General features: G+C 38.2%; 6 protein-coding genes, 1 long non-coding RNA gene, 1 other non-coding gene and 1 pseudogene across 11 annotated transcripts; 6 read left to right on the top strand and 3 right to left on the bottom strand.

The window, feature by feature from the left end:
* The first annotated feature begins 1,190 nt into the window (after positions 1–1,190).
* Positions 1,191–2,949, top strand: LOC131318024 (tetrahydroberberine oxidase-like; annotated as a pseudogene).
* Positions 2,950–7,788: 4,839 nt separating this feature from the next.
* LOC131318016 (uncharacterized) lies at positions 7,789–14,180 on the top strand. The gene is made up of 7 exons (XM_058347795.1): positions 7,789–8,251; positions 11,100–11,273; positions 11,350–11,442; positions 11,541–11,609; positions 12,675–12,881; positions 13,571–13,696; positions 13,807–14,180. The coding sequence occupies exons 1-7, from the start codon at positions 7,970–7,972 to the stop codon at positions 13,960–13,962; spliced, it is 1,107 nt and encodes a 368-aa protein (XP_058203778.1). The 5' UTR covers positions 7,789–7,969; the 3' UTR covers positions 13,963–14,180.
* A 1,692-nt stretch (positions 14,181–15,872) lies between these two features.
* LOC131318005 (ras-related protein RGP1-like) lies at positions 15,873–27,089 on the bottom strand. The gene is made up of 3 exons (XM_058347773.1): positions 26,568–27,089; positions 17,030–17,524; positions 15,873–16,223 (listed from the first exon to the last, which is right to left on the bottom strand). The coding sequence occupies exons 1-2, from the start codon at positions 26,792–26,794 to the stop codon at positions 17,074–17,076; spliced, it is 678 nt and encodes a 225-aa protein (XP_058203756.1). The 5' UTR covers positions 26,795–27,089; the 3' UTR covers positions 15,873–16,223; positions 17,030–17,073.
* On the top strand, positions 24,726–24,833 carry LOC131309353 (small nucleolar RNA snoR100). Its single transcript, XR_009194973.1, has one exon. It is a non-coding gene; the product is annotated as a small nucleolar RNA snoR100 (small nucleolar RNA).
* LOC131318009 (uncharacterized) lies at positions 25,840–26,561 on the top strand. The gene is made up of 2 exons (XR_009197472.1): positions 25,840–26,044; positions 26,103–26,561. It is a non-coding gene; the product is annotated as an uncharacterized LOC131318009 (long non-coding RNA).
* Positions 27,090–32,677: 5,588 nt separating the features above from the next.
* LOC131317999 (transcription factor bHLH130-like) lies at positions 32,678–40,208 on the bottom strand. Its single transcript, XM_058347762.1, has 6 exons — positions 39,344–40,208; positions 33,803–34,080; positions 33,544–33,717; positions 33,345–33,410; positions 33,188–33,256; positions 32,678–33,094 (listed from the first exon to the last, which is right to left on the bottom strand). Exons 1-6 carry the CDS (start codon positions 39,903–39,905, stop codon positions 33,023–33,025), a joined length of 1,221 nt encoding a protein of 406 aa, XP_058203745.1. The 5' UTR covers positions 39,906–40,208; the 3' UTR covers positions 32,678–33,022.
* Positions 40,209–42,385: 2,177 nt separating this feature from the next.
* On the top strand, positions 42,386–43,631 carry LOC131329007 (uncharacterized). Its single transcript, XM_058362029.1, has 3 exons — positions 42,386–42,744; positions 42,978–43,140; positions 43,236–43,631. Exons 1-3 carry the CDS (start codon positions 42,386–42,388, stop codon positions 43,629–43,631), a joined length of 918 nt encoding a protein of 305 aa, XP_058218012.1.
* A 1,600-nt stretch (positions 43,632–45,231) lies between these two features.
* On the bottom strand, positions 45,232–57,457 carry LOC131317981 (SURP and G-patch domain-containing protein 1-like protein). 3 transcript variants are annotated; one of them, XM_058347735.1, is made up of 10 exons: positions 57,342–57,457; positions 57,075–57,118; positions 53,770–54,205; positions 51,991–52,117; positions 51,023–51,129; positions 49,966–50,067; positions 48,544–48,678; positions 48,243–48,425; positions 45,634–45,812; positions 45,232–45,488 (listed from the first exon to the last, which is right to left on the bottom strand). In XM_058347735.1, exons 3-10 carry the CDS (start codon positions 54,161–54,163, stop codon positions 45,462–45,464), a joined length of 1,254 nt encoding a protein of 417 aa, XP_058203718.1. In that variant the 5' UTR covers positions 54,164–54,205; positions 57,075–57,118; positions 57,342–57,457; the 3' UTR covers positions 45,232–45,461. The 3 variants fall into 3 exon arrangements, with proteins under 3 accessions (XP_058203718.1, XP_058203734.1, XP_058203726.1); XM_058347751.1 differs by having other exon boundaries at positions 48,243–48,422; XM_058347743.1 differs by having other exon boundaries at positions 53,770–54,225; positions 57,342–57,403.
* Positions 57,458–60,233: 2,776 nt separating this feature from the next.
* On the top strand, positions 60,234–67,408 carry LOC131317968 (uncharacterized). Of its 2 annotated transcripts, none has more exons than XM_058347715.1 (7): positions 60,234–60,520; positions 60,634–60,734; positions 64,070–64,138; positions 64,275–64,333; positions 64,597–64,657; positions 64,726–64,779; positions 67,021–67,408. In XM_058347715.1, exons 1-7 carry the CDS (start codon positions 60,352–60,354, stop codon positions 67,279–67,281), a joined length of 774 nt encoding a protein of 257 aa, XP_058203698.1. In that variant the 5' UTR covers positions 60,234–60,351; the 3' UTR covers positions 67,282–67,408. The 2 variants fall into 2 exon arrangements, with proteins under 2 accessions (XP_058203698.1, XP_058203707.1); XM_058347724.1 differs by lacking the exon at positions 67,021–67,408 and adding an exon at positions 65,623–66,347.
* The last annotated feature ends 2,277 nt before the right edge of the window (positions 67,409–69,685 follow it).

The following is a 69,685-nucleotide window of genomic DNA, read 5'->3' as shown; positions in this document are numbered from 1 at the left end:
GCTCTATATATCATCGCATACAAAAATGAAGATTCTACTATAGTTGAATTTTTGGCCGTTTAATGATTGGACCTAAAAAATGGCCACACGTGACAGACATTAATGCTGTTGCACGTGAGGAGGGTGTTAGAGTAGTTTGTTTCACATTATTTGGGTATGAAATGAGAGTTAATAACATTTTGAACCTCTCTACTGATTGCTAATTAATTTTAAAAATGATATAAAATTTTCACATTTTGTAGTTATTGAACAACTTCATGCTTGAAAATATGTTGTACATATCACAAAGGAAAATGATTTTGGCACTCCGAATATTACTACCACATTCTAATATCTTTTAGTGCTCATTTTATGCGTATTTTGAACACTAAAATACAAATATTAAAGTGTGATTATCCAAAATTGGTGTGCCAAAATCAATTATCATCGATCACAAATAAGGTTAATAATATCATCGATTTCTGTATTCGTGAAGGATATAAACTCACGGGAGCTCATAATTCAAGAATTAGAGCATCAATCGACATGGGACTTGATAGGCCTAAGGATGGAGCCAGGAGGGCAAGTATATATTGATATTGTAATTTATCTTTTTATTATTTTAGTATACATTTCATCACTACTAAATTAAAATCTCGGCTCTGTCCTTGGATAGGCCAAGCCCATGAACCACTCATCTTAGAACCGGAGATAATCCAAATAACAATTACTAGCAGCAGCAATTGCAGTCGTATATTAGGCCTATTTTTCACTTGTAACGTGTTAAAGGAAAGATGCTTCATTTTCTTCGTTTGAAATTTCTCTATATGAATTTCTTAATTGTTGATAGATATGAACGTAGAAGCTTGGAAAAGTCACATTTCATACCTCTCAAGGAACCTCACATTAGCACTATAAATAGGGAAAATGAGGGTCCATGACGTGTTTTGATACGGGAAAATGACGGCCCAAGACGTGTTTTGATAATTAATACCATCCAAGGATATGCTAAGAACAATTGTTAATGCTGAAAACGTCATTGACATGTATTAATTATCAAAATATGTCATTGGTCGTCATTTTCCCTTTTGATAATTAATATTCGTCAAGAACATGCTAAGAACATTTGTTAATATTGAAAATGTATTTGACGGGTATTAATTATCAAAACATGTCATTGACCATTATTTTCCCCAATAAATAACAGGCCTTTTATAACATTGTATCATCATCCAATCCAAAAATGAAGACTCCAAATGCTTCATTGCTTTCACTTATAATTTCTCTTCTTTCCTTGATTTCATGGGCAACTTCAGCTCATACTCACGAGGATTTTCTTCAATGCCTTTCCCTTCATTTTCCTAATTCCAACTCAATCTCCAAAGTTATTTACACTCCATACGATCTTCATACCAATTCATTTTGGAATCCGAAATTCGAATGTTTCGATTCTTACCACCCGCCCCAATCCCCAAACCTCTCGTCATCATTACACCATTGGTGGAATCCCATATCCAAGCAGCCATTTGCTGCTCTAAAAAGCAAGGCATGCAAACCCGGGTTCGGAGTGGTGGCCATGACTACGAGGGTCTCTCTTACATCTCTTACCAGGCCCTGTTCGTCATGGTTGACCTAGAAAATTTTCAATCAATTAATCAATATTGATGTCGAAAATAGCATTGCATGGGTTCAAGCTGGGGCACGATCGGTCAACTTTAATATTACACCGTAGCTAAGACAAGTCCAACTCTTGACTTTTCAGCCGGTGTTTGCCCTACAATAGGTGTTGCTGGACACTTTAGTGGGGAGGATATGGGATGATGTCCCGTACTTATGGAATTGTTGTTGATAACATCATTGATGCTCGATTAATTAATGTAAATGGAAGAATTCTGGATTGGAAGTCGATGGGGGAAGACCTATTTTGGGCCATTAGAGGAGGTGAGGGAGCTAGTTTTGGTGTTATTATCGCATGGCACATTAAACTTGTACAAGTTTGCAAAAACGTCATGGTTTTCACCGTTAACAGAACCTTGTAACAAAATGCCACTAAGATTGTACACAAGTGGCAATACGTTAACAGAACCTTGGAACAAAATGCCACGATCGGTCAATAGGGTTGGATCGATTCAATACTCTATTTTGCGGGTGTTGGTGCAGAACCGCTTGATATTTTGTTGAATAGGACTTCGTTGGTTACATATTTTGGTTCATATTTCAAGGGAAAATCGGACTACATGACCGAGCCCATTTCTGAAGCCAGTCTGGAATCCATATGGAGAGCGGTCCTGGAATATCCCGAGAACATCGAGATGCAATTTAGTCCTTATGGTGGAAGGTTAAGTGAGATTTCAGAATCCGCAACGCCTTTCCCCCATAGAACGGGGACCTTATACAGCATTCATTACACAGTCACGTAGACTGAAGCGGAGAAAAGTGCATTGTACAGGAATATGAGAGCAATCCGAAGGTTTTATAGTTTCATGAGTCCTTATGTTACCAAGAATCCAAGATCTGCATATCTCAACTACCGAGATCTTGATTTGGGGGTAAATAACAAAGGGAACACTACAAGCTCTGGACAAGCAAGCATTTGGGGTTTGAAATACTATGGGATCAACTTTAATTGATTGGTTCATGTGAAGACCAAGGTCGATCCTGGTAACTTTTTCAGGAATGAGCAAAGCATTCCAACTCTGTGATTCTACCCTCGTGTGATTGTGGTATAGAATATATAGTAGTGGTGGTGTTATGGATCATCATGGGACAGAAAAGTTTAGCCATGAATTAATGTATTTATCTGTTTCGACATATATAGCCATAGTAAATAAATGTTCGGATCGAAATGATGTAAAAGAAAGTATTTTGTTGAATAAAAGGATGTTTGTTTTTTACCCCTCTGCGTGCCAAGTAAAATTTGTCAACTTTTCTTGTTTGGAAATTAGTTTCAAGAGCTGAAACAATCATTTGATTCAAGTCTTTCCTTCGACAAATTCACAGTTGATAAAAACTTTATTACGTCTGTTTTTTGTGAATAGTATTTGGGAAATGATATTCGCACTCTAAAAATTGATGCAGGCACTCCAAAATCAGTGTAATTCCAAAGTCATTTTCTTTTGATTTTGGGGTGCTTGCATCAATTTTTGGAGTGCTAATATCATTTTCCTATTATTTACGGAGGTGCATTGCGGCCGTGTATTTCAGTTTTGGACTGTCCGGATTTAAATGAAACTTTTCTGGGGACGAGTTAGCTAGACTCTTTCCCGAAATTTTTTTATTTAAATCCGGACCGTCCAAAGCCAAAACAGGCGGCTAAGGTCGTTCAGCTCTGCAAATGGCTTATTAACGGCTCCTCCATGAATAAGCCAATCACTTTACAGTTTACCCCAACTTCCAAAAATAAAAGCAGGTTGTACTATTGATCGAAGTTCGATCTATCACTGAAATTTGTGTCTTTCTTTTGGCTAATTCAATAACCTTAATTCAATTTGTAGTGCCAACAATTAAGTGCATGAATATTCTGTTGGAAAACACAGTTTTCTATAATTATAAAACATCAGTATTATTCTTCTTCTTCTTACATTTTTTCCCCTTCCTGTCACAATTTTCCTATTTCGGGTTCATTCACTAGAATATTTGATGTATCAAGTAGAAGATCGCAAGAAGCTCTAGGGAAATGTCCCTGTGCTACGGAGGGCTCCAGAATCGGAACCGTGATCTTCTTATATGATAATCGATCCCTAATGTGACGTAAAATAAAATTCATCAGAGTAATAGTACCGCTAAGATTAGGTGACTTAAGTTTTCTTTTGTGGAAGTTATCAGCAAAACCATGAAAACCAAACGTATGTTTTGACTCTTGTAAAGTTTGTTTGTTGTATTTTAATCAGAACATTTAGCATCATCTTATTTTTATCATATTGGCAAAAAAATAATAAAATTTCCTTTATGAACGATATTAATGAAAGATGACGAATTTAAAAATTTCCAATACATGCAACATATAAAATAAAGGTACGTCCCGATCGACGTAGGTGTAAAATCAGTTCACAATGTCATACGAAGACGGAGTTAATTAATGTAAGGACGGATAATACCAAGTTTTCATGATAGAAGAAATTAAATAGGCATCCTACCTACTAGACTTATTTAGGTGTCCATCCTAGAGATTTTAAATACTTATGTTCTCATCCTTAAAATACATTGTTGTCCCATTATACCCCTATTCTTATATTATTATATATATTATGTATAGAATATTTTTATTTTAATCCTTAACTATAGGCCACTAAGTTTCAAATCCCCTAATATCTCTCCCGATTATCCCGATTATGGAGAAGACCCACTGGCGACGGCTCTCGGCATCTCCTAGGATTGCGCCCTTCTGATAAGTATAAGCCAGGTGTGGTATATCTCTCAACTGGTACCCGGACAAAGTCAAATTGTCCAACTAATCCATCCTTCTCCCATTCAGCATATCTCTCTCTCACTCTCCCCCAACCTCCTGTACTCCGCCGTCACCTCGGTCGCCGATGCTCCTGGTTCTTCGAGGAACCATGGATGGCGCACGACCCACGTCGCTCGAGCGATTAATTGCTCTAGAAGTGACGGATGGCATGATTTTGTTTTTCAAAATAAGCGATGGTTCCGTAGTCGCAGGCAAACATTTACCATCGACGTATTTCAACCCGTTGATTGTGAGAACTCGCCCTCTTGAGATCACATCCAATTCACCGCCCATGTACTGAATTAGTTGCTGCATCACGCCCACTATTTCAAAGACCGGTTGATAAGCCACTATTTTTTGTCATGATTTCGGTGTATGTATTTCGATTATTTCAAATTTTGTTATGATTTTTTATTTCGGTGTATGTTTTTCGATTTTTGTCATGTTTGTGAATTGATGATGTTTTGTTCATCTACCTCGATTGAAACCTATATTTCTCAAAACTTGTCATGTTTTTTTATTTTTGTCATTTTCTTTATTTGATCATGTTTTGTTCATCTACCTCGATCAAAACCTACACTTCTCGAAACTTGCCATATTTTTCGATTTTGTCATGTTTTTTAATTGATCTTATTTTGTTCATCCACCTCGATCAGGTTTTGCCATGTTTTGTGAATTGATCGTGTTTTGCCATGTTTTCCGACTAACAAATTGTTTTTGTAAGAGTTGTGTTTTCTTTTTAGATTTTAGGGGAATAAAAATATGAGAGAGAAGATTGAGAGAGAGAGGAAAAAAAATTCAAAACATTAGGTGAGAGAAATGTTTGAAAGAGGAGAAAGAATTGAGATAATTAGAAAAGATAAAAAAAATGAAAGATTTGAAAAATTAGGAGAAAGAAAGGGTAGTTTAGGATTTAATTGAATTTGAGGATGGAAAGATAAGTATTTAAACCCATTAGGATGAACACCTAAATAAGTAAGGTAAAAAGAATGGCTAATTAAATTCCCCTTCATGATATGACATTCCTTATAAACAACTAGCGAATGAGCCCGTGCTTGAAGGCACGGCGAGGCATAACGTAAAATAAATCTTGACAATCATCGCTCCTATAGACCCCTAGTCAATGAACTCACCTCTTCCCTTCGTCATTGATCTCACCTCCTCATGTTCACATTTTTTGAAAGCAGCCTCAAATTGGTCTCATATAATCAAGATTTAGAACTGAATTTTTTAAAAATAGAAAAGTTCACGACAGTGAAACTCAGTAAGTGCATTTGATAAACTTTTTATGAACCAAATATAATTGAAGCAACTAACGAAAAAAATATGAATGTGTAAGTCAACAGCTTTCTGGTAGATTTCATTCATTAGCGTAGGCCTGTGCCCGTGCCTAAAGGCACGAAGCAAACATGAATGAAAGGCCACATTGATCCAACTCCAAGACCTCACAAACTTGCGTTTCAAATAAGCTTCACAAAATTCGTCCAACTTAGTTATTGAACTTCGGAAAAAAGAGACTACTTATAAAATAGAGTTTGAGACTACAATCTTATAGCAACTTGCATGTTTGGGCGTGTATCCCCTTCCTTCCCTTGAGATCTTGTAGCAACTTGCAAAGGGAATCTAATATGTCGACTACACATCACGAAATAATACCTGAAACAATTAATATCTAGAATCAAAACCAAAGTTGAAGTCTGTACATCGAACTATCAAAGAGATCATACAGCACCTCCTTTTGAATACACTACAACTAAAGCAGAGAACAGTCTACGATCATTGCGAGAGTGTGTGCGCAAGTGAATAAAACTAAAATTGAATCAATGCCAAAATTGGTTCCCCATAAACGGAGCGGATGAGACAGAGAGAAACCGTTGGCTGAAAAGGAGAGAGTGAATCACAACTAACAGAGGCTCCTTTGGTCTTTAAACAACTGACTAGGGTTACACAAACATGAAAGAAAGGTTAAGAAACAAAATTTCAAATCTAGCCCTTTCTTTGTAGCATCAAGCCCGATGTTCATATATTTGGCACCCTTAACCGGGAAAACAATTACCTTAGCCTAGTTTAGTCAAATCTAACAAAGAACGTTGGTCTAACCTATGCACGTTATACCTTCTTAAGCTTGGTAGTTACTCAAATTTCAGAGAGGGAAAAGATCATTTCTCACAGGTCAAAGGAGAATGTGTCCGTTTATAAAGCAAATCTCTCAGGTTGAGTTCCGCTATTTTTTTTTTTTTTGGGACTCTTTTTTTTTTTTTTTTGTCTTTAATTAATTTTTTTTTTTGTGTATTTTGTGCTTTCATTTTTTTTATTTTCCGATTTGTCTCGTCAAGACGTATCGGAGAAGTAAAAAAATATGACTTTTACCAAAATATGGGCTTTATCTTTGACATTTAAAAAAATATTTTGATAAAAGTCATTAGTTTTTACTTTTCCAATTCGTCTTGATGATATTAGTTGTGTAGCTAGAAATGTATGTAAGTGAGGGCACTTTTTAAACACATTTCAACCAAAAAAATTTGTACTAAGCAACGTTAAAACATTTGTGCTAAGAATTGAAAAACCTAACATATCTATTAATATAGTAAATTACATAGATTTTAAAAACAATCGAATTGCTTGAATTGTCTCAGCGGATCAAGTCTGAGAGCGCGCATTTCACTACACAATATTTAGCAACATTACTCCCATTCTTATTAATTTCTAAAGTATAAAACAAATAGGTCATGGGTTAGACATTTTTGAATTTTGGACATTATGCATTAGAGAGTTCCAAATGCTAAGTGGCGGCTATTTTTCACATTTGACATCTCATTTCGTCAGTGTAATGATCATGTTCAAATATGTGAAACAAAAAATTGAGAATGAAATGATATTCGACATGTCTTAGAAAGATTAAAAGTAAATTTATGAAATACAATATAAAAAATAAAATATATATTTTAAAATCTTAAATTTTAAAAGAAATTGAGCGGGGGCGCATGCCCCGCTCGTCCCATGCTCCCTTCGCCACTGGATGAGATGAATTGGAAAACTAAAATAGTGAGATGCAAAACTAACAAACGCAAAAAATATTTAAATAAAGACAAAACAAGAAGTTCAAAAAGTGCTTAGCGGAGCTTCACCTCAGTGAAACTTGTTCAAAGAAACAAAAACGATGATGGAAAAGGGAAAAAAAGTTATTATAAAAACGAAAATACTAAAAACAAAAAAAATTTATCCCGAAAGTGTCCAAAAAAAGCAACTAGTGGTTGAGACTCCACGCATTATTTGGGGGGAATGGATATACCGAGAAGAAAGAAAGAGGGCCCAATTGCGAATCTCAACAGCCCACCACCGCTAACGTGCACTGCTGTCTCACTCTTTACCAAATTCTCCCGCCATCCCCAACCCCCACCAAAAAAAAGGAGAAAACTCCTTTTTTTCCTGAAATCAAACAAAATTTTCCTCTCTCTCTCTCTCTCTCTCCACCCCCCCCCCCCCCCCCCCCCCCCCCCCCCCCCCCCTCTCTCTCTCTCAAAATCTGAGAAATCCTATCCGATGGAGCTGCCGGTGATAGATCTGGCTCCGTATTTGGAAGTCTCCTCTAAATCCAGCGGCAATTGCAGGGATGAGGAAGAGGAGGAGTTGGAGTTGGATCCGGAGCTGAAGACGCTGTGCTGTGAGGTGAGTCGAACCCTAAGAGAGACAGGAGCTCTGCTTGTGAAGGATCCCAGATGCTCCGCAGACGACAACGATCGATTCATCGACATGATGGAGAATTACTTCGAGCGCCCTCAAGACTTCAAGCGCCGTCAGGAGCGTCCCCACCTGCATTACCAGGTCTACTTTCTAACTTCCCTTTTCACCCGATATAATCTCATTTTATCAGAGATTTGCATGTGTCTTTAATTTATAAGTATGTACCTGCGTATGTTTTCTGGTTTTGCCGTTTTGGGGGAATTTGTGAAATTGAACTTAATTAAAGCCCTGATCAAAGATATATAAAAATTAATAAAAGCCAGAAGTGGTCTTAGAGAGGCCCTTAATGTTGACGAATTTAAGATCTAATTTTTCATGAAGTGTGGTGTATTTTATTATCGGAGTTCAGCCCATTTGGATGGTGAGAAAGGGTGAGATATGAAAGGGGACCAATAAAAAAAACTTCATTTTGTACTTTTCTCTTCGTTTCTTACCCAAATAGTCAATCCAAGTGAGTGATTTGGCTCGAAACCATAATCTTTTTTTTTTCTTTTTTCTTATGAAATCCCTCAATCAAAAGGAGCTCAGTGTTGGGGCCTTTTGTGGAGGTTGGGGCCAAGGCCATGGCTTCGAGAAAATGAAGATGTCTTATATTTTCGAGCAGCATTTACCAAATCAAAGAGGTTGAGGGAAAGTTAAGTATTGTAATCCTGTGCACAGTGGATTGCCACTGGCACACTGTGTAACCACGTAGATATTATATCTGTTTGTTGTGTGATTCTGTTCTTTATTGTTTTTGTAGATCGGTTCGTCCTGTCATTGCAAATTTGAGGTTGCTTTCTTTTTTTCCCCACAATATCCAAGGGGCTAATTAAATCATCATACTTGAAATCAGGAGTTGATAGCTTACATTGTCCTTTCACAAAGTGTTCTCCGTTTTGCTTTTATTTTGCAGTGGATCTTTTTCCTTCTTTTTTTTTTTTTTTGGTTTTGCTTGGAGCAAAGTTGCGTCAAGAGTTTTGTTTTGTTGATATTGGATTAATATTGACCGTCACAATTTTAATGGTGCCAATGATGGATCAAGGGGGCCGTTTGGGGGGATCGCCTTACATGCTGACAAACCCTTACCTACCTTGCATTGTGTAAGATAATTGTAAACCTACAAGGATTACACCCCGCCATGTTGTAGTAATTCGCCCCCCAAAGTTGCCCTAATGGTGGAAGGCTCAAGGGGTCCTCGTAGTGCGGTGATGCACTACCTGGATGTAATGCGCCTTGTTAGGTTCCACCAAGATATCGCTGTGTTCTTAATTGTTTATTTTCACTGAGTAGTTTATTCAGGAAAAAAGTTTGAATTGAACGATTTAGATCATTGCATGTGCAGTGTCTCGCGACCTCCTATAAAATGAATGGTTCCAATCATGGAGATGAAATATTGGTGGCACCTTCTGAGCTGCAGTTCCACAAAGTGCACTATTGTACCTACCTTGCATTGTGTAAGATAATTGTAAACCTACAAGGATTACACCCCGCCATGTTGTAGTAATTCGCCTCCCAAAGTTGCCCTAATGGTGGAAGGCTCAAGGGGTCCTCGTAGTGTGGTGATGCACTATCGGGATGTAATGGCCTTGGTAGGTTCCACCAAGATATCGCTGTGTTCTTAATTGTTTATTTTCACTGAGTAGTTTGTTCAGGAAAAAAGTTTGAATTGAACGGTTTAGATCATTGCATATGTAGTGTCTCGCGACCTCCTATAAAATGAATGGTTCCAATCATGGAGATGAAATATTGGTGGCACCTTCTGAGCTGCAGTTCCACAAAGTGCACTATTGTACCTCGTCCATGGTGGAACATTTTTTCATTGATCGCTGAAAAGTTTGTATTGCTTGTGATTCGCTGAAAAGTTTGTATCCTTAATAGCACTTATTGAAAATTTCTTAGCAGCTATAATCGTTAAACTGAAATGCCGAATGGGAACGATGAATTTTTTTTATTAAAACGGTTTTGTTCAATGGGTTCAAGTCTAAGAATTGAATCAGATAGGAAAGGACATTTGACCATACAAACTTAGACATTTTGGGCTGCTATTTATTTTGAAAAGGCGGTCTTCTTGGCATTCTGCACCAATTTTGCCATTTGTGTTCTTTATTTAAGGGATTTAAGTATGTGTGTGTGTGTGTGTGTGTGTTGAGTGAGATCGCAGAGGGCAAATGACAATACGTATTTAAACATTTTGAGCTGCTTTTTATTTTGAAAAGATGATCTTCTTGTGCTCTGCACCGATTTTTCAAGGGATGTAAATTCGTGCGTGTGCGCGCGTGCGCATATGCACCCAATGCACGTAGATAGGTAAAACCCACCATGACCAGAAAACCTTTTATCTTTAACCAAAGCTGACTTCATTGGTAGAAAACAGAATTCGTGGTGTCTAGTGGAACCTGATGATTTGGTGCAACTCTTGCAAGATCATGTGCTATTATTAATACATAGCATTTGTAATTTTAGCTTCTATTACATCAAATTGGAAGAAGTTTGAGCTGTGATGTGTCCACATACTCACTGCCTTGTCAGCCATGTGGCACCCCCCTTTGCTTTCAAACTTGATCACACCCCATTGTTGAGTTGTTTGACTCAGAAGGAAAGAAAAAGAAAAAAGAAGACATGTCCTGATCCATCTCCTGAACCAGATATTTTTTCAAATGTTCCCAGTAATGTGATAGCTTTACTTGCACGAGAATTAAGGTGATTGATGTTTTTTTTTTTTTTGAAAAAATCTTCTTATTCCGTCCATTTCCAATTTCCGTGTTCTTGGAATACTGTATAGTGTATACTATTACAGTTGCCATGAGAAAGAAGGACAAGGGCAATTTATAAATGAAAGGTGGGGACAATTTTATGTCTTTTGGTGGTGCTTATGTTGTAAGGTTGCATTTGTTGTTTGGGAAGGAGTTATTCTTTAAAAATAGTTCTGTGTAAATGAAAATAACAGGTTGGAGTGACACCTGAAGGGGTTGAAGTTCCCCGTAGCCTGGTTGATGAGGAAATGCAAGAGAAGTTAAGAGCAATGCCCAAAGAATCCCAACCGTCCACTCCCTCAGGACCAGATCCAAAGTGGCGGTACATGTGGAGAGTTGGTCCTCGGCCATCAAATACCCGCTTTCAGGTATGACATCCTTGGTTTGCTCTCAAAGTTGCATAGTTTTTACTACTATCACTACATCCATGCTTCCTGTATGTAGGAACTCAATGCGGAGCCAGTCATACCTGAGGGATTTCCTGAATGGAAAGAAACCATGGACTCATGGGGTTACAAAATGATATCCGCTATAGAGGTGAATCATCAGTGAGGTTTTTCACTTTTTGCTTACTGCTCTTTATGCATATCTTCTGCAATATTATTATTTTTTTGTTATTTTATTTGGTTGGCCAGGCTGTTGCACAAATGGCAGCAATCGGGTTTGGGCTGCCTAAGGATGCATTCACTTCTCTCATGAAGCAGGTGAATGTTTTTCCTTGTCTTAACACCTCTGCATTGGGTTCGTAGCCAAGTCATTTCCCTATTTTTGTGAGGAGTCTAATCAGACTGTATTGAAGAATTCAGTTTTTCCGATTCCAAGATTCGATATCTATAATGTGTTATTTTTTGTTAGTCGTTTAAATTGGTGCTTCCTTCGCTAGGGACATGCAAACCCATGCTTGTTGACCAATTTGCAAATATTAATTCCTGCTGGATATGCTTACCATTATCTTCTCATAGTGCACTAAAGTTTCATTTGATTTATGTTTTGTTTGATACTTAACAACTCAAAGATAAACTGAACAGAGTGTTCCATTGGTGACCTTATGTCTACTTCGTTCAAGGTTAATTTCCCTATTCTCGTTGCACGTAAATCACTAGTTCCAGTTTCATTATGTAAGGATAATTTTTTATTATACATTTGATTATTGTGTGTGGTTGTTAAGTTCCTGATTGAGCTTTGTAATGTTAAGGTTAAGGCATCTGTCCATTCTAACCCAATCCTCCTGCCCCCCTACAAAGGATATGGACAACAAAGCGTGTATGCTTGTTGCTCTCAGCTGTTGGTCCTTGTATGTGATTTGGTATTGGCACTGTAACTGATTTGCGGCAATGACTCCTGAGTAATAGAAACCTCTTAAGTCTAAACTTATTGGTCATGGAAAATGTTTTATTTTTTTTTCAACCTGTGTGGTGAATACATTATCAATATTTGTGTTTTACTTTTACAGCTGTTCTTCTCATGTATACTTTGTGCTCTCTCATGTTCTTTGTTAGTAATTATTTTGTTTTGTTAAATATGAGAGAACAGATAATATTGAATTCAATAAATAACATGTACATAGGATCTTGTATTTATACAAGAGTGGAATGCTAAACTATAGAAACAAAATCAAATCCTATACTATGGAAAGGTAATCAAATCCTTGATCCTAATCAACTATAATCAATCACAATATTTTTATTATTCTAACATGTTTCAAAAGGACTTTTTTTTCCCCCTTCGTATTGGCACCGTTTAACATGTGCCATTTCTCTTGAAATCAGGGACCACATCTTCTTGCTCCTACTGGGAGTGACCTTCAGCATTATGGCAAGGAGGGCACCGTGTTTGCAGGATATCATTATGACCTTAACTTTCTAACAATTCATGGCAGAAGTAGATATCCGGGTCTAAACATTTGGCTCAGAAATGGGCAAAAGATGGAAGTGAAAGTTCCTATAGGATGTCTTCTCATTCAGACAGGAAAGCAGGTTGGATCATAAATCAGTACCTGTCTTTATTTGCTTTATAATGAGCTAGTTGAGAAATTGATGTGTTGGTTTTGAAGTTGATCGTAAAAGCATTGCATGGAAACTCTCAAGGTTGAATTTATAAGCAAGACGCCCTGGAATTTTTTCCATGAAAATGGTTCATTCTAAATTGCACTGTCACGTTTTCTTGTCTGCCAAGCGTATATGTGAGGTAGTATGAAATCAAACAGTATTTCTGGTTCTACAATTTTCTTCAACTCTCTACAATATAGTTTTTTTTTGAAATGGCAAAATAAAAATGCCCATATATAAAAATAAAAGCCCAAAACAGACAAGCCCATACAAAGTACGAGAAAAGGCCCAAACCCAAAAGCCCAAGCCTAATCCTAACCCTAATCAACAGTCACCCGAAACTCCACACCGCCGACCAAAAACCAGCCAAGTACCACGACCAAGAAACCAACCAGATCGCACAAAACGCAACCACCAGATGACGAAGCCACCAGCCTGCTCCGCCGCTAACCTCTGCGATGACAGAACCCAGAAAACTGATGCCAAGGAATTACAAATCCAATCCTCACAAACGTCTAATAATTTAACTGCTCCTCAATGTTATTGTGGGCTGGCTATGATGCGTGCATCTGGAATGTGTAAATTTATATTTTCCCTCGGTTTTTTTTCAAGTGCAGATAGAATGGTTGACAGCAGGCGATTGCATAGCAGGTATGCATGAAGTTGTAGTGACTAATAGGACACTTGACGCAATTAACCGAGCATCACAGCAAAATCGCAGTCTCTGGAGAGTATCGTCAACAGTGAGTGAAGCCAATAATATTATCCCGTGTTACCTTTTTTAATACTGCAACTTCTCATCTTCAAATGCTATGCTTGTTTTCTGACTTCATCTTTCTTCTTTTCTGTTTAGTTGTTTGCACACATAGCATCTGATGCTGTACTGAAGCCTTTGGGCCACTTTGCTGAATCTCCAATCACCAGAAACTATCCACCCATTCGCGCAGGAGAATTTGTAGAACAAGAGCTTTCTGTAATTAATCTCAAAGGGAGCAATGGAGAACTTTGATAAGTGATCATCTGAGAAAGCATGTATTGTTATTGGTTTACGATCTGACGCCCATGGGAATAACAGTGACCATTGTTATTGTGCAAGGAAATAAGAATCAGCTGGCCTGTTAATTGGGCCGTTGTGCGTGTTTATTTATGATATTTTCTGTGGATTTGAACTTGTTAGTGAATTTGTGGATTTACTTTTGTAGTAATTTTTATGCTCACGTCACCTGATATCGTCATTTATTAATGCCACATTTTTTTTTGTGTATTATATTTTTTGACACTGAAAATAACAACTGACAAAAAGTCACAAAATAAACTTGAGGGATTGAGTTTTCATTCCCATTTATTACACCGGTGGGGAAGGTGATCAATAGCTTGAAAGAGTCATTTGTTCCCGTTCGTCCTAGGCATCTTTGTTTAACCAACTTTCTTGAATAAAACACGTAATTATTGCCTTCTGTTTTGAACTGATAACTAGCAAAGAAATAACTTAGGTTGAAAGCAAGGCCGGATTTTGCCCTACTGTTTGAAATTGTTTATTGAATCATATTAGGTTTTTTCTTGAAAAGTACCAAAATTCTGTAAGTTGGCTCGTCGAACGTTTTTTAAATAACTCTAATACAACTTCAAGATTTTTTTTTTTTTTTTTTTTTTGGAAAACTCCTTATCATCCCCTAAGATTGTATGCAGCTATGAAAAAAATTTAACACTATGTTCTATATGGTAGTAGTACTTTTTAGTAGTAGAATAGAATTTGTCCCGTCAAAAAAAGAAGTTCCAAACTGTTATATTTGGCAATTGTCATACTCCTATTAAGTAGAATCTAAAGGCATTGTCGCATAGACTTTTAATCCCTTTCAATCCCGCACCTGTCCAAAACCTGTTTATAGGTAACTATCGAGAGAGAGAAAAGGTTTCAAATCAGTTAATTTTGGGGCCCTTTGCCATTTTTGAGAGAGAAACAGTTTTTTTTTTCCACTGTTCTTTCTGGTTATAAATGTCAAAAAATGCCCTGGTTCTAAAAGTCATAAATTGCCCTTTATTTTTTACTTGCACTCTTTTTTGAAGAATTTGGCTTCTCTACGGTCCAGTTTTGAACTAGGTGTGGTTTGAGTGATCGCAACAGTCGGATGGTATTTTTAATGGTCTAGATTTGTTTTCATATTCTTACCGACAAAAATATACTTTTACCGGTAAAAGTTTCAGCAAATCTGAACCATTGATTATCAAGATGAACGGTTCAGATTCAACCGCACACCCTTCTCTATGGTCAATTACAGAGAAGCCGGATCCTTTTTGAACTGCATTTTGAACTTGTACTTGCTCCTTATGCAATTCTGAAGCTTCTATGGTGTGGGCATTGAGAGAGAGAGAGAGAGAGAGAGAGAGAGAGAGAGCCAAATATCAATAACTTCTCAAATGGCGGAAAGGAATTGTCAGTAATTGATTTAGGTAGTCAGAATCGAATCTCCGCATTGCAACTCGACCACTAGTCTGGGATTCCACATTTGCCCAAGTACTGTGTTGCTACATTAATGGAACACAGTTAAAAGCATGGTTAAGAGCTGTTTCAACATTTGCAAATCATGTTCAGAGCCTGCAACGTTGAGAAACGTCAACCACAAAGCCAGACAAATCCTAACAAGATCTTTATTGAACCCGAGGAAAATATTGATCGACGACCACATCATTTTGTTGTAGAAGAAAAATACCCAGACAGAAACTCTTTTTTTTTTTTTAAAACACGGAAGGGCTTAGTAATTCCACTTACTACTTCCACTAAGCAATTGCTGAATAAGGAGATAGAAACTCTTACCAACCGATGTTTTGACAAGTGACTGCAGAAAACATATACCTGATATGAAAGTTGGAGTCATATCAGCAAACAAAACTAGCCAGGATCATCTGGAGCAGCGTATCTTATAGTATTGTTCTTTATGCATCTCATATAATACCAAAATCTTCAAAATACAAAAATAAAAATCCCTCGAGGCTGCTGCTGTCTCTCAGCCAATCAACATCCAAATATTTTGTGGTTTGAATTTGTGAAATACAAAACATTAAAAACAAATTTCCTTGTTTCAGCAATTTACTGAGGCTAAATTACGATCACTGTCAAATAATCTACAGCCTCAACAGTAATTTTCCCATGCAACATCGTGAAACTCATTGGTCTGGTCTGTCGATAATCTACACCATCAACCAATTAGCAGTTTCTACAAGAGGAGACATGACCATCTGATATACCAATTGGTGTCCTCCCATAATCTCCTGAAAGAAGAAACATCATAACCATGTCAAGCATAAAGAGAGCACTAAGGGTGCGTTTGATCCAGAGATTTTGGAAGTACAGTGAGGGAAACGATAAAGTCAATGAAAAGACAAGAAGATGATGAAGCAAATCCATGATCCAAAAATAGCCTAAGGTGGTGTCTGGGTCATTGATTCCAATAGCACGATCAATGGAGGGGAAGGTTAAAAACTAAAGAAAAAGATAAGAAGATAATTAAGAATATGAATTCATATATGTGTGTGTGTGTGTGTGTGTATGTGTGTGTGTGTGTATATATATATATATATATATATATATATATATATATGGGGGTGCTGCTAATGCCAAAACAGTTTTTTTAATGTCAAAAGTTTTTAGCACATAGAAGACTCGTATCATGTGCAAGGTACAAGGCTTTTATGCACTGAAATTTTGGCATTATCTGTTCCTATGAATACATAAATTCATCCCCAAATCCATGGGAAAGAATACAACCTAAAGAAAAGGGCAAAAGAGAAGGGGAAAAGATTGAGGAAAAGATAAGAAACTACATTTATTGGTATACTTTTTGCATCACTTGACTTTCTGTTGGTATCGTGATCAACACAAACGGGGAATATTTAAGGATCTATGCAGGGAAAAAAAAATTAGAAAAGGAACTCAAAGAATTAATGACGATTTTCTTACATTTTCCTTCACATTTTCTTTTACCAGCCATAATTCCCTCATCGGATCCATGATCTAAACGCAACCAAAATCAATGGACAAAAGAAAAGAGGAACCAAGAAAAATAAGAACGGATTACCTTAAGTTACAAACAGCATACTCCAGTGTACAAGGTTAGAAGGCCTAGGAATACGAACAACAACTGAACTTGCTCCCTCCTGAAACTGGCTCCTGTCCAGGGACAACAATCTTGGTTCCCTTAAGAAGTGCAGAACTCCCAGCAGATTCAGCTTCCTCATTGGCAACAAGGGATTTTTTACTGACGATTCGGTAGATCTCTGTTAGAACTGTTTGGAATGCTATTTCCACATTAGTCGCTTCAAGGGCTGATGTTTCCATGAAGAAAAGGTTCTCTCTCTGGGCAAAGTCTTTGGCGTCTTCAGTGGGAACATCGCGGAGCGTCCCTAGGTCGGACTTATTGCCTACAAGCATTATTACAATGTTATTATCTGCATGGGCCCGCAATTCCTCTAACCACTTTGCCACATGATCAAAGGTCTGGCGCTTGGTTATGTCATAAACTAGCATTGCCCCCACTGCACCTCTGTAGTACGCGGTTGTTACTGCCCGGTATCTGAAAATGTACTGTTAATTAGTATTTCTATATCTCGGAACTTACATCATAACAATTTTCTTGGCACACTTGAATCTGTTATTGGAAATCAGACTTTCAAACTTCACTGCAACTCTAATAGGTAAATTTACGCCTATGACTTGCCAAATTCAATTGAAGAATCATTTTATGCATACGTAAATTTGAACACACAGAGCTGCAAGAAAAGTAGGGAAAAAACCTTAAGAAAGATAGCAACCCATGACTCAATATATGATTTTTTTTTTTGAAAGGTCACGACTCAATATATGATGTGATAGGGGAAAAAAACACCTTATGCGACTTTTCGAAGTAATGGATGCTTGAAAGCTGATCGAAAAATAAGGGATTAATGCTACTAAGTCGACAATTCCTAGATAAACCCACAGGTGATTTCAGTCCAGATTTTCAAGCACACTACCCAAACTGATCTGACACAAAGGCCAAGGCTTAACAATAATAGAGATCAACGCACACTACCCAAACCGTTCTGACACAAAGGCCAAGGCTTAACAATAATAGAGATCAACAACTTACGCATCTACATTTCTATCTTTGTAGGGAGTTGGTGTGTGTCAGGCCTGGCCCTAGGAGCAGGCCAACAAGGCAGCCCATGACTCCCAATTTTTTGGCCAAAAATGGGACCCCCAATCAAAAAACGTAATATACATAAACTAGTTCAGTTTTCTTCACGAATTTGATGTGGTATACACGCTAAAACGTCCATCTTTCATACAAAAGGTCCCGAGTTTGATTTGCATGCTTCCTCGTTCCCTTTTTTCCTTTTTTATAACTCAAACGTCCGGGCCAGCTTATGCACACCTCAACTAATCTTGGGGGAGGGGACCAATCCCGCCGGCCACTTGTCATGGTCCCAATTGAATTCAAAGCAAATTTCTGTATGGACTGGCCTCAAAGGAGTTGATAGCACGTGAGAAGTTTCGAACTTGAGATCTTAGGAGGGAGAAAACCCCCAAGTCCCCGGCCTTGACCGCTAGGCCAACCCCTTGGGGTTACTTGCTCGTTCCTTTTTAGAAGTTAAAATTATTACAAAAATATTCTCCCTAAATCAAAGTTATTGAGTCTCGAAATAAGACAATGTAGGCCAATCTATTGTTCTTACCACTGCACTAGTGCATGTAATCTATGTGCAATTGCACCCTCAATATTACAGGCATTTCATTCATTTTCCAACTTTTTATTTTTAAAATTTCTTTTATATTTTCGTACAAGCTCAATTTAACCAAAACAAATAAAAACATATTGCCTTTTGTATTCAGCGACTTCTTTTAGTCTGACAATAATATCTATAGGACCCCTTGCATGTAGTCTTCCTGGCCCCAAAATGCTTAGGGCCGGCCCTGGTGTGTGTATGTGTGCCCGTGCCTAGATATCAGGATTCATGATCCACTCAACCAAAGATGCTACCTTATCAAACTAACTATATGAGAAATTGACACCAGCAACACAATTTTAACTGTTTCTTCCTTCATGATTGGTAACATGAATCCTATTTCACTTAATAAGTTTCACCTCAAACTGATAACTTGCAGAAGATAATGGCAATGGTAGAAGACAGGACAGAACAAAGTGGTTAAGACAGGTTGTACATAGCAAAGTGAAGCACCTTTCACTCATGGAACTAGGCCTGTCAATGGATCGCATTCGATCCGGACCCGACAGAATCCGATCCGATCCAAATCTGCAATAATTCAAATCCGATCCGAATCCTACTTGTCCAAATCCGTGACGTTATCCAATCCGAAAAGTGAGATATCCGATCCAAAAATCCGATTCCAAACAATTAAATTTTATATGTTAAAAAAATTAAGCATATACCTTAAAAAAATTAGAAATACAAAATTCTCCAAACCTAATTCACCAAGAGTAGTTTCTTTATCGTTATAGGATCAGACCAGTTGTATCCGAATCCCATCAGTTAATTTTTTAATTTTCAGATTTTCGGATTCAAATTAAACGGATTATCGGATCGTATGTTACTTACTGGATTTGGATTAAGTCGGATCAGATTCACTCCAAATCCATTGACAGGCCTACATGGACCTATCCACCAATCCTTTTGTTTAGAAGCTCCTGCACAAAAGTGTTGCACTAATAGTAAACACAGCCATCTTCATAATATGAGGTGGCTCCTTCTTTCTTCCTCAGTTCCTTCTATATTCAGAGGAGAAGCTATGATCACTGCAGCATATCTTTTGAATCACATGCCAACCCCTCTTTTCTCAGGCTCCGCTGGGGTCGCACTAATAGTAAACACAGCCATCTTCATACTATGAGGTGGCTCCTTTTTTCTTCCTCAGTTCCTTCTATATTCAAGAGAGAAGCTATGATCACTGCAGGATATCTTTTGAATCACATGCCAACCCCTCTTTTCTCAGGCTCTGCAGGGGTTGGCTCCGATGGCTTTCTGCAAATATATGATCACTCTTCTCCCTTCCACGCCTCTTTATTCAGATTGCCCACAATTTGGTATTTTCATAAGCGCACGAAACATATTGAGATTGATTTTCATTTTGTTCGCTACCATCTTCAATCCGACACTAGTGATTCGTTCAGGTTGGCTGCTTTAGGCCTCCGAAATTTAAGCAAAAACAAGGGCCCCATTTTCCATATAAGAGATTGATATAGTATACATATATATTAGTTGTTCCGCTTTTTAGCTCAAGTCCAGTTCTCGCATCAATGGTCTGTTGTCTATGAGATTCCTTAAATACCAGGAGTCCCTGGTTCAACTCCTCAGGATGGCACCCTTTTGGTAAAGTAAATTTTTTTTTTCTTATTTTTCTCTTGAATAGGTGTAGACAATATACAACTCTTACACCTCTTATACTATAAATTAATCATACATGGGGACTATATGGATTCTGTTGTTGTTGTTGTTGTAGTGGTTGTACGTCTTACTCAAGACAGATCATTCTCTCATAATACTTATTTTAGTAAGTGGAACACACTCTAAAATAAATAGTTTTGTTATTGTTAGAAATAGTATTCTTACAATTAAAGTTAATGATATAATTAGTAAGAGAAAATGCAGTGTATAAAGTATATTAAAACTTTATTTTAGTTAAATTATGAAGCTAAAGTATCATGTTTAATCTTTTTACCCTATATTTAGCCACTTATATTGATTTTTTTAATAAAAAAACCGTAGGCCCCATCTTTTAAATTTGCATTAGGCCTCCAAGATGTTAGGGCTGGCCCTGGATTCATTGTTTCTGTCATCTTCGCTTGCAGTGGATGTTTATTCACTAAGGCCCCGTTCCGCAAAGGTTCTTATTTTTTTAGTACTTATTTTCCGCTTTATGAGACAGGTCATTCTCTCACAATACATCACCATTAATTCAAAAAATAAGTACGTATTTTAGTTAGTGGAACACACCCTAAGACTCGCACTGCTTCTTGCTTTCATTTTCTTCTAGCCAAACTCTCGATACTTTTCTGCACTTGCATCCTGTGTTTGAGGGAGGTGTTTAGGGATGACAATTTCTTTCGTACCATTGGTTACCTAAACCGTACCGAATCGATCGGTGCAGTTTTTAACCGTGGATGTGGTTTTTGAATTCAAAAACTGGCTGGTTTGGTTCCGATTTTGGTTTCATGTGATAACCACACCGAAAATTGAACTGAAACATAACCGTAACCGAACCGCAAGATAATTACACAAATATGCCTATATAGACATACATAACTATAACATTAGAAGTACTCTATTAGAGTTTGTAAAAGTCTTGCGCCTCTCTCCTTTTCTCTCTCTCTCTCTCTCTCTCTCTGATACTCTCCCTCCCTCTCTTCTTTGAAGATTGAGAATTGGAAGCTGGAATTTGATAGATATATTAAATTTTAAGTTATTTTGTTGTTGGATAATAGATATTTAGTGTTATTAGTTTGTTGGCTTTTTTGGATATTTTATAGTTGGATCTTTAGTGTCTTTAAACTCTATTAAAAATGTTGACCACCGGTTTTGGTGAAAAACCAAACCGAACGGGTAACCGTGGGTTTGGTTGTGGTTCAGATAAAATGGGGTTTTTGGTTATGGTTTGGGTTTTAGGTATGCATTACGGTTTTGGTCTTGGTTTGCCAATAACCGAACTGAACAGAACCGCACTGTTGCCATCCCTAGAGGTGTTAGCGTAGGAGTATTTTTGGTGTTAGTGTCATTTACCTTTTTCCCTAAGGGTAGTTTAGACTTTATTGTACCTAGCATTTATTGGTGTAGCTTTTCTAACACTACAGGTTAGAGCATCCGCAATGTAATAATCAAAATTGGATAACCAAAAGTTACAACATCATCTTTTGATTATCCATTTAAGACATTGCTAAGGTTAGCAATGTAGAGGTCCACAATGTAATAATCAAAATTGGATAACCAAAACTTGCCACATCACCTTTTTAAACTAAAAAAAATTCTAAAAACTAAAATTTTTGACAATAATTTGAATACTCTTTTTGAAAAAAATAACAGTTTTTTAAGAAAATAGTTTAGTGAAAAAAAAATTTGAAAATAGTTTTTTTCAAAAAGAAAACAGTTTTAAAAAAACATTTTTTTTTTGAAAAACTCTCAGAAACTGTTTTTTTTTTTAAAATAGTTTTTGCGTAAAAACACTTTTAAAAAAAAGTTTTTTGTAAATACTGTTTTTTTTTTAAGTTTCTGAAAAAAAAAAACAGTTTTTGAAAATAATTTTATGGAAACATTGTTGAGAGAGAGAGAGAGAGAGAGAGAATGGTTTTATGTAATGATGAATGTATTTGATTGAGAAAATGTGGGGAACCATTAGATTTGATTATTGGCAAAAAGATTGCTAGTTTTGATTATTCAAAGGCCAAAATTTGATGAGTTGCTAAGAGGTTGCTAAGTTTGGTTATTACAATATGAGCACTTTTTTGAGCAAATACTGCTAACTTTAACAACTTTTTAGTTTTGATTATTACATTGTGAATGCTCTTAGGCCTGTATTGGATATCGCATATTGATTAGGAATATAAAACTATTTTTGTCTTCTCTCTTTTGTATTCTACCAGTTGCCACATCACACTTCAACATTGCGACATCACTTTTCGAACCTACAACACCTTCTTGAGTAGCTTGAAGGTCTTTGCAAATGGCTTTATAACCTAGAAACTTAGTTCGTTATTCGTCACCATTGTAAGGATGTAAGATTAACTGATGTAGGACAATTTTAGAACACTTGAGGTATCGCCATCTACAATAGGAATCATGGTGGTTTTACGTAGGACACAAAAATAGAACTTGGGTTATGTAAGTAAAGAAGAATAAAGGAAAGAAGGAGAAGGAGAAGAAACAGAAAGAGGAGCTTCACCCTTGCAAGGGTTAGGCAATTTCTGCAAGGACCGCAAACCCAATCACGATGACCGCAACCTTACTACATAAATTCAATAATCAACTCTATTTTCTTGAAATGAAATATTACCTCAATATCTACAAGCCATGAAAAAGGCTATTTGAATCACTAAAAGACTAAGCAGAATGAACCTAAATATGGTTCAGTGAATCTAATAATAGACACATACCCTGAACAAGACTTGTGAATGAACCTAGTTATAAATGTATACATTGAAGGGGAATTTTCAAAAAAATCCCTCCATCTACCACCAAAAATCAAGGACCCCCCCCCCCCCCAATCTACCAGATGAATCAAGGACCCTCCTCCATCATTTTTCAATTTGCAATGTCCCACATTTTAACAGATCTGATTAACGAAAAACATAAAAGGTCAACATTACCCCATTAACCCTAAAATCCAAAGTCCTCCTGAAATGGTGGCGTTGGCAATATCATCAATTGTTCACCAGACGAAGACACGCTCGCTTCTCCGAAACCAAACTCTCGAATTCCACCATGATTTCACTTCTTTGAAAATTCCTTCAAAATCAAATCAACTCATCACTACATAAACTTCCTACCCAGCTCTCTCCAGCTACCGACAATTAGAAGTAAACAAAACTCAGCTAGCCTTTGCTTGCTCGACAAGGACTCGAGTGTAGATCGTAGATTTTTTCCAATAATCACAATACACACAGATCGACTACTATGTATGTTTGGTCGCAAAATCTGGATTTTCCGAGAAAGCGCCCAAAATTTTCTCAGGAAAAAATAGCAGAAACCTATGCTATGACACGGAGGCTGGGGTTGATGGCAGCACCTAGCTTTAATCTTTAGCTTAGATTTTGTTTAATGGTAGCCATTGCTTTTGAGCTAGTCCTAATATTCCGAGAAACTTGTGCACAGTGGCGGACGCACATAATGGCAAGGGTGGTCTTGTGACCCCACTGCCTTGGAAACTACCCCACGATGGCTATACATTTTTGGGACATTTTAGTAAATTTGCCCCAAGTACTTAAACAATAATTCAATCCTTGCCCTCACCAAATCCTCACATCCAGCCCAGTCAGTCTCTCTTTTTCTGGAAAAGCTTGTGAATGATTGGACTTTTAAGTCTTACAAGTACAAACCTGCCCTCCCCCACCCCGTTCCCTCTCTATATCTCTGATTTTATGACAGCAAAGCAACACCATAACTTCAAAAAAAAAAGCAGCAGCAACACCATTTTCATTATTGATAAAAATAATTCATGGCTCTAAACCAAAATTAGCCCGTGGCAAAACTAAAAGTCAAAGTAAATTTTGCGCCTTTGTTTGGTTTTCATCTTTCAAAAATATTTTTGATATAATGAGTAATAATGAGTGGATAGAGATAGATAGAGAAAGTTGCAGAGAGTAAATTGGGTTTCTCCAAGTTTTACACAAGATCAACTATGTGTTTTTGGAGAGCCTGGAGTTAATTTTTTCAAATGAGACCCTTAACATACTTCACAAATAAATAACTTAAAAAGATAAAATCGACATAGAAATTGATATTGCAAGTACTTACATATAAAACTTGACCCCAGTGCCATGAATTTCTAGGTCCACCCCTGCTTGTGCAGCCCTTTTGGGCTAGATTTTCTTTGTTCAGCTGATGTCGGGGAAGAGGAAGAAGACGTGGGGGAGGGGAGAGACGTGGAGGAAGAAGACTGTGATATGTAGATATAGGAGAATAGATATATTTTCTTTACCCAAATAAGAATAAAGGGAGTTAAAATGTGAAATATTTGTTTCCAGTTAATTTTGTTAACAGTTTGTGCATACCGATGCTCTGGACTATCAATGAAGTAAGCATGGTAATGTGCACATAAATTGATTTGGGTCTCTAGGCCTGCCCTCTCTGATGCCATTTGGTTTTGATTTGGGGGCATGGTTCTACAACAAAACATCTCTGTAGCTCCTCGGTTCTTGGAGGTTAGGGGGGCCACTGTTTCAGTGGTATTTTGAGAGCAACCACTTTGTGCATATATTGCCAAAGGTTTGGTTTGTCTCCAATCATCCCCCGCCCATACCCCCAATGATTGGGGACTAGATGGGTTATGTTATGTTGTTGTTGTAATTTTGCTAACAGAACTGTTAAAATGTGGGATATTGCAAATTGAAAAAAGATGGAGGAGGTTCCTTGATTCAATTGGTAGATGAAAGGGAGGTCCTTGATTTTTGGTGGTAGATGGAGGGGGGGTTTTGAAAATTCTTCTACATTGAATGAGCTATGTGAATGAAACTAGTTGTAAATACATACTGTAGTGGTCCGAATATTCTGGTTCGGCCAGAGTCGCTACGTTCGATGGAAGGCCACGATGCTACCCTCCACGATCCATCTCGGCTTGACCCGGAGCTAGGCAACTGGGCCTTGGCCATATCTCCCACAATGCTCCCTCGAAGCTCAGGCTCGGCCCGGAGCTAGGCAACTGGGCTCAGCCATGTCTCCCACGATGCTCGGCTCGGCTCGAAGCTAGGCAACTGGGCTCGGCCATGTCTCCCACGATGCTCCCATGAAGCTCGGCTCGGCCCGGAGCTAGGCAACTGGGCTCGGCCATGTCTCCAATGACAGCTCACACTAACCGCCTTATCCGCTACGTCACGGGTGACGTCAGTCGACGCGTATCAGACGCATAGACGAACTTGGAGAGCAAGCCAAGAATCCTCTATAAATACCAAGGGATAGTCGCCCTAAAAGGTAGATCGTCTCCTACCCTCGAAACCCTGGTCCTTTGCTTTCCTCTCTCTGCACTATTCTCATCCTCACGCCGGAGGGCCATTCCGGGGCTCCTCCGGTGTGATCTTTAGTCGTGCTTCGTGGTGCAGGTTAGGTTAAGGGAACGAGGTTAGATCCAAACGAACAACAATTCCAGAGGAAGCGAGCCACGTTCATCAGAACCCACACATACGTTGAACTTAACCATAACTCCATGCAATGATGTACCACGATAATTTTCTCTAAATCACAATTCATGTAACTTGTTAATCCATGAGATGACCCTTGAATGACCGATGCTACCCCTAATTAGGATCTCCGCCATTGCCGAAGTACCGTCAACCACTTGTTGATTCCATCAATGACTCTTCTTCCATCGGGACCGGGCCATTGGTCCGGAGGTCTTGTTGATTCCATCAATGACTCTTCTTCCATCGGGACCGGGCCATTGGTCCGGAGATTTTGTGACATAGAATTTGTATTTGGGGTACGGTATCTGGAACATAGAACGGTAGAAGCAGGTGAAAGTTGAGCCTTGGAATTCTTATTTCATGTAGGGTATTGTCCTTCCTCTTTGCCATGGCCGTGACACACTGTTGAACCAATTAGATCTTGCACTGTATGGTGTGATTTTCTTTTTCTTTTTCTTTTTCTTTTTTAATATTTCTTGCTTGTGCGGGCCAAACCACCAAAATATTGTTTTCTAATTAGATTTCCACATTTTTCGGTTCCTGCTCATCTGATTGAGTCTTCCAAAGTATATAGATCGCATTAGCAATCAGCCAAAACATAAACATAACCAGAATCAAGTGAAAAAAACTCATCAATTACTTTACTAAAAAACATGGAACTGCCAATTTCCTCAACATAAAAGAGACTAGTAGCTAAACAAACACGTAGTCAACAGCAAAAGAAAAGGAGTACCTTTCTTGTCCAGCAGTGTCCCAAATCTGAGCCTTGACCGTCTTGTGGTCGATGACGAGCGTCTTGGTCTGGAACTCCACCCCAATCGTGGCCCTGGAATCCAGGCTGAAGTCGTTCCTGGCGAAACGCGACAGGAGCTGCGATTTCCCGACTGCCGAGTCTCCAATCAGTACGATCTTGAACACGTAATCGATCTTCTGATTGAAATCTCCGTACAAATTCGACATCTCTCTCTCGGTGACTACTAAATACTCTCCGTAGAAGGAGTATCAAAATTTGAACAAAAGAAAGAAATGAGAAGAGAAGAGAAAGTCAAAACACCCGATCAGGGTCGAGCAGGCTCCGGGCTGATCGGGTGGTGAATCCCTGAATCTCCGATCCTGTATTAGATTCGTGCTTTTGACAGGGTCCACTGTAGTTCCGCCTCCTTTGTATGACTGACAGGTCGAGGACAGAGAAACCCGCTTAATAAGAATGCGAGCAACGGCTCTGGGAAGCAACCCCTATTGTTGCATGCTAGACGGTGGGAATTTAAGAACGATACGAACTTAGGGGGTTAGGGTCAGTTATTTCGAACACGAAATACAAATATGACACAACACAAATTACAATAATACAAAAAGCTAAATATATGGGATTAAGATTGAGAGAATTTTGACACGATATAAACATGATACGACACAATTCCCACTTCTATCAGTATACCCCGTTCCGCTTATATTTTATTCCATGTGCTCCTTTTCAAGTATCCATTACGATTCTGCTTGTCATTTTTAATAATTTATACTCTCTTTGTCACAATCTACTTGTCCCAATTTTATTTTAAATGGATAAAAAAAAATTAGTTATATCTTTAAATTGGTAATGAATTTTATATCCAATATGGATCTTGTTTGATGGATCTCGATTTGTTCTATAATACAATGTTTTCAAAATCATCTAAAATATTATAAATTACAAGATATAATCAATTGAAAAGTGACACAAACTCCCAAAAGTGACAATTAATGTTTTGTTCTCTTTACAACTTAAAAAGTATTTTTTTAAAAATTTCCTTTAGATTCTCCCTGGATTCTTCTTACTTCCAACATTTCTCTCTCTATCTCTCTTCACTTATTACCCTTACTATTTTTCAAAAAAAAATTCAAATCTCAATCCAAACATAGCATAAATTGGGACGGAGGTAGTATCTCTTGACGTATATTATAATTGATGTTTTTAAAATTATTATTTTATAGAAATAATTGAAATGTATCAAACAATATCCGTATTGTATATTTTTAGCAATATACATTAATAGATATATACAATTAAAAATGACACGTAGAATCGTAGTGGACATTTAAAAATAAACGGAGGAAATACCACTTTTTGCATGTTTTGTCCTTATTAAAAAAATCAAAAAATTATTTTTATAAAAACATCATTTTTAAGTTCAAAAATTACAAATAAATACTTATTTTTTAAGAGTCTTACCGGAACAAAGCCTAATACTAATGTGCGAAGTTATAGAGATGCCGATGAGCTATTGGATAAAGTTGAAAACTATAATTAGATATGGGATTTTTTTCAAATGAGATTTATCTACTCCAAACTGTTCTTTTATCCTCTAATAAAAACTGTTCTACATCGGAAAGAGAAGCGATTATGGCGTTGTTGTGTTGAGAGGTATTAATAATTCTTTCTTTAATCTCTTTGCCATTTTAGTTTCTTTAATTTGATGCAATCTTTCTTTTTCTTACTTCTTATTTTTGTCTAATTTTCTATCTCACTTTTCTTTTTACTCCGTACTTGCTCGCTAATGAACTTATGCATATTGATTTTTATTTCTTTTAGTAGCAAACAAAAATTTAAATAGGAGAGCAATAATTATGGACTTTATATTGCATAGGAGAGCAAAATTTGACTGATTATCAAGCAACATCTGACTGCTTAAGGATAGAAAAAGTGCTTAATGAGACTTCCACTTCCTCAAATTCTTTTATGTCCATTCTTTTAGATTTTCCTTCAGTCTTTGTATTCTTTAATTTTGCGAAGCTTAATAAATTCCTTCTTTGCTTTTCAAAAAAAAAATAAAAAGCTAAAGTGCAATGATCTCAACTCCCAAGGTGCATTTAATGGAAGTATTATTATTATTATTATTATTATTATTTTGGCATCAAAAACGAACTTCATAGATCAATAGAGAGTCATTTCAGTCCAAAGTTTAGAAATACAAAACAACAAGATTACACAATAAATAAATACATCAAGCATAACTAAGACTAAGAGATACAACTTCCAAAGCAAAAAAAACCATTGAGAACTTTATCCATTGTCGAATGGATAAGATATATCATATGCATAAGTTCAATGAGTGGGTAAGTTCAAAAAAAACCATTCCATTGTCGAATGGAATGAATTTGTGTTGTTCCTCCTCTTTGGCACATGCTCCTTTCTAATTGGAAACAAAAAATCTCAAGGTAATCTCATAGTTTTTCGTTATCCTAACAATGAGTGGGTAAGTTGAAAAGGACAATCACTTGCATGTTGAAATAATCATGATGCTCTTTTGAACGAAAAAACAAGTTAACTTAATTGAAAAAGTAGCACGTCGTGTAAGATCATGCATCATACGCGATAAGAAGTTGGCATTTCAAAACATAATTAACAATTACTCTTGAGCAAGTGTAGTGGAGTGCAGTTGATGCCTCTCTTGTACCCCCATGCACATGGGTGATTCCCGTAAGCACTCATCTCCCTTCCCAAATCTCTTAGGATAGAGTAGATTAGGTTTAACGAATGGTAAAAAAAAAACTATTACTGATCATGATTATTTATCTTCTTAAAAGTTCGAAAAGTTTTTTTTTTTTTTTCTCTTCATAATTTGTATTTGCTTGCTTACCATAAGAAATGGCTCTCTTGGTCTATCTATTTATAGGAAAATTATTCCAACAGTTTATATGTTCTATACCTTCACTGATCTATTTTTCAACAACTTGTGTGATGCTCTGAAAACTCAAGCATTGTCAAGTGTCTTTTATAGTGTTTGATGTTTTTTTAACTAATAGTTCCATGTACATTTTTACAATTGGCGATTGAATATATCTACGCAAATTTATGTACATAAAGATCTAATTGAGATTTATCACGAATATAATCTACCTCACGGAAAATTTTAAAAATTGTTGATCATAAAATCAATTTTAAATTAACAAATCTTTATCACAGCATATTCAATTCACATTTTATTTCAAATTTATGTATAAGGTGCTTAGACAAAAATCGTTGATTGCAAGGTACGTATGAGTAGTGTACTAGTGTCCAATGATCCCTAACTCATTTTGTTTTATTTTCTTTGCTTTACTCAAAAAATGTATCTTAGCTAATTGATCCTTCATCAAATAGAGTCTTCAATTCAGCTAAAATTCTCAGTCCCACCAACTATATATATATTATGTACAAAGTAGTCACCAAAGGAAAGTAACCACCAGAAAAAGAGTTCATGTTATCAACCCAAGTTGAACATGGGATCTGTCTTGATCCCGTGCACGGTACGGGCTATTGCTAGTTTTTATTGATGGAAATTGGAGTATTTTCAAAAATAAAAATAGACTGGAAATTGGTTTTAATTGTTTATCTTTTTTATTTGCAGTTCAACTTTTTCTTTTTCCTACCCCTTCCAAAGGGAAGTTTGACAATATAATCCAGCACATAAAATTTGAAACCCACAAATTCTATATTGCAATAATTATTGGAGAATCCGCATACAATCCAATCCATCACAGGACCATCTGTCATGGTGAGAGAGGAGAATTATGTACCAAAAGAGAAAAACTTCTTTACACTTCTTTACGGAGGGTACTGTAAATAAGTTTTATGGCGGTGCATCACAACCGTTTAAAAGTATTTTGGACGGTCCAGATGTTAATGAAACGGTCCGGATGTTAATAAAACTTTTCCGGAAAAGAGTTAAACTCTTCCCCGGAAAAAGTTTCATTTTTAGATGGTCACGATTCATTCCCTCCGTAAAGAACTTATTCATGGCCAGAATTGAATTGGAAATAGTTTGTCATAATACACTGGATTCAGAGAGTAAAATATCTTATTCATCGAGCATGAAGTAAATTAGCAATTGGTGGTCTGAATAATTTAATTAGAACTAAAGTTATAGAAGCCACTGGTAGACTAGAATTGTCAGTAGACTTTCTTCAATTTTGTTCACTGCCACTATCTCTTAGAGATAAAAATGAAACAGTGGATCAAGACTCATCTTTTCATAAAATTGTAACAGTGGATCAAGACTCATCTTTTCTGAATATAGATGTGTTGGAAAAGAATATCAAACGATATTTGACCAACATGATTTCTCATCGGGCTAATATTCTTGACAAGCTCTGAAAAAATGAACAATTCCAATTCCCAAATGAACATGGGAAGGCCCTCCAAGAACCTCAACCGTTCATTTGACTCGGATAAAATTGTAAAATTGAACCTGAACCGTTCAGAGTGCTTCGGGGTAGCCAAGTATAGCCACAAAACTGACAAACATTTGACTAACACAAGTCATCAACTCCAAGATCAGGTTTCTACCACTAGTCAACATAGCCTCCCATACCTTACATTTTTGGTCTATACCACAAGTACTTGGAAGTAAATCATCTCAAGTTAGTTGAACCTGTCAACTAAAGACTACTGATTAGCACCTAAGATTGTATAATCTTGGGGCTTTAATCCTCTAATTTATAGCTTTTATATGTTCAAGTAGTCGTTTTTATCCCGTAATGCACGTAAGGTATTTTTGTGTGTATTTCAGGAAAAACGTGCTAATAAGGCGATTTTGTACGCCAAGGGACGTTTCGATATGTCACCAAGAGTTCAAGTGCCCGGCGGCATATGGTCATTGTCACCGGAGCCTAACGGTGCCACAAGAAGCCTCGGAGATTGGCCGGAGGTCAAGGTTGGCGATGAGTGAGCCAAAGTGTAGCAAATGAGGCAAACGCATCAAGGATGGTTCCAAGGACATCCGTGGGACCAAGGCCACATGGCATACCTCCGCCAAGTCTCGTTGATCATGTAATGAAGCATTGGAAGGCCGTCGGGGCACGACAAGGCATGATGGCCCAAGCTGACCCTGTTCTGCTGTTTTCACACAGAGGTACCAATACCTCATTTTTTAGGTATTGGTACCATCATGCCGAATTAGAAGACAGTTGGATTGGTACCAATACCTCATTTTTTAGGTATTGGTACCAATGCCCTTCGGCCAGCAGCTTTTTGTGCTGAACATTTCAACCTTCTATTAATAGAAAGTTTCTACTTCTAGTATGTTTTTGGGATATTTTAGGGACCTTTTGGTCCATTGTATGGCTGATTGTTTAGGTCTATAAATAGCTTTTTATGCCATATTTGGCCATTATGTACTCTTTTACACTTTAAGTCTTTTATGTTTTTAAGAGCTCCATAGTTATTTCTCCCAAGTTCTTGCATTCAATTCCTCAACAACTCAAGTAAGTAGTGGTTGGATGATTAATTCTCGTTTGTTAATGTTGTAGCCACTAGTGAGATCTCTATATAAATCAAGTTTGTTTTCAATTCTATCGGTTAATCATGTTTACCTTTCTTAGCATGCTTTCTAGTCTTTTTATTATGAGTGAGTAGTTAATCGGTTCAGTCATGGGGTGAGGTTCACCCTATGAATTAGTCCATTAAATGGTTTCTCTTAACTTTAGCTTAATCTCAAGGTTTTGAATGAATTAAACCCATGATTTCTAGCTTTGATCATGGGGATTGGTGGCTTCTTTGATCAATGAAGTTTATCGCCTTGTGCTACGAGCTTGATAATCCTACGCGTGCGAATGATCTTTTTTCGTCTCTCACTTGCGTTAAATGAGTTCAATTTGAATTAGAGCTTTGAGTTAAGTTATAAGTAGTCTTCAGCTTTTAATTCTTCTAGTGGAATCCGGACAGTTTCGGTTCACTCATGAGTTAGATGAAGGAACCGTTTGATGGCTAAGTCGTGGGTAAATCAATCCCTTTGACTTGACCATTTCTAATCTAGTTTAATTCCAAGTTTTAATATCGTCATTCAATCAAAAACCAAAGTTGGCCGCTTGAACGCCACAACTCTCTACGCAACATCTAATCCAAATTCGCTAAAGAAGATTTCTCTGTGGGAACGATTCCGGTCTTACCGGTTATTATGCTTTCAACGACCTAGCCCTACGCTTGGGGTGTGAACCTTTCTAAGAGGTTAGGTTGCGGCGAAGCAACTACAATTCCCAAAAAGTAACATAAAGCTATACAATCACAGTTTCAACCAACTTGATCCAGCTTAAATGGTGAACATTAAACCAGCTTCTCCTACAGGCCTATTTTTTTTACCGTTTCACCAGCATTAAGATAGGTTAGTTTGCTTTGCAATCTTCTTGTTTAACATCTCCATGTTTGCATTCTACTTCCTGTACAAGGGCAAGTCACAAGGTTGGATTTGGAACCTGTTTTCCCTCACCAGAACATGTGCACTTTGACTCCTTATCCGTGAGTGTCTGCGACAAAAGCATGAATTCTGATTAAAGAAAAGTACAAGTCGGTTGGAGATTCAAGTGGTTCACAAAAAGGTTGATGTGTTTCTGGTATACCTTAACCTCTTTTTGGAGGTCTTTAATGTATTCAACAGCCCAATCTAGCATATCTGCCGTGCTTGTTTGCTGCCAATAGATAACAGATAAACTTGAGTTTGTGACTAGACAATTTAACTGAGAAGTGCAATGACTCTCGAATCTAAAAAGTACTTGCCTTGTCCATTTTTGGAAAAAGCTCTTGCAGTTTCCTTATTCTTTCACTAATTCGTGTTCTTCTCGTCTGGAATCAAAACCCAAAAGGCATACAAAACAAATGCTCATGGCTTGATTGGAGTGGAAACAGACACCCAAAAGAACGATAAGAACCCCGGGAGAAACTAATCACTTTAGAAATTAATAGCTGAAGAATTTACCCTCTCTGCAATGCTTCGCGGGTGTGTTGCACAACCTCTTTTAGCACGGATCTTACAAGGGATGGAATCTTGTTGAAACTGCAAAAACTTTTCTACAGCATCCATCTCAGCAGAAGTTTTTGGCAAGCTCAAGTGGTGAGTTAAACCCCTAGCATAACTGCTAGAGTCCCCATTCTGATAAGGAAAACAAACATTAGTGATGAATAAGCACATCTGGAACAAATGAGAATTACATACGATGAAATGCGACCAGACTCACCAAAGCGTTGAAACCAAAAAGTTGACTCTCGTTGTCATCTCTGTTTCTTTTTAGGTCAGTGACAGTCCAAGAATCATTTTGAAATCTAGTCTGTGGACTACTTGCCTCTATGGTTCCATTTCCATTTCCACTTTCAGTTATCTTAGGCATGAACCTCGAGGAAGAAGATGGTCCAGATGAGAAGTTTATAATCCCGTTAAACCTATTGCTTGTGCTAGCTTTTCCATTGGTTCCATTTCCTGCCTTAAAACTTCCCACATCTTTCATATCTCCAAAGCCTGCAAATTTATTCAAGTTCTTCAGCAACCAATTATACAAGATAGGAGCACGATCAATTGTATATAGCACTCAACTTTGCTTTCACTCAGGGTACATATTTGGCAAAACGTGTGAAAATGTACAGTGTGTGAGTGAGCCTAAAGAGATGGAAAATTGCTTGCATTGGGCAACAAATACACACAGTAACCACTATAAAAAGGGTTTTGCTACATACTGCCCGGTGGGCATTGCCTTGATATGGGGTAATTCTCCCAACTGTCCCGAAAAGTACCATCTGTCAGCCTTTTACTTTTTTTTATTCTTTTTTTCTGTCAACCTCTATGACACTAGCTGTCATATTTCTGAAAATGCCAATTTTAACTTAGAACATAAGTATTATTTTATTTGAACTTTGAAAAGAACTTAGCTACTTTTGATTGCTTTTCTCTCTCTCATTTTTTCTACTACTTACTCCCTCCATACCAAAATGTTTGTCCGGTCCGCAACCGGAATCTTAAAAATAATACAATTTTTGCGAGAAAAATCAAAAGTTTTTTAATAACTTACTAGATATCAATAAGTTCTTTTAATTTGTGAAAAAATTTAAATTTTTTCTTTAAAAAAATACATTATTTTTAAGTTATCGTTTTGCGGACCGGACAAACAATTTGGGATGGAGGGAGTATTATTTTTCGGATGGTGCTTTGCCCCCCTATTCTACTTTCTTTCTTTTTTTTTGACTTGGACCCGATTTTACTTCGCAATCCATTTTTTGGAGCCCACTCCAAGTCTCATAAAAAAGATCTCAACTGCTTATTTTCGTAAAATATTTTTATGGGTTCCTATAAAAAATGAACTCAATCAAATATCAATAAGAACTTTTTGAAATTGGAATGTTTGCCCTACAATTTTGAAAAAATTCTTCCCGATATTTGATTGAGCTGATTTTTTTTTACTGAACCCCACAAAAAAAATTTAAGAAAAATAAACAGTTTAGATCATCTCTTAAGAAAAATGAACAGTTCAAATCATTTTTAAAAAAATTTATGCATGACCTGTCTATTAGAATATGTGCGCAAAGACCTTTTGTCCATTTTTGCCTTGCAATCACAAGAACCACACCGACCTTCTTTTTTTTTTTTTTTTGGTGGTAGCAGAGCGCTCAAAGTTTAAACCCTTGTCTCTGGCAGCATTTCGAAAGCCCATCTAAAGCAGTAAAAACAGAGTACAAGCAGAATGAAGTTCCTCTAATATTATGAGGACATCCCATGCATCTCCATTTACAAATATCATTGTTCTGCTTACCGCCCATTAATCTCCACAAAACTATATATAAATCAAAAGACCTGATTTGGAAACTAGTGGAAAAGGGGAAAGTGAAAAGAGTAAAGTAAGGAAAATGAAAAAGGAGAGAAAAGGAAAAAGGATTGCAGGAAAAACGAGGGAAAAGGATTGCCGCCTAAGAATTGCTTGGTAGTATTGTAATTTAAAATCAAAATAGGGCTGCCATTGTCTTTTTAAGTCAAACCTTTATATCATTTACACTGTCATATTTACTGTGCATTGTAGGGACAAGTGTCAAAGCCATAACCCTTTGGGACCCACATCTAGGATGCCCATTGGGCAATATGCAGCAAAACCCTTATAAAAACAATGTTCTACAACCACAAACATTTATTACACAAACCCACTCACATAATAATTGTTAAAAAAGATAGAACCCCGTTGAATTAGCTTCCTCCCAACCACCTACCAACCTACATGTCTTCTCTCCCCAGTCCATTCTTCCTTTTTGTTTCTCTCCTAGCCTTGAGTCTCCCTTCCATCTCAGGCTGTCGAATGCTGTGGTGCAGCGTACCACCTCCTCCGCCACCTACTACCTCACTCCCTCCACTTGCGACCACGTTCACTCCACCTCTACAGCCATCAGCCTCTGGGACCTCTTCTCCTTCTCCTTCTCCTTCGGTCGTCAAGACCCATTATTCTCGTCCGGCTGTCGAGAATCCAATCATCTGGCTCAAATATGTTGAGGCGGGTCTTTGTTTGGACAGACTCATCCTTTTCTTGCGGGCATGGTGCGGCGGACACCTCTGCCAATAGCCTGAGCACCTCAGCCGAAGGGCAAATGCAATTAAAGATGTTGCAAAAGCTTTAGGGGCTTTGGGTGAGATACTCCAAAACTGAGATCTCAGAAAACCAGAGAGAAAAACGGCAAAAATAAGGACCCAACAGCCTCAAGAGGGAGGTTAGTCATTTCCATCGCAGACTTCTTTTTCCTTCGCTTTGTGTGGCGAGGTTTTTGGCCTTACTTCGCCTCTCTCTCTCTCTCTCTCTCTCTCTCTCTCTCTCTCTCTCTCTCTCTCTCTCTCTCTCTCTCTCTCCTACCAGCTCTATACCTCATTGGCGTCGGCGTCTCATCGTCAACGACGGCAGCGGCGAGGGCGAGGTTTTGTTTTCCGATTTCACTACGAGACTCCAACTGGGTTTTTCAATTTTATAGAGAGAGAGAAGGAGATTTGGTTTGCGATTTTTGGGTTTCCATTTTAGAGAGAATGGGTTTGGTAATTTGGGGGTCATTTTTGGAGTACTCTAATTTGTGACTATCATTGCGATTTCACCACCGTTGTCGTTGACGATGACACGCCAATGCCAATGAGGTACAGAGCTCGGGGGGGGGGGGGAGAGAGAGAGAGAGAGAGAGAGAAGCGAGGCCAAAAACCTTGCCACACAAGGCGAGTGAAAAAGTCGGCGGTGGATGGCGACCTCCCTCTTGAGGCTGCTAGGTCCTTGGTTTTGCCCTTTTTCTCAATGATTTTCCAAGATCTCAGTTTTGGAGTACCTTACCCAAAGCCCCTTCAGCTTCTGCAACATCTTTAAGCGCATCTGCCCATCGGCCGAGGTACCCACCATGTCATGCTCGCAAGAAGAGGATGAGTTCGACCAAACAAAGACCCGCCCCATTTGAGCCAAAGGATTGGATTCTCGAGAGGCCGGACGAGAATGATGGGTCCCGGAGATTGGAGGAGAAGGAGAAGAGGTCCTGGAGGCTGACGGTGGCAGAGGCGGAGGGAGTGAGGTAGTAGGTGGTGGAGGTGGACATAGCGAGCGGAGGTGGTGGTACGCTGCACCACAATGGTCGGCAGCCTGAGACGGAAGGGAGACTCAAGACCAGGAGAGAAACGAAAAAGAAGAATGCACTGGGGAGAGAAGACATGCAGGTTGGCAGGTGGTTGGGAGGAAGCTGTTTGGACGGGAAGAGGGAGGGTTCTATCTTTTCTAATAATTATTATGTGAGTGGGTTTGTGTAATAAATGTTTGTGGTCGTAGAACATTGTTTTTCTAATGGCTATTGTGTGTATTTGTTGCCCAAGGCAAGCAATTTTGTTCCATCTCTCTCAGACTCACTTCACTTACACTGTACAATTTCACACGTTTTGCCCACCACGCACTCTCCATGTTAGGAGTATATTAATCAAGGATGGGAAGAGAATTTGTTGAAATATATTTGGATATTGCAGAGATTGCAAATTTCTTTCAAGGTTATACATGGCACGGTGGCAGGATATTATCTACCGCACATAATTTCCTTATTTCCAAAGAAAGAACCAAAAGACCATCCAAGTAGGCTGTTAACAAAAACTTGTGAAACAGAACATGCTTCATGAATTCTAGAAAAATTGGTAGAGGCAATTCATCAGGGTGTGTAGTGTATACGTTCGGGTCCTGTAGTGGGCCGGAATATAATCTACAGCCCGACTACCCAAATGGGCCCAAAGCAGATCAGCCCATCACCCTTAATGGAAGGAGGGTCCGTCAGGCTGCTCCGCCAGACCAAGAAGCAGTCAGTCCGAGATGGTGCGTCGGGTCACAGTAAAAAACTGTAGTGGCAATCAGGTGCTCCAGTACGGAATGATTCGGTTCAGCCACGTGGCATCCCTCCACATGGCACGGCCATGTAGCATACGACAAGCATGGCACACAATGAGTGTACAGTCCAGCCACGTGGCACCCTTCAGTGCTGCCCCATGCCGCCCACGCCCCCCCCCCCCCACCCCACCAAAGCAGCGACGTGGTATTCACTAATTGTTGGTACAGGTGCATGGGGACAACCCGGTGCGTCCAAGTGGCATGACAACGTGCTGGCCGACAAGGTCGAGGCCATTCCATGATTTGGGTAGCGTCCAGGCGAGGTAGTGGTGGTCAGTGACGTCACCTCCGCACGTCAGTGGCACGCACGTCATCTTGGCCTCCAAGGCAAGGCACTCCTATAATTACTACAGTGATAAACCCCCAAGAGGTATGCCACCTTCTCCCTCACTAAGTCTAGTGTTTCATTCTCTCAGGCAAACGCTAAATTAGTCATCAAAGTGCCCTCTAGCCACCTACGGCCTATATGCACTAACGTGTTGCTCATCTTCCAGTGACTAAGGGGAAGAGGAGGGCAAGCTCAACCCATTAAGACGGAAGGGGACCGAGAAAGAGAGGATTAGACCCGGAGAGTGAACACCACCCCACAGGTCCAATTATCAATCTTGCCTGATCATACAAGCCAAATGGACCAATCCAGTTCCTAAGATATTACTTTTACTCTTCTCCCTTACTTCTTCTAGCTAATGTCATATCCATTTTCTTTACTTAGCCTTCATTTCCCCAATATACTTTTTTTTGAAATCACCATTCCCCCTCTTGACCAATCCAACGGAAAAACAAATGTAAAAGAAAAGGCTTTTTAGGGCATGATTAACAAGCATTCTTGTTCAGTAATTTCCTTTCCTCATATCCAACCATAAACTTAACATGAAATCTTCCTGCCAAAGAATAAAGTGCAAAGGTTCTACACACTTCAAGCTTAATTATAGTAACTGTTTTGAATTACTCCACCTCAAGCTCAACAGAAACATCCAAGAGCACACAAATACGCAACATAGAATTCACATAAAACTTGCTCAAATCTTGAAACTCAAGTAAAGAAATTTCCAAACCCTTCACTTTTAGTCAACCAATCAAGAAAGGCTCTTTTATCTTGCTCAAAAGTCAACCAATCAAAGAAGACTCTTATCTTGCTCAAAATTGTTACTCCACTCATTGCATCAATTCTATATCAAACTGAGTTTTACTCAAAATTGTTACTCGGGCCAAGATAAACCCAAATGTTTGCTCAAATTTAAGCTCGTATATTTGATTTCGCCTATTGGGTTCTTCATTTCAGATCAAAGTTTTACTCAAAACTTGTGTAAAATTCAGCAAGAAAAGGAAGAAGAAATAGAAGATGAAGGGCAATACCAGTATCAGCAGTCAACGCGGAGAAAAACACGGCCGGAGAGCTGCTCTGCCTGATAAGATTGGAGCAATTACTACTACCACCACCAACAGCACCACCACCACTCTTCTTTCCATGCTCCATAATACTATTATTCTCCATTGCCATATCATCCTTGTAGTAAAAACCCTGTAGATCACCACCACCCCCACCACCACATGTACTGGTCACCCAAGATTCATTTTGATTAACAAAATCACGGCGGTCAAGTGAAGTTTCGTAAATCGAAGAATACTGCTTCTTTTCTGCTGTTGTCTCGAAAATTGATTCGGATCCACTGGAGGATTGGCGATTCAGAAGATCCTCCTCCTCCTCCTCCCCTCCGTCGTCGATAAGGCTGGCGAAGAAGGAGCTCGGCGCCGAACGGTACCGTACTAGGGTAGATCCCTGCTGTTGATTTTGATATTGATTGTACAGGTCATCTGTATTCATGGATTCTCTACCCTTCATATTTTGTACATCTGGATGCTTGGAATTAGACGAAAACAGACTTGTGTTCATTTGTGAGCTCTGAAAACCGTCCATCGCTCAAATTTCTTCACGAAATTGCTTTGCTTGCTTGCGCTTGGCTTTCAGGTTTTGGAAACAATTCAACTCAAACTAATTCGTGGTGACAACAACACAGTGACGAGTTTAGCACTGAGTTGAACATCAACTTAGGATTGACACCCAGCTTAAATTAAATAAGCAATATCAGAAATTTCGAGCACAAATGAAGAATAATGCTCAGAGACTCGGGTTTGGTGAACTGAGGTTTTCTCCCTCAGCCTACAGTTTCAGAGTGCGAATTGGAATCTCTCTCTGGTCAACTGAGGTTTTCTCCCTCAGCTTACAGTTTCAGAGTGCGAATTGGAATCTCTCTCTCTCTCTCTCTCTCTCTCTCTCTCCCTCCCTCTCCAAAACGCTGGAATCAGGTGTTGAGACAGATGCGATTAAAAAAGGACAAAAGGCGATCAGAGAGAAAAGGAGGAGGTAGTGGATTTACCTTTTTGCAAGTGATTGGATTAGAGCATGTACATCGTAAACAACACTAATTTTAAGCTATTTAAGCTAGGCAAATCGAAAAACTACCCATAGAACAGACTAGGTAAAACCAAAGCCAAAACACCTCCGGCTACAGTTCATAGGTATATTTACCTATCAACTACTGTAATCATGAGCAAAATCATTTGATTATCTCCCAAGCTTCCCCTTCTTTCCTCCGTACTTTTCTTGAAATAGAAGAAGAAAAGAAATAATATACTATTAGAGATTAGGTAAAATAAATAGGATTGGTGTACTGTTAAAAGAGAAGTGAGTAAGTAAAATAAAATGTGTATTGCTCACTGGCATTTTTTGGCTATAGGCTGATGTACATGCTCTTAGTGTTGTCTGCCAGTTCTATATGCCACTATTTAGGGGGGAAGGAAATGGCGTTGTGAGTTGCGATGTTAATGTGGTCCATGATACGAGGAATCGACATTTTGTTGACCCAATTCCACGAACAAAGGGGAAGGAAACTACGCTCGAAGAAATTACATTTCAGCTAAGGAACCGGGTCTCCCAGTGGTGCCCAATCTAAGCCCGTCAAAAAATATTTTTAACTATCCAAATATCAAATATGATCTTACATATAAAATAATATTTGGACCATTGATGGTCGAACGGACGGTTCAAAGTGAGGTTTTATTGAAAATTTGACTCAAATTTTTTTTTTTGGGGGGGAGGGAATGGGGAAGGCTAGTTAATTACTATTCTGTCCGTCCCAAAATGTTAGATCTTTTTGGATAGCATGTCATTTTCAATTGAATATATCTGTCACGATGAATGTTAAGAAATATGTAATGCAAATCTTGTTTAATAGATTGTAATCAGTTCAATTAAATAAAATTTTAAAATCACATAAAACTTTATAAATCGAAAGATATAAGTAATTTAAAATAACACGCAATTTAAAAAAGGTCTAACATTTTGGGACGGATGGTTTAGTACTTTACAATTAAAGAAATATGGCGTGACGGTTGGGAATCACGGCTGTCCTGGTAAGTGGTAAGAACTGAAGCAATTACAAAGACAGGGAATGATATTTTCGTTGGACAATTGCACCACCAGCTCCCACCACTCTGGACTCCGACGTACTCGGGAGCAAGGCAACTTACGGTTCTAGTCCAAGCACGACTAAAAGGGTGCAAGTATGTCTCAGAAGGATTTTTTATGCGATTGTCGATGTGCAAGTCGGGGTCAACACATGGATAGTGAGAGTTAAGTAGACTACTAAGCAAATAAAGGAAAAGTGTGGGTGAGAAAATAACGGGGTGTCAACTGGGGCGAACACACAAAAAGAAGTTAAGCCAAAGGAACCCGTAGTGCTTAAAGCGATCTAAGTAAATTTTTATAGAGTTTTTGATCGATATATGACCACGTTTTTTTAAACGATTTCGAGAAATATACCACTTCTCGAATGTATTTTAAAAATAGACTTTCGCACGTTCCTAACACTCGTTATAACCCTCTTGTGTGGCAATTATTCCAGGTAACTATATAACGCACCTTTGAAATGCGTTAGGGCTAGTGCAAAGCGCACTTCATATATGTTGTATTTGTGTGTTCGTTTTGGATTTCTAGACCCAACCCTTTCTTTTGCGCATGGTCTCCAATAAGTTTTCTTCCTTTTAATTTTTTTATTTTTCTCTCTCCACTCATTATTCTAAAAATCTTCTTCAAAACCCAAACCAAACAAAGTCAACACTGAAATGCGGAAAAAAATGCCAGTACTACAAAATTGTATTTTTCCAAGCAACTACAGTATGTATTTGTGAGAAATGACATAGTTAAGGTCAATGAGAAAATTAAATGAATTGATCAGACAACATTTGTCTATTGGTCGTTCTATCTTTGACAACATTTTATTGATGCAGGAAGTTGTTAAGAGGTTATCATCGTGATCATGGTCCTCTTAGATGTGCTCTTAAGTTAGATATCATGAAAGCTTACGATAGCGTTGATGGGATTTTGTGCTTGATATCATGAGTTTTAGGGAATTTCCGGAGCCATACATTCTGTGGGTTAAAGCTTGTATTACCTCCCCTAGCTTCTTTGTCATCATTAATGGGGAGCTTATGGGTTATTTCTCTGGAAAAAGAGGGCTTAGGCAAGGGGATCCCATCTCCCCTTACCTTTTTCTTTTGGTTATGGAAGCTTTTTCAAGCATCCTTAGGCTTCGAATCAGTCAAGAAGGGTTCTCTTTCCACCCTCGATGTGCTGCCATCAATCTTTCTCACTTGGTGTTTCCTGATGACATGTTTATTCTTCGTGGGGCTGAAGTTGATTCTTTTAGGGTCATCAATGGACAATGGTGTTCTCAAGGAGTTCCATTTTTTCTCAGGTCTGCAGCCTAACTTGGGGAAAAGTGCTTGTTTCTTTGCTGGTATTGATCCAAGGGCTAAACTAGTCTTGAGGGCTATCCTAGACATCCCAGAGGCTTCCCTTCCTGTAAAAATCTTTGTGTGTGCCTCTGATTTCCATCAAACTAAGATACCTAAACTGTTTAGTTCTCAAAGATAGAATGCTGTAGCAAATCCAGTCCTGGTCAAACACGTTTCTATCTTATGGAGGTAGATGCCAGTTAATCAGTTCAGTTCTTTTCAGTATTCAAGTCTATTGGTCTTCTGTTTTCATCATTCCTACAAAGATGACGAAGGTTATTAAAGCCATGCTTGGTGCTTTTCTCTGGAATGGTGTGGCTCTTAAGTCAGTGGGTGTAAAAGTTACTTGGCAATCTGTTTGTGTTCCTACAATAGAAGGAGGGTTGGTTTAAAGAGGCTTCCAGACTGGAACAAAGCTTCAATGCTCTGACACCTTTGGGCTTTGTGCAAGGAAGAAGATATTCTATGGGTTAAATGGGTGCATTCTTATATTAGTAAGTATCAATGTATATGGAACATGCATCTTCCTATTGATTCTTCATGGACCTTGAGGAAGATCTTCGGTTTGAGAGATATGGGTCTGAGATTCATCAAATCAGTTGTTGGGAATGGTAAGAACACTTTCTTATGGTTGGATAACTGGCAAACTTTGGGACCTTTGTTTCTGCGATTTGGAAATAGGGTTGTGTTCAATACTGGTAGGTCACTTGGGGCTAAGGTGGATTCCATTATTGCAAATGGCAGGTGGAAATGGCCTCGCGGCAGAAATGCATCTATTATTGAGATTAAGGCTGGCACAGCAAGTGATCTTGTTCCAGCTATGGATAGAGATGACAAGGTTGTCTAGATCTTAACCCCTAATGGATCTTTTAGTGCTAAGTCAGCATGGCAAGCCATCAGATTTCCCAAACCTGAAGTGGAATGGTCTACTTTGGTCTGGTATGGTAAACATGTGCCAAGGTGGTCTTTCATCTTGTGGGTGACTATTTTGGGGAGATTACCTACTAAGGACAGATTGAGGTCTTGGGGAATTGCTATGGACTCCAATTGTGTCCTTTGTCATGGTGGTATGGAGGACCATAACCATTTGTTTTTTGTTTGCTCCTTTGCTAATCTAGTTTGGAAGGCTGTGAAGATTTGGTGTGATTGGAGGCATGTATCCAGGTCTTTAGAGGCTGAGCTTCATTTGCTTCATTGCTCTGGGCAGTCCATGAAATCTACTGTTTATAAGCTTAGTCTTGCTACTTGTGTTTATCATCTTTGGAGAGAGCGTAATTTTCGGATTTTCAACGAAAAGGTATGGATCATGAAGCTGTTTGTAAAAGGGTTTTGGAGGAAGTCAGATTCTATATCTTCTCTTGGAAGAATTTACCCAGGTCTGTTTCTAACTTGAAGCTCTGTTCCAATTGGGGGATTCTCTTGGAATTTCTATGAGGGTGCTCAAAAAGGCCTAATCTTGTACCCAGGTCTGTTACTAACTTGAAGCTCTGTTCCAATTGGGGGATTCTCTTGGGATTCCTATTAGGGTGCTCAAAAAAGCCTAATCTTGTCCTTTGCTTGGTTTCTGTTTGTTTCTGCTAGTATTATGTAGTTATGATTTCTGTGTAATCCTGTTTTGTTGCTTGTTTGTAGTTCAGCTGTTAGACGGTGTGATGTAATTCTGTCCAAGGCAGCTGTTAGGCAGTGTGATGTAGTTCTGTCCAAGGCAATCCCTTGGCTTTTTTTGGGCTCATCCCTTTTATAAAGGGAAATTGTTCAAAAAAAAAAAACATTAGGAATATTAAAATGAATGGTTAATATTATACTTAAACTATAGTATAAAATAAATTTATCTCGATCATATGAATTTTAATGTCCGATTAACTTTATTTTGAGGGCGAATAGAATTTGCAGGGAACTTCACAAAACTGGACGTTTCCAATCCTAATAATGAAATTAGGCTTGCGCACACCGAGACGAACTGCATCCTTATAATGCATTAGCTCATTAAAAGTTGGTCAATAATTCTGAATCTCATAACTTATCCAACTCGGCTCTAATTCGACCCTGTAAAGAATATGCATACTTTCAAACTAAAGAAAAATCTTCATTTCGGCCACACACCAAAAAAAAAAAAAAAAACTAAAGAAAAATCAAGCTCCAAGAAATAAAAGCTAGGCCAAGATTGGATCTAAAGACAAGTCAGAAAGTTTAACACAATTTGGCCATCTCCAATAAGAATTTTTCTATGATGCCCCAGTGTGATATTGGGGCATTGATTGATGCCCCAATACGGTTGTTTAGGTTGGTGGTCCTAGCTTGGTTGTTTCAAAAAATATAAAAACTTCATCACATTTCCTGAATCCAAGGAGTTCGCTTGAACCCTCTCAACTAATGGTGGAGCCGCCCATGCTCCGAAGCGCCATAAACAAGTACATATGCAAGTCCTTAACCATTGACAACGGCACTAATATCACAAACCAATGAATTGACAATTTTGGCAATAAACCATTTAATCCAAGACAAGACAACCAAGTATATTATTCCGTTCGCACACACCAATACCATTTCTCGATCAGCCGATTCAATAGTACATTCAACTTGACCATACCCACAAACAAATAAAAAATCGGACGACAGAATGAAAGTAGTTCTTAAAGGATAACCAGCTAGCAGATGGTTTGCAATAGTAATTCCCTTAGTAGTATGATTTCCGAGGATTGCCCTGTGAGGAGAAATCAAAAGAGCACGTTAGAAATACTAGTCATGGATCCATAGTCGCATACTGATTCTTAACCAAGAACATATCCAGGACAAGATATAAAAAGTACTCCAGTAGATCTAGAATCAGCCAATTAACAATGTCGTACCAGAGGGTTTGGTCTGAATTTGTAACCAAGCATCATACGCTTCTTATACTGCTCATATATATCGTCCTCTGGAGTCACCTCTCCAGGTTGGTGAGCACCAACACCCAAGTGGTCCTTTTTCACATTACCGGCCATAATTGGATCTGCAATGCCGCTTTTGGAGCTCCCCAAACCCTCGCCTGCAATACCTCACCAAAGTTACAGACCTCACCAAGTTACAGATTTCTCCAAACATGACGAACACCAAGGTTATTGAAGGTAAAAGATGCGCAAACAGGTAAACGATGGAGCCATGACTATACCGAGTCCATTAAAATAGGTTTTCCCCAAAACACAACAAACCAAAGCCCTAAAAAAAAACAAAAACTGTCAAATGAATCTACATGAAACCGTGCAATTATTCTAAGCTGCAATCCGTCATTTCCTCATTAATCCAAAGATCAAGCTCCGACAATTTGATTGATCTCGGACAACCCTCTCGTTTTCTACCAGCATTCAAACAAATCAAAGGTCTTTCAGTGGGTATGGAAGATTTCAGGCTCACTCGTGTTTGCTTCATCTTTTTGCTGAAATGGATCTAGATACAATAGACTTTAATCTTTGATCCAAACATTAAAGGGATTTATAGTCAATTGGTCGTCATATGTAAGCTTTATCTTCTTTTTGGACTAAAAGCCCGAACCAAAGGGAAGAGTCAACAAGCAAACGTTTAAGGGACTAAAGCGATACAAGATAGGGATACCAAACAATCCAAACGCATAAAATAGAAATTCACACAACCTACTATGTAGCACCGAAACTTTGCCAGAAGCAAAGTACAAGTGCCACACAATCTCCAGACACAGACACACCGCTTTGGACATGCTCTGGACACGTGTCACTTGATTTCAACGTGTCTGAATTCTTTTGCAATATTTTCAGTTGGACAATCACACTCTCGGACAACCCAAGGACACAAACAAGACACCTTTCGGGCAATTTGGGAGACACACAGGACAATTTTCGGACGCCTTGAGAATTAATGCAGTTATAAATTTAGAAATTAAGTAGTCCTATTAAAACATTTATTTGATTATGATAAGATTAAACTTGTGTCTTGTCTTGAGGATTCCGTTCACTTTATTGTTTTTTTTCCCAATTCCTATTAAACAATAAACATATAACAAAGATAAAAATTAACGCGTCCCACCAGCACGTCGTGTCCTCCATCTTTTGGAAATATGCATTTCAGCACGTCTGTGCTACATTGAAATGGATCTAGATACGACATCCTTTAAGCTTCAATCTAAACATAATACGATTTATTATCATTCGGCTATCATATGTAAGCTTTATTTATGTTTTCATTGTTTTGGGCTAAAGCCCTAACCAAAGCGAAGCGACAATGAGCAAATGGTGAGGGGTTAAAGCGATAGAGAATAGGGATTTCAAGGGGTTGATTGGTATGGGTTTTGAGGGAAGGTTTTGGGGTACTGAGTGGAGAGAGAGAGAGAGAGAGAGAGAGAGAGAGAGAGAGAGAGAGAGAGAGAGATGGGAGTAATAAGTGGAGAGAAACTTATTAGAAACCCTGCATAGGGAGGGAGAAAGGTTCTGAGAACCCAAGAGAAAAAACCCAAATGATCCAAACGCAAGAAAAAGACAAATTCAGATGACCATGATACATATATTGAGTATCATAGCACTATATGCTCAGGCATTCATAAATGTGTGTTTATATATGTAGTAATGTCGAGCATACTTATGAGGCGTATGAATATACATATGCTGATATGCACCTATAAGCATTAAAATATCCCTAGGACCATGGCTTGATTACCAGAAAACAATCATTTTATCAAATACTTGTATCTATTCAAAAATAGTGAAATGTACACGAGAAAGTCGAGAACCCCCATGCATGGAGATGAACTTTGAACCAAATCCAACATGCTTGACCTCTTATAATTCTTCTTGAAAGAGACACATAGTCCAAGTATTTGAAACTTTCGTCATGCATTCAATAGCAAAAACCATCTGTAGTGCAAATGTCAAATCTCATTGTTCAATTGACTGTGTCCCTACAACAGAAGCATCATTTATGTCTTGCTCTCCAAAACATGATACTCCCTCCGTCCCTTTTTTTAGAGTCCAATATTCCATTTTGAGTTGTCTCTTAAGTATCCATTTTGTAAAGTTAGTGGGTTAAAGTTGGTACATTTTTCATTTTACGGTTTTACCCCTAAAAGTAGATTCCATTTTGAAAAGTTAGCAAGTAAAAGTGCAATGATGATGTCTCCATAGATGTAAGTAGGGAAAGTTATAACTTTTAGAGTGTAATGATGTCTTCCTAAAAAGTTGGATTTACGAAGCGGGATTCTTAAAAAGGGACAAAGGGAGTGTTAAGTTAGTGATGATTATAAACAGAGTATGGAGTATGGAGTACCAGTACCAAGACAATACGACAGAGAACACTGTAGAGACAATAGTTTAGCAGGCAACTAAATTCTTTTGGCAATTGAACCACATATAGCAACAGAACTGCCAATGGGAAGCCGACTGCAATTACTCAGAAACACGTTTGCAAACAAAACTACAGAAAATTGAACAACAAGGAGAAAGAGAGAAAGAACCTTCTTTCCAGCCCATTTTTGACAGAAGTTTGTGCCCAACATTGTCAGCTTGGATTTTAGCCTTTTCTGCAGTCTCTTTAGCGGCTTTCAGAGCAGCTGCATCATTGCAGCTAGCCAAGAACTTCTCAAGTTCTTCCTGAGGGATATAATCACCCATGTGATGCCCTTTCTTTAGAGAAGCTGCTATGATACCAAAAGAAGAGATTTTTTGGAAACATTAGACACAACCAATCAGAGAGATGCAAAAGAAACATGCTTCTCAGAAACGCCAGGATGCATGAGGTCAGATATAGATATGAACCTTGAAGGGAAGCAGGTGGAGGCATTTCATCTTTCGACTGTTTAGGCTGTCTCCTCTTCTCCTCCCGTGCAGCCTTCTTCATGTAAAACTCCATCATTGCTATAGGATCTGCACCAGTTGGGCCGCTAGATTCACCTGTAAGTGAAGGACAAACGAAAGAATGACATCGCCACCATTAGACAAAGGAGGACATACTCGTCAATCCAGTGCTTTCCTAAGACAAGTGGACTTAAGGTAAGGTTTGTTCAAAGATAAGTTGATAATCACTAAAGGCAATCGGGACAAGTGGACTTAAGGAAAGAGAGAAAAGTAGAAGGTTTAGTGAGATGCTCGTGAAACATAAAAAAGCAGATTTGACCGTTCCCATACTAGGTTCCCATACTAGGATACGTATAGTGCGGAAGATACAATAAGACTTCCACTGTCACAAAACCCTTACGAGTTGTCAAAAACCGTTTCTCCAAAAAGATCCACTCAAAAGGGAATTGGTGACCACAATATGCAGCACGAAAAACCAATTCTTTTTACTATATGTCACCTAGTTTTCTTTTTCTTTTTCCCCCATAAACCATTATCACATTGCACAAGTTTTTAGATGAGATTTAAATAGGAATCCTCAAGTTGTCTTATATACAAAAGCAGGTGTGGCTAGCAATATAAACAAAGCTATCATCCAGTCTCATTTCTTATCCTCTGGAGTACTCTTGGAGATGATTTCCTACAGACTGGAGAAATAATGTATAATTAATTGCATAGGAACTAGAAGAAAAATACTTTTCAAAGAAATTTTTGAATCTACTTTTTTCACCTAGCAAGACAACAGTTTTTTTTGTGTGCGTTGCAAATTTCAGGAAATGATACACATGTTTAACTTTTACTTCAAGGTTTTTTAACACCAAAGCATAATTGATCACCTAGGACGAAGACCAACGTATGCAACAACTAGGGAGAGGTGGCATTGTCCATAGTGAAGGTAATACCAAGGGACAACAAAATCAGAACTAATATGGCAAATAAAAAGAAAAGACATGTTCACAGTAGTTCAACTGAATCTGATGGCTGATACTCAAAGCGAAATGCCATGAAACTGACACCAACTAGTAGGAACAAAACTGCTGAGTTCTATCATGCACTGGTTTGTTCGAATAACATCTTACACGTAACCAACTGGATGCAAATAGGCAGACACATGCTGCACAATTATCCTAACATCTATGAACTTCAAACCGACAATTACATGGCTGAAATGCATGTTTGTCGCATCTCAACTGCCATAAATGCCAAGTCGACATAATGCTGAATCTGAGTGAATGGTGCCAGTTTGACGAAATTTGGAATCTTAGTCAAACAAAGATGAACAAGATGCCGGAAAAGAAAGGAATGAACTTTGAACTGAAGATATGGAAGCTCGTGTATCCTCACTTGAATCATATAACGCTGAAGCAGGAGTCTGATAGTTCGAATGCGGCTGAATGGACTTTTGAGACCCACTTGTAGGCACAGGAGCTGCAGTGCTTGCACCACCTACACAGAGACAAGTGTCCATGATTAACAAATATTATTCAAACTTGAAGGGATTATTTCAACAAGAAACCAATCATGATAAGTTAAATGGCATGGAAATCAAATTGAAAAGCAAAAAACCAAAAAGCTAGTTCTTCTATTAGAATTGCTTTCAATCAGAACTAAGTACCAAGACGGCATTGCCAGACTCTGAAGTCAAACTGTCTAGAAATACATGAAGACTGGGATCCAAAATGGACGACACAGAAAACATTTCGATCAATCTACACTCGTTGATGAAATGCAACACATAAGAATTGCCCTTTGTTACCTCCTGTGTCACTTTAAAGTAAGCAAGAATTGCCCTTTGTTACCTCCCTTGTCACTTAAAAGTAAGCCAGAGTTATGGATTGCATGCCACAATAAATAAATCAAAACTCACAAAAAGCGTTTCCTGAGCATGAATGCAACTTGAATCTAATGTAACTTCAATCAACTAAATTTGTGCTGCACATCTACCTTACTGTGCTTCAGTAATTACTCTTGAGAATTTGTATAAAAATATTCATGAGTATACGACAATGAGAAAATCAAGAGCAACGAAAGCAGCAAAATCGTAAAGGTATTATCCTCCCAAAAATATCATTTCCTGACAATCATTATGTTCAAACAGAAGTGAAACAGAATGAAGAAATCCTAGTTCTGTGCATTGACTTTCTACAATTAGGCAGGCCTACATGTTTTTGGATGGATCCACAATAAAAAGAATAGCAAAACTACAGTTCCAGCCCACTCTAACAGGAAAATTTTACAGTAAGGAAGCTCCATGTTGGTTCTTCTGCCAACTTGCAGGTCAGTATATCCATTTACAAGGATACCAAAAAACAATCATTGACCACTTCTACGAAATATAAATATATATATATATATATATATATATATATATGTATGTATGTATGTATGTTTGTGCACGAACCACTTTGTGATGCCTGGGATTCCCTGGACTCTGACAGAGCCTTTTCTTCTAGACCAAGTTGATATTCGTAATACTTGTAATCAGCACAGCTTTCATCAAAGAGAAACCTGAAATTAAAAAATTTATGAGAGCGCCAAAATAAGGAAAAATCATAAAAACACCAGATATAAGAAGAGCATGTGAATATCCATGAAAAAAATCTACAAAAGTCAAGACAAACAGATAGAACCTCATGAGACAGTCAATGCATGAGCTGTTACATCATTTCATCTTTTTTATGAAAAGGCATCCGGGATTAAGTCCTAAACCAATGAAGGGATCACATGAAATGGTAATGCTTGCCTCGGATTAAGAGAACGATCCTAATTTTACCTCAGAATATAAAAATTAGTCAGTTGCTATCACAGGTAGATCTAGATGTTGAACCCACCATAAGCGACTTACACATCATAGACACGATATTACAACTCAAATGTTATTTTGCAATGTCTCTTAAGTGAGATCCCTACGATCTTTAAGTACTGAGGAAGAATTCCAAATAGAGTACAGAAAGTTTCTACCTTTAAGCACCAACTTTCAACCCAGAAGGGTAAGAGTACCCAACTGTGTTTAAGCTTACCTCAATAGACTTTCATAGGCATTTCATCAAATTTAAAGAATCTAAGATTATTGTCTACTTTCAACTTTCAAGGTCATCATGTCAACTTGTAGAGATCAGGAAATGCCTCAAAACATATCGACAAGAAAAGACACAGATATATCAAACATCCAAATTAACTGTGTTCAGAGATAGGATGGTCTCCCTAAAAAAGCTTCAATGTTTGCATCTATTGCAATTATATTATCTGCCCACAACCATTACACAGAAACAAATAAGATGCAGAAGAAAAGGGCATGCTGGATTTATGTAACTCAGCTTCAAGGAGGAATAGCAGGTGATAAAGATTGACATTCTAAAGGATACGTACTTGAAAGGAGTATCTCCTGGATTCTTTTGCCGTGTAATATGCTCAATAGACCTTCCATGTTTAGCCACAAAATTTGCCAACCTGTCTGCAACTTCCTTCACTGTAGAGTCACTTGGGGGAGGTGGTGCTGCATGTCACTTAAAGAACTGATTAATACCAAGAGGATGACCTAGAGAATGCAAATTTTCTTGTAGCAGCGTTCCACATTTTCCAAATCTTTGATTGAACATCTCTTTCCACCAATGTTGAAAGGGACTTAAGCTATAAGCTGCATTCATGAGACAAACAATTCAAGAATGTTTGTCCTCTTCATCTTCCAAACGAAGAGTAAAGAAGCACCACTCCAATATGATCTCCTCAAAATCAGTGCACTAACTGAAAAAGTGAAATCTCGGTTTTACACAATACTTAAATAGGAAATAGAGGCCTCATCAGGGATTCTGTTGGACAACAAAACTAGTACAAGTGGGTTAATGGTCACATCCCTAAGACAATGGCAGTAAGTTAACAGGCTAATCAGGACTTTGAACACAGTAACAGCCCCTTTGGATACCTAGGTGAGAAGAGAAAAGAAAGGGGTGTGGTTTCCCTTATTAGAGAGCAAAGAAAAAAAAGGAGTGTGGTTTTTCACCAACTCATTTGGATGGACACAATAAATGTGAGAAAAGAAAAGAAAGGAGTGCGGCGGCGAGGGGAGCAGCGTTTTATCACGGTGCGGTGGCAGCGGTGGGTTGCAGCGGTGTGGCAGCAGCAAAGTGGGGTTGCATCCGCGTTTTAAGGGGGTTGAACTCCTGCATCTCTCTTTCTCACAGAATCTCACCAAAAATGGTGAGAAACAAAATGGGGGTTTCAAGGGGTTCTGCTCACCCACGATCTCTCACCCTCTGCCGCCGTTTCTCACCTTTTTGGTCATCCAAACATGAGAGAGAGTCCCCTCTCTCAGTTTCTTTTCTTTTCCAAACGAGCTGTATGTGCTAAGTTAACAAGCTAACGAAGACAAATCAAATGACATTTGATAATGAGCGACAAGAGCCTAGGCAAGTGTCTGAGGAGAAGTAAAACAATGAGCAACAACCGCTAAACCCTAAAGGGCCCAATGCCCATAGAGATATCTCACACAATATGAGTTCCTTGCAGATTCAAGCTCATAATAGATTCATGACGACATCGTAGTCGACTGTTAAAGACAAAAAAAAAAGGCCTTGGGCAGAAAATGCTTACAACGCACCTTCTTCCCCCCAAAACTTGTATCAGGATGTAGCAAAGAGATGAAAATGGGGAAAACACACTATTACTGAACAACAGTAACCAACTAATTAATGAAAAAACCACACGGAATGATTATAAATTCAACACAAATTGCTCACAGCTATTGACAAAAACCCATCCGAGTTAAGAAAAGTGGCAAACCATAATAGCTATTCAATCAATCAGTTTCCTGAAATTCTTCCCTGAAAATCCAAGACCACATCCAACTGTGGGTCTAGAGCCTGAGACAGTCATCTCTCTAACATGCAATACCAAGTGTGTGCACAGGAAATTGCTACTGCTCGCATGTGGATGAGGTAGTACTGTAATCAAAGAAACATGCCATCTTTGAAGTGTAAGCAACATTTAATTAACTAAGCAACTTTGGAGCTCTTACTCCTTAGTCCTTACTCGACCCTCAAGGAGGAAAAATCAACTGATCAAATTATACACCAGAATGTCAATTTCAGTTCAAGCAAATAATCAAAACAATGGATAAGACACTTATATGAGAACATAAGAAATAATTACCAACGTCTGCTTGTTTTTGAGATTGCTGAGAAGCATCAGGCTGACCCAACTTCTGCCGTTTTGCCAGCCCATTACCTGATGCATTTCCAGTATACTTATCTTCTTCGTCTTCATCGTCACTTAACTTAAGAGCGGGTGCCACAAGCTTTGACTTCTGTTTCAAGCTGAATGCAAGTTTGCCACTTGCAGAAACTGGGTTTGTTTTACGTGAATCGTTAGCTTTAGATCCAAAGCTGGTTTTATTGATGAGTGGTTTAGGAGTAGAAGCATCTGATCCTGTTTGGCCCTGCTTAGATCCCTCTAATGCAGCACCCTTCTCCTGCTCGAGCTGTTTGAACCGCTCCATGAATGAACCATCATTAGCAAATAGGCTAGAAGATTTTCCTTTCTCCATTGGCAAAGAGCTAATATTATTCTGGCTGTTTATAAGAACCCACTGACAAGCAAGCTCACAAGCTATTTAGCCAATGCAATAAAACAGGTCTGATCATTGTAATTGTGAATAAATAGCATCTCAATGCATTGGCAAATCAATAAAAAAAGAAATCTGACAAGAAGCTCTGGTCATCAAAGCGTAAAATGCATTGAAAAAGAAAACCTCAGAATCACAAAATGAAAAGTCCTTAATGGTAAACATCTTAAGAACTTATGTTGTGTAGGTTTAATTGCTTCGAAAAATTTACTGCTTCAGTTCTTAAGTAGCAAAGGATTAAAATTCTATAGATCTCACTATCTCAGTAGGTCAGTTTCTTATTAGCCAGGAAAACCGAACTGGATTTGGCTGAATCAAATTTCTCACACTCCAGGAAAACAAAAAATAGCAAAGCAATGAGGGTTAAGAATGTAACAATCAATAGAATGCCAAGTTTGGACAAGCTTCAAAATTATCATACATAACCCGATGCAATAAACTAAACCAGGTCACAGAAATAGAAAAAACAAGGCAATGATATCACCAGCCTAACTACACGCAAATAAAATCCCCATCACACCCTTGCCTGCCAAAAGACAGAACCAAACAAACCTCATGCCCCTTCCCTTTGGCTTGGTTATATGAACATTTCTTTGCCATTCTACTCTGTTAAAGGCTGTATAACCAATAAGGTTTAAAACAATCCATTTCCTATTTGACAATAGCATCCTTGTCAAACTAGGAAATTCAAAACTAAATCTAAACCATTTCGTCTTACAATTACACTCTAAAATACTTTGGAAATTGCTAATAGTTTACCGGTTGAGTTGTAGCATTTAATAAAAGCTCAATTCATTACCAACAAGCGTAGAATCCAAAATTGTAACTATAAAACAAATTTAAACCCATTCACACCATGTAATTAACAACACAGACACTAGATCCAGTCAATGAAAGACCAACAGACATTCAACCTCGTAACCCTAAATCTGAATTAAGGCAATGATAACACTTGCCTAACTACACCCAACTCAATTCCCAACATTCGGCAACCACTGAAAGACATAGGAACATAAGAATCATAAGCCCACCAGTCGACCAGACACGATTAATGTTCTTTTTGACAAATAAAAAGCACCCAAACCTAAAATACTTCGCATCTCAAAATTAACAAAGAAAGCACCAATTGTCCAATTGAGTTCAAGAATTCAACTTAGGCTCAATGAAATATTACCAAAATCATAAATGCAAATGCTATCAGATTCAGCTCAAACCCTAGCATCTTAATAACCTAATTCAAAACTTGCAATCAACAACGCATGCACTTAATCACACCCTTAAACTATCAGAAACAACAGTCATCCAATTTAGAACAAGAAACACACAAATTCACCCGCATAACCCTAGAGACAAACCTTAATCGTGATGAAAATGATACAGTTATGCTAATTCATGTGATCCTTTTTACATGATCGTGATTCAATTATGCTAAAATGAGATCACGAATCTGAGGTTGAATCTTTGATTTTATCTTAAACATGATTAGGTAAAAATGACCACATGAATTAGCATAGTTGTATGTATTTTATCATGCTTAAGGTTTGCGTTTAGGGTTACGGGGGCGAATTTGCGTGCTTCTTGCTGTAAATTGGTTGGATGACTATTGTGTCCGAGTACTTGAAGTATGTGATTATTTAAGTGCATGTGTTGTTGATTGCAAGTTGTGAATTAAGTTATTGAGATGCTAGGGTTTGAACTAATTCTCACAGCATTTAAATCTACAATTTAGGTTATTGGTAACATTTCATTAAGCCTAAGTTGAATTCTTGAACTCGGTTGAACAATTAGCGTTTGGCTAGTTGGTTTTGAGATGTGAAGTATTGCCCATACACTAACTTCCATAACAGCATTGCTTTCCATCTCCTACTTTTGTTAACAAAAAAACAAATGGTAGATATCGAACAAAATGCATATACAATGTAGTTGTTCAACAAATAAAGTTCATTTCGGTAGCAATGAGTATAAGCAACTAGATACTTTTGGATTACATCCTAAACTAAGGAAACATTGTATATTCTGTAATAGTAACGTATAGACCACTTGTGTACAAGACAAATACATTCATAGATAGATTCGGTACATCTGTAATTGCATAACAGCCAATAAAAAGGATTATATCTGTAAAAGCATAGTTCCACAATTTAAGGGAAAGATAGATGAAAACAAAACAGGTTTAGCTTGCAAAATTGTCGCTAAATACAGACCATTACAATACCCATATGTGATAACAACAATGTTAGTTACAGGAAAGGCCATATGAATCACGTACCAAAAAAAAAAAGGGAAAACGACAATTAAGGACGTGTTTTGATAATTAATACCCGCCAATGTTCTTAGCTTGTCCTTGGCGGGTATTAATTATCAAAATACATCCTGGACCGTCATTTTACCAAAAAAAAAGCGGCCAATATGAATCCTTAAGAATTGCTTCTGAAGTAGAAAATGGAAGGTACTTAAGAGTTCTAACAATTAACAGGAACATTGATTGATGTAGTTTGGGTGAGGGAAGGAGGAGATCCGCGTTCTATTTAACAATTTCTATACACTTTTCACTCAGTTACAAATTGACCACATTGGTGATGAAATCATGCGAGTAAAACAAAGCATCTTTCCTAGAACTAATTCACCACCAACGCTAACATAGAACATTCGTCTTTTGGTGGCAACAAGGGATACTATACTCCTAAGATAAACGAAACATCCACTAAGAAGAAGTATTACTATTTAACACCCCATGAAACAGATGGGTGGCACAGATTACACTCCTATACAGAGTTCCACAATTTCAGGGAAATAGGTAGCCCAAACCTAATTGTAGGCCCAAAATACATACCTTCTTCTCAAAAGGGTTGAATAAGCTTGTATTCTTCAATTAATCTACAAGAAGAGCATAGATTAGACATACATAAGTGGAGAATTTGAGTTTCAGAAAAATGAACGAATATATAAACGGACTAAAAATACAAACCCAAAGGGATGGAGAATATCTAGGGTTTTGCAGGCGACGAGAGAGAAAGGAAGAGGGAGAGAGAGAGAGAGAGAGAGAGAGAGAGAGAGACGAGAGTCGAAAGAGAGGGAGGAGAGAGAGGGAGGAGCGTACCAGCACTGGATGCCATCGAGAGAAGGAAACGATCGGGATGACATGAAAACGGTGACGAGATCTCTGTGTTTCTAAAACGAGAAGGTAAAAGTATTTATAAACGTTTTATGAAGAACAAAATAAAAACATACTCCACTTTCCAAAAGAAAAAGTAAAAACACAAATAAAAACATAATTACTAGATAGCACTTCTTAGGCCATCCACAGTAATATAACCAAAAGACAATTGTTGTTAAAGTTAACAATATTTATACAAAAAATGGCTCACAATGGTATAATCAAACTTAGCAACATTCTTAGAAATAATCAAATTTTGAGCTTTGGATAACCAAAACTAGCAACTTTTTTCAATAATCAAAATTTGTGAACCCCACACTACATAAGTTAACTAGTTCCAAAATTTATATACACGCGTATTTCAACTACTATTTTATTTTTCTCTTCTTCACTTGCTTTATATCTTCTTCACTTCAACCACAAACTGTTTCTCTTTCTTTTCCTCCAAAAGTGAAGCTCATATTTCTCGATCATCTATAATTTAACTCATCGTTGCTGGATTAAGGTATTTTACTCTTCTTTTACGTTTTTGTTTTAGGCTGCATTCTTATGAATTTAACCTAAACTTAACTTAAATCTGAAAATTATTTTTATTTGAATTTTTTCGCATTTTTTAGTTTTGCGCCAAACTTTTATAGGTTATTAATTCGTCTCAACGAGAGGAATCGGGAAAAGTGTTTTTTTTTTTTTTTTACTTTTGCCCAAGTATTTTAATAAATAATCACTTTTTAGCAAAAAAAATTGATTTTTTCGACTAAAAAGTGGTTATTCATTTTTTTGTTCCTCCCCCTATGGTTGAGTAAACAAAGAACCTTGCAAAAAAAAAAAAAAAGAGGAAGAACCTTGCATTTTTTTTCAAATTTAAGAACACATCTGATTTTTTGAGTGGTGGACTTGTGATATAGGCTATAGGAATAGGAAGAAAAAAAAATCGGTGTTGTTTTGATAGTTAACACTAGAAAGAACACTATATATTCGATATATTTTTGCCAAAAAAAAAAACGTAATGGAGGGAAGTGAATGGCGGAAAACAAAAGGGGAGAGAGAGATTGTGTGAAATTGTAGTGGACCCCTTATTTTGGTTATGGACTAGAAGTGACCATTGTGAACCTCAACATTATTAAGCTTAACAATCTCTTAAATGAATAATCAAAAGCTGATGTGTCAACTTTTGGTTATCCATTTTTGATTATACCATTGTGGATGGCCTTACGCCCTGTTCCTAAATATCTTCTTAAAAAATAATTATTTATTTTACATCTTTAAATTTAAAAATAATACAAATAAAAAATAATTTTTTTATTTTTTTTACCGTATTAAATATTTCAATGAGATGAGAGGTCTATTAAACAAGATTCATATTAATAGAAAAATTATTTGCATAAACACGTAATTTTTAAATTTAAAATTATTTTATTAAAAAATAAGTACTTATTTCCCTTTCGGAAACGGAACCTTATTTTTTCGTGCAACGGAAATTAAAGAAATGTTACCAAACTCACCTAAATAATTCTTATACTCTTGTTACAATGGTTTTTTCCTATCTCCAAATAATGTTGGTGTTGGGTTAGATAGAGTATGAGTATTGGTACCGAAAATTGGGTAGTGAAAAATGTCATATTTCACGAGGAGTTCACTTTATTGAGTTTTGCACATATAATTCAAATTGTTTATTAATTTTAAAATAATTTTTCGAGTGGTCTGTTTCATTTAGAATGACTGAAGTACTCTTGTGGAACCAAAAATAAGCAAAACTCATATGGCCACCGATCGTGGGATTATCAATCTCGCACTAACAACGATGTGAAGCCCACTACGATTACTGCACCGAAAATTCGAGCCATTCAATAATTTTAAAAAATGAGTGGCTCAATTCAATATGTGTAAGTACTCAATCCAATCTTTCCCTCATTCATTCAAATTTCGGGAAATTTTTTAAAAATTTATTGAACAACTCGAATTTTTCGTGCAAGACTTGTAGTGGGCCTCGCGTCACCGTCGATGCGGGATTGGTCCTCCAATCTGTGGTTGTAGAAGGGTTAAAAACAAAAAGTATGTGGACACAGTAAATTTGTGCACAAATCATGCACAAATTGCATTGTGGGGCCCATTATAGATCCCACATGAATAATTTGCACCGATCATTGTGTTTAAAATCGGATTGAGCTGTTTTTTTGTGATACATTTGAAAAAATGTTTTAATCATAATGATTGGCTCAAATTATTTGTGTGGGACTCGTAATGGGCCTCACAATGCAATCTATGCATGATCTGTGCACAAATTTGCTGTGTCAGTTGCAAGGTTGGGTTGAAAAAGAATGGCACAGACTATTGTGCAAAGATATGCTTACAGATTCGTTATGGGGCCTACTTTTGGGTATCACACAAATGATTCGATCAAATTAATTTTAAAATCTTTTTTTTTGGACCCAGTAAAAAATCAGTTCAATAGGATACATGTAAGTGTTTGATCTAATCTCACAATTTTTCATTCAGAATTTCAAATGAATGAAGAATTGTAAGATTGGATCAAGCACCTATATGTATTCTATTGAGCTGATTTTTTACGAAGTCCCATAAAAAAAATTTTAAAATTAATGAATGAATCGAATCATTTGCACAAAACTCAAAAGTGAGCCTCACGGTAAAATCGGTGCACATATCTTCTTCTTCTTTTAGTTTTTTTTTTTTTTTTTTAGTGAAAGAGTAAGAAATGCACATGTCTATATGCAATAGTATGTGTCGGCAGTGTTAAGAATGAGGTCCGCATAGCGGTTGTACTTTTTCGGTCGGTACCCCTATATTGGGTGCCCCTAGCATTTTCTGCTCTGCTGCATCAGTGTTGCCTCATATGCCTGGGTCTGTCAGTGTCATCTCATCCATGCGCCCATCCAATCCAGGAGGAGGAGAGAGGCAACATTTTGAGCGTTGAACAGAGCCGAGCCGGCTTTGAATGGACCCATCAACTGGTCTCAAAACCCTAAGCATTATAACCACCACACCCCTCCATTTCCGCTCCAGATCTTCTTCCCTCTTCCGACCACTCCAATTCCCACAATTCAATTCCAACTTCACCTTTTCTCTCTCCTCTCCATCACGCTTCTCTCCTCTCTGCTCTCTCTGTATACTCTCTCTCTCTCTCTAGTCTCTGCTCTCTCTTATCTATGTATCTCTTTAGATATGTACAGACGTATGTATCGTGCTGCATAAGATTTCGTACTCAATCTTTTTGCAGCTGAAAGAGGGAGCTGCAGTTCTGTGATTAATGGGGTGGGCGAGGCAGTCAGCGAAGGCTCACAGAACAAGGTTCTTCAAGTGGTATTAGTTTCTCCTCAGGTACTACTCAGAGCATCTCCGACACTAAATAAATAGGCATTTTGACTACTGGAAGTGCATGGGATAGCAGTGGTGGCTCCAGAATTTTTTTCCAAGGGGTTCATAAAAATACACACGCTCTTCTAACGCAAACAAAAATTCATCTATTAAAATCAACAATGCAGTCCAAAAACAAGAAAAGTACAAATGACATGAATGGCTATCAATGGTATATTTTTCGGTGCTGAATAACCTCATTAGCAATTGTATCAAATATCCTTCTCAGTATAAGTAATCAAACAATCCACTACTTAAATTTTTATCGAAGGAAGCCTTATCAATACCTACAACCTATAATAACTCCAATAGGTTGGTCTAGTGGTCAAGGCAAACTTAGGAATTTTTGCTACCTCTTAGGTGTTATCGACTTCTTTGCACCGAATCCATACAAAGTTTTGTCCGGCTTCATTTGGGCCCTCAGGATTAGTCGAGATGCGCATAAGTTGGCCCGAACACTTGAGTAATGAATATAATTACCTATAACCTATGTTTATGGATGGAGGCACTAAGGTAGAGACGAGAGAGATGCTGGTGGAGACAAAAAAAAACCCTAAATTATTACCTTTCCCTTCTATGTTGCCATTTGTCTTAATTTTCCTCAATGCATGTGCAATGTAATTAGGTGTTCAAATTGTGTTGATGCGTGTACTGATTTCAGGTTGTGGGTGTTCAAACCCTTGTGGCTGGGTATTCAAAGGAAGTGTATACATGAATAAAAACTATTAATTTCAGGGGTGGGGAAAAACTAAGGGTGTTCACTTGCATACCCTATGCTTGCTGCGCCGCCACCCCTATGGAAAAGGTTAATTTATTTTGCCCAGTCAAGTTTTTAGGTGTGTTTTCCAGCGCAACTAGTCTTTTTGCCTTGTCAAAATGTAAAAGCAAAAACATCAACATATGGTTAGTGGGGTGGGTAAATTGAATTTAGCCTAGCCATCAGAGAACAGCTACATGTAGCCAGCCTATTAGACAAAAAGCAAAGGACTTCATTTTTAGGAGCCTGTTGTACTTGTAATGGTGTGCTTGACTAGGCATTTTACCTAGTCTTTCATGTAGGTTCTTTCAGACTATGCATTTAATTACAACGGCTCTTGTATGCAAGATTGTTGAGGAATTTTGATGCTTCAATTTATTCGGGTTTTCAACACAATGGGGGCAAAATGTGAATCAGCTTCTATACAGATTTTCTTATCTTTTTCTTCTCTCTCTGCAAGCCCTGAGGAAGTTGTCTAGTGTTTTACGGAAACAACAATTCAAGACTCCAACACATGAATAATTGTTACGCTCGTACAACTTCTATTAGTCAAATCGCATACAGCGTACCATGTTAGTATTTAGTAAGAGCACTAAGCACAGGACCAAGGGTATGTTTGCATGCATCTTAAAGTTTCTGCCAATTATCTTGAATAGTGGGTACATAGTTAGAACAAGCCACTGTTTCATCTGCTGTGGTTAGTAGCAATGTTTTGTTAACCGTAGGTTGAAATCCCAAGTCTCAGAACCTATTTTTCTTAAACTTGTAACCATGACCTTCCCGAACTAACAATTCCCAATAGTGCTAACAGATTTCACTAGTAGAACTCATGCTTACGTCTTGGTATTTCCTTTTGAATTTGATTCTCCCTAACATGGATCATGATGACTTTAGTGGTCCTAGTGGAGAACTCAGTAACTGACAAACAAGAAGAAGAGATGAGGCTAATATAGGATGTGTCCATCGTCCCATTGGCCTCTTTTACATTCCATAAATTATGCGCATAGCATGTGCCAATTAAAAGCAAATGTGGAGCACACATAAGTCAAAACACGACATTTAAATTCTCCTAAACCAAATTAAATAAAACAAATGACTAACCAAATAAAGTAATTCCTAAGCTATATGAGGATTGTTTGCACTGAATAAAACCAGACTTGATGAAACCAACTGAATTGTCCATCCTTTGGAAACCAGCACATGCTGCTCTTATTGACATGTTTAGCATGTGCACCATGCGAATATCATGTTTAAAGTTTGATAAGAGCCAAATCCAAGCCAATAGTTGAGTGCTACAAAAATAACCAAAATGTTTGTGGTAGGAATTGTTTAACTATTTCTTGTGCCACGTAGTCAAACAAGTTTCCATGATGCATCAAATTTCAATATCGTGGAAGTTTATGTCGCAAACAATATAATCGCACAGGTCCTGCAGGACAACATAGCAAGTTTGTATATCTTTCTCAAACGCCCGAACAATCACACGAAACATGTCCAGTAATGTGGGTGGCCGTTTTGTTAAGTATGATTTGCTAGTCAATATTAAGTGAGCAAGAAGAAATTCATGTTTGCTTTATTATTTGTTTTGGGTTTGGGTTCTGGCAGGATTGGACATCATTTTGTTTTTGGCGAGTAAGATTTGACATCATTGTTCCGCATTTTTTCTGCAAATGCACGTCCCCAGATTTGCATCACTGTTTAGTGCCATCTCCTAGTTAGATTCTTGTGAGTTGTTCCATATTTGGGGATTATGTACGGGACATATATAATTTAAAGGCATTATTTTTTTTCAATATGTGATAGCATAATTTGTGATCAATTTTTTGATATTGGAACTCTTGTTCTTGTTATATTGAGTAACTTTAGTTAACAAATTTTACCATAACAGTAATAAAGGGTATGTGAGTCAGTCAAACGACAAGACTCTTCTTTAATAATCAAGTCGTTCTCCTTCTGCGGTCAAATTCTTGTACCACTTGGGTGAAACCTGAGGCTGAGGATAATGACAATGGCAGCTGTCATGCTTTGTTATTTGTGCCATAATGACGATAATTTGAGAGCAGTTAATGGATAATTTGAGAGCAGTTAATGGATTGGCTGCGCAAATTGTCTCCACCTTGCCTTGGTATTTAACTAGATGAAGTGCACACCGTTTTTCTGTTGCAGTCCTCTGTTATTCCCGTGTTTCCTAAAAAGAAGTGTGTCTTGTTTATTAACATGTCAAAATATTCCGGCATTGTTAGGGCAGTCAAATCAACTCATACAAGCTTCCAGTGGTTCATTAATCTGACTATAAACTAGAGCCACTTTTGATTCTGCAATATTTTGTCCATTAATAACTCCCATTATCTTTCATTTTCTTGTAAAGATCGTTCCTTCACGGGTTTGTTTACCTACTCCCCCATGTACCTGTTTTTGGGTGTGGCCTGTTACCTTTTTTTTATTTTATTTTCCAAAATCACATGCTTCAGTGTTTACTTTTGGGTTGCAGACAACCTCAATATCCCAGGGCTGGCTCTGAGAATTCTTTTGTCCTTGGCAGATTCCTGGTAACACTGGATGCATTGCAAGAACTTGTGCAGCATCAGCCGTTGGACTGCACCTAGTTGGGGTATATGCCATCTGAGAATAGGGTTCTACCTGTCTGTTTGTTAGTAAAGCAGAAAAAGTGTATTGTTATTAGGTTACAGCAATCAGCTTAAGAACTGGAATTGACTTTGCTATTCAAACGGTTGTTCTGTCTTCAGCCGCTAGGGTTTCAGGTGGATGATGCAAAGCTAAAGCGCGCTGGATTGGATTATTGGCCGTATCCTGGAAATACGTTTGTGGCTTCGAGATTTTTCGGAGACTTTTTTTATTATAGTTCATCTCTGTGATGTTTTGATTATGCAAACCCGAAGTGAGGGGAAAAAAGATCTTGCAGTGCATTTTTTGTCCTCATTTCTTAAGACTATAAAATCTAATTGTCATGCTATATTTATGGATTGTTATCTAGTCTTGACTGCTCTTTCATGCTTTTTGACTGAATCCCTCCATATTAAAGCTTTGTGGATTAACATTTTCAAATAGATATGTAGTTGTCAAAGTGCATGATTCATGGGCAGAGTTTCGAAATCATTTCAGTCAACAGGTTATTCTTCTTATCTGAGTCAAAGACCATTCTGCTCTCTCCTCTCACTACATGTTTGTTCTTTGCAGAATGGGGAAAAAAGACTATTAGCTTTTACTAAGAGAGGAAGAACTATTCATTCAGTAAGTGCTTGTCCTTTCTACCTCCTGCTTTGTCATTCTGATAAGAAGTGTAGATGCAATGCCAGTTGTAACTGTGTTTTTGCCTCCTGGCATTTGTTGAGAAAACCGTATAGCTCTTCCAAGTAATAAAGTACTTGTCATTGATTGCGCCATACTTCGTGCTGCACGAGTTGAATCATTTAGATTACTTCTTTGTGCTTTGTAGCCTGGCTTCAATCACTGCCGTTCCAATTCATACAAATGAAGCTGGGAGAGAGAGATCCTAGGTTAGTATGGGAAGAGGGAAAGCTTAAGAGATGTAAATGGTATTATCCTTTCTTCAAAAATGAAAATGCGATACTCAGATGGTGTACTTCCTATGTTAGTTTCATTTGCCAATCTCTTCTCTTATCTTACTGCCCAGCGGGCTTCCATCGCTCTCCTTGAAATTTTATGTGAAACCCCCATAAACTTCATATAGCCCCTTCCGGTTGGAGTGTGCAACTATGCAAAATATGTGAATACACTTGGAACCACTTAACAAGGAATCTGGTGTACCATTTTTCAACTCTTTTCTGATCTTAGTACTTACAGATTTCCAGTTTCGTACTAACTGCATGTGAAACTTGTGAATATAAGGTTATGGGTGTGTAGTGTGAAGTTCATTTTTAGAGAAATCCAGAGAGTGGGACTGTGGGAGAGGGGGGAAACACAGAGAGAGAGGTGAGAAAGATTTCTGCGTGAGAGAGAGGGAGAGTGCATGTGCAAAAGTTGTTGAAAGATGGAATAAAGTTGAGTTGTGTGTTATGTGATTTCTCTTTGCGCATCACATTTTAAAGAACTTCCACCACCATCTGTTATCAGACATGGGGGAAGCTTTGCTCAAAAGAACTGTGGACTCTCACCTACTGCTCATAGTTGAAAGTCGGCGGAAGCAACTTTTGAGACCACTGTTGTAATTGGCTAGGGGAGATGACCAGACCCCCACCAATCACACGTCAGTCCGACCGCTAGGGCATCCAGCGCCATCTGAACAGTTTGCGCACAGGTCTGATGTGTGGCATGCTACTCACATCTTCTTTAGCCATTAGACGAGATTCCAGGCGATGATATCATATCAAAGCAGTGACAAGCTGAGAAGTAAACCAAGCCTTGTGATATTCAGAATTTCAGGAGATATAGCCGATTGGTGACGATATGAAACTGGTCAGACCAGAAAAAGCTGCCACCCACAATATTTTTGTGATACAAATTGAGATTATAGGAGACCGAGCTGTTTAGTGTGAGTTTTTTATGGATCAAAAGAGAAAGTGACTGACACGTGTGATATCATATGAGAAATGCTCGATATTTTGATGACACGGTCTACTAAAGATCATAACATTTTCTAATTGGAAGCTAAATAAGCCGAGAAATCGACGATTTGATACGGTATGAGCGAAAGAAGACAAGGTAGAGATGATATGAAGCAGATGGGTGTTACAAATTGACAGGACCAGATGAGACTATTGAATTGAGACACCAGACGAGATATTGGTTTATTGGCACAAGACATTGGTGAGATAGAAGAGACATAATCGATATTTCGATATTCTTATGCAACTTCTTTTTTTATGATAATATTATTATCCAACTAATTGCGTGGTGATTGTTGCACCTCCATTGTTGATTGTTTCGGACCCATTTGCGTGGTCAAATTTGCTAAGTGTGTTGAAGCCTCAGATGTGAACTTGTCCACCACGAGGTGGAAAAGGTGCTAGGAGAGAAGGTAGAGAACATCAAGAGGTTGTTTGGTGATCCAGAGGCCGATAATAACCTGTGGTTTTTTGGTGAGGCGCAGAGAGACACAACAGGTTGTTGTCCAGTGCAACAGAGAACAAAGACAAATGATGTGTCTCAGGAAGACAATTAAACTCGGGGAGGAGTTTGTGAACGTAAGCTTAATTGGTGGATAGTGTGAACAGTGAAGTGTGGTGAGGGAGCAAAGGGATAGTTAGAATCAAAGAAAAGGCAGTTCCAACTTGCAACTTATAGAGCTGGAATTTGGGCGGAAGTTCGGAAGGTTCAATTGTGTTGGCTAAGAGTTTGTGTGTTGCAATTTCTTGTGATCCCGTATTACATCTCTATGTATCTTGTATAAGTGGGAACTCATTGTAAGAGGGTTGTTTGATGCTCGTATTGCCCTGGAAATTGGTGTCCTTTGCTTCTGAATTGTTTATTTCTTTAATCTGAATAATCTTTATTCGGAATCCTTTTGCGCAGGAGTATTCCTACAGAAGAGGTGATTGGCTTGTATTCGGCTCAGAAACCTGTGGTCTACCGCGTGAGGCCCTCCTTGACTGCGCTGACGGGATTCGGATTCCGATGGTTGAAACGTATGTGAGGTGTCTTAATCTCTCAGTGAGTGTTGGCATAGCTTTGTACGAGGCTTCTCGACAGTTAAACTATGAGCAGCTACAAATTCCTACTGAAACTTGTATGGATGGTGATAAATCTTTTATTGCTGAAGATATTTTTGCTTGATAACATGGTACTGCGTTAGCTTCATTCAGCAGGGACTGTAATTAAGATTGAATTTAGATTCACATTGATCAAAATTCTCGTGGTTGGTCTGCTCTTACAATAAAGAAAAGAAATTGAAAGCCGAAAACTATTGAATTGGGGGATTCTGATGTGCACAGCATGTGTGTTGTGTACCATCTCGGCCGTCTAACTGTTCAGATCTCACCTCGTGGACTGTCGGATGGCCAAACGGACGGGTACACAACCACGCATGCTGTGTGCACAGCAGGCCCCCCGGGTTCAAAACTATTGCACCAAAAGCCTGGACTTCATTATATACCTGAAATTTTTTATCGGCAACGCTTGTCATTTTTTTGGCTTATTTTTTTCTTGTTCATTGTTTTGTCAATTCTTTTAAGAAGTTTCTAGACCAGAAGATGGCCCTGAAATTCTATCAAATTGAAGCAATTGTCTTCCGTTACGCTCTTTTATTTTAAGGTTCCATCTAAGGATAGGCAGAAAAATAACTGCTTTCCTTCCTTTTCAACTTTTTCTCAACTCCCAAACAAAACAAAAGTTTTGTCTACTATTCGATTCATAAAGGCAGACCCCATAATCGAACCCACAAAAAGGAAACTTCTGAGGAGTGAAAACAAAACGTAGTTTATCCAAGTAGAGAACTTTTGTATATCACGGGGATAAGGAGGGGTGGTGGTGTCCCCCTTCGTTCCGTTTTTAATTTTTCGGCTATTTTCCGAGCACACTTTGATGATATGCGCGTCATTTCATTCCCAGCTTTTCACCAATCCCCGTTCGGTTCCAGACCATTGCCGCATATCTCTTCTTCGCAAAAGGCGGCCAAAATCGAACAACTAAGGTCAAATACGTTCTTCGTCGCCTTTTGCGAAGAAGAGAGACCGTACCCCCTCTTTTTGGGTTCTAACTTCCCCTTCTGTGCATTGAGATAGCGAAGAAAATCAATTCCCAGTCTCCCTCTCCTGACCGATCTTTTCCTTTCTGTGAGTATGGCCTCGACCTCTTTCCCTTTTTTCACAAGGATTGCCTTATACTGGCTTCAAAGGGACCGATTACCTTAAGTGTTCTTAGCAGACTTCGACCAAGATTGTCCTCCTATCCTATAGACTCGTTCACTGAAAGTGTCCAATTTCTTCATGTAGTGCGGGATTTGTACGAGTGCATTAAGTACGTGACCCTGGTCCTGGTCCAGCAAGGGGACTAAATGCGCTTCTTATAGAGATCGATTCTCGTACTTCGCCTGATGAGTCTGACCTAGAATTATGCAATTTAAGCATCTTAATGTCTGACAAGATGATGTCTGGAGCCATCAACCTTGATGGGGCTGCGTCTTAAAAAATGAGGCCATATGTTGTTTCGTGAAGCTTATAAGATTCCCGACACGATTGGGATTCGAGTTCCTGAGCTGAATTACAGAATTAGTGCTCCTGCCGATATTATGCGATTGAGGCTTGTAGGTACAAGCATGCTTTCCAGGGGGTTTCAAATTCCATGTTCCCCCTTTCATTCGTGAACTCTTAAATTTTTAAGGTTTAGCTCTTGGACATTCCAAAAGCTTAGAGTGTTGTTTCTGCTATGCTCGTGCTCTAGGGTCACAACAACAACTCTTTTAGATTAACCATTGCCGAGTTCTTGTCTCGCTATTACCCTAAGGGAGGCCAGGGATGACCTCAGATGGTGGTACTTTCAGTCTGGAGAGGATAGCTCCCTAATTTCAGGCATTCCAACTTCAACAGGATTGGAAGAACAAGTTCTTTTCATTTTGGGGATGGCTTGGAGTTTGGCTCTTAAAAGGTGCTGACTGCTTTCACCCATTTGAATCAATCGCCTCTGAGGCGCGCCTACTTTGGCTGCGATAGCAAGCGTCCCGGACGTCCCGTGGGAGACTGAAAATGATTGGATGAGTTGTACAAGAACTTTATCTCCTCAGTTGATTACTCTTGCAAAGCTTTATTCTCTTTCGCTGGGCCTCGATCCCATTAGTGAGTTTCTTGTTATTTTGATTTTGTTTATAATGATCTTAGCTGAGTGAGGCAAGGGCAGGGATCAAGGAGGGACAGAGGAGCCTGTAGTCAAGAGACTTAAGAAGAACATGCATGTTTCAGATTGGACGACCCTAGTTATCAAAATAAGTCTATAGCTACGGAATTTGGTGGTGGCCCCGTCAGCCAATTCGTATGAGGAGGGCTTGGTATCTCGAACAGAAAAGAGGAAGTTTGTGAAGTGACCTAGTTGGCTGACCTATGACTCTAGCCCCCTCAGTCGTTGAGCAGGGCTCTGCTTAGGTATCTGCCTAGGTAGGACGAAGCGCTTACTCTGCCGTCTCTTTCTCTTCGGATATGGATGCCCCTCTAGGTGACAAATAAATTTTCAGCACTAGGTTACTTCT

The sequence above is a fragment of the Rhododendron vialii genome, chromosome 1a, assembly GCF_030253575.1.
Source record: "Rhododendron vialii isolate Sample 1 chromosome 1a, ASM3025357v1".
Lineage (NCBI taxonomy): Eukaryota > Viridiplantae > Streptophyta > Magnoliopsida > Ericales > Ericaceae > Rhododendron > Rhododendron vialii.
This window is presented reverse-complemented; position numbering and strand designations above follow the sequence as displayed.

What these genes read in the sequence shown, in the direction of transcription:
- LOC131318016 (XM_058347795.1), top strand. Translation starts at nt 7,970, where the DNA reads ATGGAGCTGCCGGTGATAGATCTGGCTCCGTATTTGGAAGTCTCCTCT. An exon ending in AAATGATATCCGCTATAGAG is followed by an intron (nt 11,443 to 11,540) that starts GTGAATCATCAG and finishes TTGGTTGGCCAG; the next exon opens with GCTGTTGCACAAATGGCAGC. An exon ending in TCTGGAGAGTATCGTCAACA is followed by an intron (nt 13,697 to 13,806) that starts GTGAGTGAAGCC and finishes TTTTCTGTTTAG; the next exon opens with TTGTTTGCACACATAGCATC.
- LOC131318005 (XM_058347773.1), bottom strand. Translation starts at nt 26,794, where the DNA reads ATGTCGAATTTGTACGGAGATTTCAATCAGAAGATCGATTACGTGTTC. An exon ending in GACACTGCTGGACAAGAAAG is followed by an intron (nt 17,525 to 26,567) that starts GTACTCCTTTTC and finishes GTACATTTTCAG; the next exon opens with ATACCGGGCAGTAACAACCG.
- LOC131317999 (XM_058347762.1), bottom strand. Translation starts at nt 39,905, where the DNA reads ATGGACGGTTTTCAGAGCTCACAAATGAACACAAGTCTGTTTTCGTCT. An exon ending in CGCGTTGACTGCTGATACTG is followed by an intron (nt 34,081 to 39,343) that starts GTATTGCCCTTC and finishes ATAAATTTGCAG; the next exon opens with GCTTTGGAGATATGAAAGAT. An exon ending in ACCTCCAAAAAGAGGTTAAG is followed by an intron (nt 33,095 to 33,187) that starts GTATACCAGAAA and finishes CTTTTGTCGCAG; the next exon opens with ACACTCACGGATAAGGAGTC.
- LOC131329007 (XM_058362029.1), top strand. Translation starts at nt 42,386, where the DNA reads ATGAGTTTTAGGGAATTTCCGGAGCCATACATTCTGTGGGTTAAAGCT. An exon ending in GGAGTTCCATTTTTTCTCAG is followed by an intron (nt 42,745 to 42,977) that starts GTCTGCAGCCTA and finishes TTATGGAGGTAG; the next exon opens with ATGCCAGTTAATCAGTTCAG. An exon ending in TAAAAGTTACTTGGCAATCT is followed by an intron (nt 43,141 to 43,235) that starts GTTTGTGTTCCT and finishes GCTTTGTGCAAG; the next exon opens with GAAGAAGATATTCTATGGGT.
- LOC131317981 (XM_058347735.1), bottom strand. Translation starts at nt 54,163, where the DNA reads ATGGAGAAAGGAAAATCTTCTAGCCTATTTGCTAATGATGGTTCATTC. An exon ending in TCAAAAACAAGCAGACGTTG is followed by an intron (nt 52,118 to 53,769) that starts GTAATTATTTCT and finishes AGTGACATGCAG; the next exon opens with CACCACCTCCCCCAAGTGAC. An exon ending in AATTCAGACCAAACCCTCTG is followed by an intron (nt 45,489 to 45,633) that starts GTACGACATTGT and finishes TTCTCCTCACAG; the next exon opens with GGCAATCCTCGGAAATCATA.
- LOC131317968 (XM_058347715.1), top strand. Translation starts at nt 60,352, where the DNA reads ATGGACCCATCAACTGGTCTCAAAACCCTAAGCATTATAACCACCACA. An exon ending in CTCTCCTCTCTGCTCTCTCT is followed by an intron (nt 60,521 to 60,633) that starts GTATACTCTCTC and finishes ATCTTTTTGCAG; the next exon opens with CTGAAAGAGGGAGCTGCAGT. An exon ending in GAGGAAGAACTATTCATTCA is followed by an intron (nt 64,780 to 67,020) that starts GTAAGTGCTTGT and finishes CCTTTTGCGCAG; the next exon opens with GAGTATTCCTACAGAAGAGG.